The sequence below is a fragment of the Triticum urartu genome, chromosome 7, assembly GCF_003073215.2.
Source record: "Triticum urartu cultivar G1812 chromosome 7, Tu2.1, whole genome shotgun sequence".
Lineage (NCBI taxonomy): Eukaryota > Viridiplantae > Streptophyta > Magnoliopsida > Poales > Poaceae > Triticum > Triticum urartu.
In genome coordinates, this window is record NC_053028.1 from 172,903,571 (window position 1) to 172,975,659 (window position 72,089).

At 45.1% G+C, this 72,089-nt stretch overlaps 3 protein-coding genes and 1 long non-coding RNA gene across 7 annotated transcripts; 2 read left to right on the forward strand and 2 right to left on the reverse strand.

Moving 5' to 3' along the window:
- Nucleotides 1-5,863: 5,863 nt before the first annotated feature.
- LOC125521562 (DNA topoisomerase 1-like) lies at nt 5,864-24,487 on the reverse strand. The gene is made up of 21 exons (XM_048686627.1): nt 24,181-24,487; nt 22,579-23,627; nt 21,122-21,776; nt 20,930-21,016; nt 19,676-19,722; nt 19,005-19,114; nt 17,841-17,941; nt 16,551-16,643; nt 14,752-14,835; nt 14,586-14,669; nt 14,381-14,449; nt 13,748-13,807; nt 13,173-13,244; nt 11,429-11,536; nt 8,348-8,424; nt 8,055-8,138; nt 7,348-7,459; nt 7,180-7,269; nt 7,042-7,107; nt 6,874-6,969; nt 5,864-6,678 (listed from the first exon to the last, which is right to left on the reverse strand). The coding sequence occupies exons 1-21, from the start codon at nt 24,271-24,273 to the stop codon at nt 6,553-6,555; spliced, it is 3,363 nt and encodes a 1,120-aa protein (XP_048542584.1). The 5' UTR covers nt 24,274-24,487; the 3' UTR covers nt 5,864-6,552.
- Nucleotides 24,488-26,771: 2,284 nt separating this feature from the next.
- LOC125524689 (BTB/POZ and MATH domain-containing protein 2-like) lies at nt 26,772-28,117 on the forward strand. Its single transcript, XM_048689726.1, has one exon. It carries the CDS (start codon nt 26,890-26,892, stop codon nt 27,967-27,969), a length of 1,080 nt encoding a protein of 359 aa, XP_048545683.1. The 5' UTR covers nt 26,772-26,889; the 3' UTR covers nt 27,970-28,117.
- Nucleotides 28,118-32,893: 4,776 nt separating this feature from the next.
- On the forward strand, nt 32,894-35,434 carry LOC125524397. Of its 4 annotated transcripts, none has more exons than XR_007290729.1 (4): nt 32,894-33,245; nt 33,338-33,576; nt 34,148-35,065; nt 35,176-35,434. It is a non-coding gene; the product is annotated as an uncharacterized LOC125524397 (long non-coding RNA). The 4 variants fall into 4 exon arrangements; XR_007290732.1 differs by having other exon boundaries at nt 32,918-33,245; nt 34,148-34,310; nt 34,817-35,434; XR_007290731.1 differs by having other exon boundaries at nt 32,919-33,245; nt 34,148-34,310; nt 34,456-35,434.
- Nucleotides 35,435-39,477: 4,043 nt separating this feature from the next.
- LOC125523739 (flavonol 3-O-glucosyltransferase UGT89B1-like) lies at nt 39,478-41,383 on the reverse strand. The gene has a single exon (XM_048688804.1). The coding sequence runs from the start codon at nt 41,207-41,209 to the stop codon at nt 39,764-39,766; it is 1,446 nt and encodes a 481-aa protein (XP_048544761.1). The 5' UTR covers nt 41,210-41,383; the 3' UTR covers nt 39,478-39,763.
- Nucleotides 41,384-72,089: the final 30,706 nt, after the last annotated feature.

A 72,089-nucleotide genomic window follows, 5' to 3' on the forward strand; every position in this document is an offset into this window, starting at 1 on the left:
TTCCACCAAGGAGGAGTCCAAGTGGTGGAAGGCACCCCGAGGTGCCTTGGGGGGGAGGGAAACCCTCCCCTGGCCGCCGCACCTAGGAGATCAGATCTCCTAGGCTGCGCACCACCCCCCCTTGGCCCTCCTATATAGTGGGGGAGAGGAGGGATTTCAGACCACAGCCCCTGGCGCCTCCCTCTCTCCCCGTTACGTCTCTCTCGCGTAGTATAGGCGAAGCCCTGCTACTGTGACGCCCTGCATCCACCACCACGCCGTCGTGCTGCTGGATCTTCATCAACCTCTCCTTTCCCCTTGCTGGATCAATAAGGAGGAGACGTCTCCCGTCCCGTACGTGTGTTGAACGCGGAGGTGTCGTCCGTTCGACGCTTGGTCATCGGTGATTTGGATCACGTCGTGTTCGACTACATCATCACCGTTCTTTGAACGCTTCCGCACGTGATCTACAAAGGTATGTAGATGCATCTGATGACTCGTTGCTAGATGAACTCCTAGATGGATCTTGGTGAAACGAGTAGGAAAATTTTTGTTTTCTACAACGTTCCCCAACAAAACTGCCACACACCTCCTCGCTTCACTTTAATTACATACATGCACGCATTAGCATGATTTTTTCTCCTTCCACGGCATTCTTCCTTCCAATTATATGCATGCATTAGAGGACAAAAAATATAATGTCATCCTAGCTTCTCTTTATTTCAAAAATTCAAAAAAAATTATAGCTCATAAATTTTCTTCACATAAAAGATTCATCACGACGAGATCTTTGAAACTAGATTCCATGTTCGTATGTTTTGATGACTTTTTTTCGAATCAAAAGTTACCACGCCTATGCTACATAAGTTACCACGCCTATTGTATGCAAGTTATCGTGTTATTTTCACATAATTTACCATGGTTATGTTTTTCAATATCTTTTTCTTTCCTTGGTCAAAAGTTACCACAATGTTTGTGCATAAGTTATCGGGTATGCTGTTCGTATATTAATGTGTTATTTTCACATAAGTTATCGAGGTTATGTTTTTCAATAGCTTTTTTGTCTTTGGTAAAAGTTACCAAGGTGTTTGTCTATAAGCTATCGTCTCAAAAGTTCCCACGCATGAATTACATAAGTTACCACATATGTGGAACGTAAAATTATCATGATACTTTAACATAAGTTACAGGGGGTTATGTTTTTGAACAACCACCTTTTTTCTCCTTGATCAAAGTAACCACGGAATTTGCAGGTAAGTTAGCGGGTATGCGTTTTGTATTACCGAGCTATTTTCACATAAATTACCGGGGTATGTTTTTTAACAAATACTTTTTTTCCTTGGTCACATTTACCATGATGTTTGTACATAAGTTATCGGGTATGCGGTTCGTTACTACTGTGTTGTTTTTACATAAGTTATTGTGGGGTATATTTTTCAAAAGCTTTTTCCACTTGATCAAAGTTACCTTGGTGTTTGTATATAAATTATCAAGTATGTTGTTCGTATATTACCATGCTATTTTCACATAAGTTATCAAAAGGGTAAGTTTTTCAATCACTTTTTCCCCATAGTTAAAGTTAGCATGGTGTTTGTATGTAAATTATCGAATATGCAGTTCATATATTACCGTGTTATTTTTGCATAAGTTACTAGAGGTATATTTTTCAACCACGGTTTCCCCTTCTTGATCAAAGTTACCACGGTGTTTGTATGTAAATTATCGGATATGCAATTCATATATTATCGTGCTATTTTCACATAAGTTATCGAGAGGCTAAGTTTTTCAATAACTTTTTTCCTCCTTGATCAAAGTTACCGTGTTTTTTGTGCATAACTTTTCAGGTATGGGGTTGAAATATTACCATGCTATTTACGCTGAATTTATCATGAGCATGTTTTTAAACTTTTTCACCGGTCAAAAGTTACCATGGTGTCTATGTGTAAGTTATCATGTCCGCGGTGCGTATATTAGCATCCTATTTACGCGGAATTTACCATGAGCATGTTTTCAACAACTCCGCCCCTCCCTTCAAAAGTTATCATGGTGTTATCGTAAGTTATCATGCTTGCATTGAGTATATTACCATGCTATTTTGGCAAAACTTACGAGGTATGTTTTCAAACAATTTTTCTCTTGGGTCAAAAAAGTTACCATGATGTTAGGTGGTGTTTTCATCAACTTTTTTCTCTAGGTAAAAGATATTGTGGTGTTTGTACCTAAGTTGTTAGGTTTGCAACCAATACATTACCATTCTGTTTACGTAGAAAATTACCGGGGTGTGTTTTTAACAAAAAAAATTCTCCGGTCAAAGTTTATCATGGTGTTTGCACGTAAGTTACCAACACCGCGGTGTGTATATTACCAGAACTTTTACACAAAAATTACAAGAGTATGTTTCACCAACTCTTTTCATTATGTCAAAAAATTACCATTGTGTTTGTATGTGAGTTATCAGATCTGCAGAGCTTAACTTTCCATGTTATGGACACAGAAGTTACCGGGGTAAAATTCAACAACTTTTTTCCTAGTCAAAGTTACCATGGTGTACATGTGTGCTCATATGTTATCGGGTCTGCGGTGCATAAATTAACATGTTATTTACACAACGGTTACCAGTGGAATGTTTCAACAATTTATTCAACGGGTCAAAGTTACCATCATCAGCTAAAACAATGTTTACACATACGTATTTCGTTTTCTGTAATGCCATTGCTCTATTATGTTTTTTTCCGAAAAGGGGGGCAAGCCCCGGCATTGCTCTATTATGTACCAGCCGCCTTAACAATACTACATTTTTCTTTTATATCATATGTTCATAAGAATTATATGATTCTCATAAGAATATCTTGCTCATAAGGATATCATAAAAACTATCTGATTTTCCATAAGACCAACATAAGTTATATTATGCATATACCTTAAACAATAAATTTTGGAGATGCCATTTTCTAGCCAAGAGATAGGTTAGAACTGAAATATTTCTTTCCTTGCAGATAACAAAGGAAGAAAATATTGATGTAGTTGACTAAACAATGAAAGGTTTTCATTTCCGAGAAAGATAAAACTAGGGGAATTGTGTTGCACTAACTGAAGGACTTAATTTTGAACTCTTTGATGTTGCGTAGACTAAGTGCTTCAGGCACTCTTTTGCTTGATAATCATCCAGTTTCATCTGGTCTTGTTGTCAATCAACATCACGTATGCTTCCAAAAATGCATGTAAAGCCGCCTGAAAGTTTCATAGCATTACTCTAAGAGGAATAGTTTCTGAAGACTTTGCCAATGACCAACAGAGTAGTAGTAGTAGTAGACGAACTTACCAACTATTTAGCTCTGCCCTTCGTATCAAAGGATATTTCTAGCACATGTTTGGCAATATTTGGTCGATTAGAGAACAACAACCGTGCTCCTTGAGTTGCTATTTCATTAAGTGAGCAAGATAAACAAAGGGTATGCCAGATAGTGAAATGAAGTATTATGGTTAATGAGACCACTCCCGAAAGATGAATGTTTTAGTACAACAGAAAATTATTAGAAAGTCATAGAAACGTAACTTACTTGTACCAATTAGACTTAGGGTCTCCAATGCACTCTCAATTTCATCAGTATTTTGACTTTCCTCCATCCTCAATATTTTGTCTATGGCCAGGAGCAGGTTCGTAACACCTAACATGGAGAAACCTTGATTAACATATCAATCTCATAACACCTAATAAATGGCGATGATGATAAGGCCTTGTTGATTGGCACACAGCAACCGTACCATACTTCCATGCCTAGATGATAATGAGCCAATGTCATCATCAGAACAGTTGGTTTGATAAAACAGAATATAGCATGGTTCATGACTAGATTAGCAACAAAGAACAGCTCTAGCCTATTGCCAAGTGTAAGTATTACATCACCAGTAGCGAACTCCAAATCAGTTATGCACTTATGCATGCTAGATGGTATCCAAATGCTAAAAGGAATATGGCAGCAGTGCAGAGCACTAACTTTGGCACTAATATGGCAATAGTATGTCGGAGATGGTTAGGCAACGCTGCGAATCCATGGAGAAAGGGGTGATGTGCAGGTGCTTGGCCAGCCGTATGCCGCGGCGATGAAGTTGCATGTCGGGGGCGTGACCGGCGGCGGTGTACACTGCGGCCGTTGATGGTGGGGAGTTGCACGGCCGGAGAGTTGCCTCAGGTTGTGGCGCCAACACGTCGATGGACGGAGCCGCCGACGTGGAGTTGAGAGGCACGGCGAGATGGGATACCGGGGTAGCCATTGCCGAGGATGATAAGGACGAGGAGGCTTGACGGTGAAGTCCCAAGGGCACCACAGACTGGATCCCGACGCCCCACAGGCTGGGGGTGGAGCTCACCCTCAGGTCTCACCTGGATCCGGTGAGGGCGTGATCTTGGGGACGGGATGAGGGGAAAGGAAGGCGAGGGAGGCGGGTGGGTCGTCTGCAGAGCAAGGTCGCTCGCAGAGAAAAATTAGAGAAGAGGCGCGATTGGATCGGGATCACGATCGAAGGGTGTTGACGAGATCGTGTGGCAGTTTTACAATCTATCACATGGTTGTCACATACATATTTCGTTTTCTTAATCCTCGCATGCAGCGATTTAATGCACCTTGATATATGAGCTCGTGATGAGGAGCAATAGAAATAAGACTTATAAAACAGAAACATGAAAATTTTAAGATAAGTCTTATAAATTGGAACATAGGTAGTAGCAAATCACTTCTAAGCTTACACCCGACTAATGACCCGTTTGCTCAGGGCCTTTTCTGACATTGGCGTGTTATCAACTGTACCTGATATCAATTGTCAGAGTCTGACTAGGAACCATTTGAACTGTTTGTTTCGACCAATGAAATTGGTTTCTGCATTACTCTAGCTTTCCTCTATTTTCGAAGTGTCGGCCGGTCCGGTCTGGTGCTTCGCCTGCAGTCACGACTAGGACACGAATAAGCCAGTCTTCCAGTGGAAATCAATGACGAATGGCCTAAGTCCACCTAAAACCGCATGCGAAGAATTCGGCTATAGCAGGGCACGGTAGAGCGCGCCGTTTCATCTAGTGTTATAGATGTTTGCAAAGTGTAATGGTCAAATGACATCGAAGGAGCTATGTACAAAGAAAACATAATTACTTAAAATGTATGTGCACTGTTTGAGCAGAATCTGAAACTTTGTTATTTTTTGTATATGTGCAGTTGGGGGTCGATGACGATGGATGCTCTCCCCCTGACCCTATCACAACGTAACTGAGATGACTCCACCACTCGCAGCTCACAGTGACACAGCACCATGCTCACTCAGGTTGTAGTAACATTGCACCTGCTCTAATGCCATTTTGTGAGACTTGAGGATATTGGTGCTAGGATTTGAGAGGAGAGACACGAAGAACATTTGGGAGCATCCCTATGGTATGCCTGCCTCCTCTCTCAGCTTGCATTTTAGTCCCCATAGAACTATATTTCCTCGCACCACACCAACAAGAGGGCAGAAGCAGCGAGCAACATGAACAGGCCAAGCATTGCCTCGTGTACGATGAGCGGCTAGTGTTCCCGTATTCCTCGATGCCTCCCAAACATAAGACATGAAATGTTCTCTACTGCCACACCATGGCTGCTCAACCTCACAAGTCACAACCATGAAAAAGACAATGTACATGAACTTGTAAAGATGATTGATTGGTATTGTATACATGAATATGCACCTCTTCAATGACAAAGTCGAGGTAAGGTTAATTTCTATCGGCGGGTTGAACCACCAGCTCTCTGTCATCTTTACATAAAAGCAGTCTTTAAGCGAATCTGGTCCAATCCAAGTATCCAACAACCATGCAAATGATGCACCAATGTGAAAAAATGGCGTAGTGATTTACCAATTGGCATCAAATGCGGCGATCACTCAATAGTCCTTTCTCCCTTTGCCCAAGAATATCCTAGTACAATGGCAAGTCAGGCAGTATGAACCAACAATCAGTGACCTCTAAACTAAGCCACCAAAACTCTCTTCAAATTTTACATTATTTGCTGCGGCGGAATATATTTGCAAACAAACAAAAGGGTGGCCACTTGAATCGACCACAGGTTTTTATGGTGACATTAGCAGCTTAAGAATGCTACAAAAAGTGCCACAAAAAAACTATGGGAGTATATAATCTGGTAAGTTGCCCGTCATCTGTGTTTTCTATACAGCTGCTGACGGTGACCCATAAAAGAATGAAGCGCAGAGAGATGTTGCTCATCTGCGTGTATATCTTCTCCCTTTTTTATGAGGGATTATGGAGAAATCCAGCAAGAAATACAACTCAGAAGACATGAGCACTTGCTCGCATGTTTTATATGCTTATTAGTTGACCAGCTGTCCTTTCACGCATGGAGGCCCATCATCATCAAAAAGCATTGCCGGGAATTATCGGCAGCAGCTAGGCACACATAACCACTTCAATAAAATACTGGCTGCTCATTCTTACCACTGAACCACTCTGAATTTTGTGCACGAGCTTGACATTGACCTTTGTTACTCGGAGCCTGTGCAAGTTTCCACATTGCATCTGTGACAGCTGATCACCTAATGCCATTCAATGGGTTCTGCATTTTTGTTAGTTTTTCCCTTTGGTCGACCAAACTTTTTGACATTTTTACCCGTCAGATACTTCAGTGCACGCTCAAGTGTAACCTTCTTTGGGTCGTGAGTCTGCCATCAGTCATTTTCATTGTTAGACTTGCAATGAGAAAGTACAAATTGAGAACTGTATAAATGTAACTGCATATGATTTTTATTATGAAAAATTGTAACCAGTTGACAGCAATGCCACCAACATGGGAATCCTATTTCATATTGTTTCTGGCATAAATGATAAAAACCCTATAATAATACAACAACACATACCTTTGGCACTGGAGCAAGGCTTCTCCTGTGCCGGACGCTAAACCCAGCTTTAGAATGTGTCATAAGTACAGGATGCTCATCATCAGGATGTTTCCCCTGTTAACAACGATATTGTCATGATTCAACTGAGCAACGCGTACAGAATACTAAAATTACAGAAAAGCATACCAGAACTTTTGGATACTGCAATAGCTCAATTGCATCTTCGATGGTGATAGAGTTAATATCTTTGACCTGAAAAGTAGTTCAAAAGATATTTGCAGTAAGTTCATGGAAGGACAATTTTCAAAGTACCGTAATAATTACCTCGGAAATAGGAGCTCTTTTCTGGGACGCTCCTTTCCTATCCTCTCCAACCTGGATGTAGTAACCATAAGGACCTTGTTTTAAGAAGACCTGCAGAACAAGCAAAAATGTTATACACTTGGTTCCCGAGAAATAAATAAAGCCGGATACCATACAGACTGAAAAAACCTTTTCATTTGTATCAGGCTTGACACCAAGTAACCGAGGTTCAAAAGACTTCGGAGTTTCCTCGGAGGTTTCATTTTCGTCATCTTCATCTGATAATGTGCGGGCGATGTACCTATCATAGTTAGTTTAGTCATTAGGCATGTACAATGGTGGCATATGGATACAGATGCCCCATGACAAAAAGTAGCTTGAGGCATCTATATTGATTTTTTCTACCCAACGGAAGCTACTACTAATGGGCCTCATCAAAGAATAGAAAGTAGACTACCACTACACATGCATCCCTACTCTCCACTTCAACTTTTTCAGATTTATGCACCGGACCACACTTTTTCTCCCCAAGCACCCGACTCCTGCCGAGGATCCCGCTACACCATCGGAACCTTCTTTTTCTGATATCCGATCCTACATGGCCTGTGGAGCATCACCCTAGGGCTATGCATTGGCCATGCCCTTATCCTCATAGAAAAGATATGACGAAACTCTATCATCCTCATACAAAACATATGACGAAACTCTATTATCCTCATACCAAAGATATGACGAAACTCTATTATCCTCATACAAAAGATATGACGAAACTCTATTATAATCAAGAAACTGCAGTGGGAATTACAACTTGTAACAAGAGAAAACAAGAATTGCAGCAGGTACTGAACTCCAACTTCAAGGCATTTAATTCATTAGTAGGGATAAAAAGATCATACTTGCATTTCGGATGTCGATCACAGCCTATAAAATAGCCTTCGCCGTACCTACTAACTTTGAATCTCAGGGTTCCTTCAGAACAACTGCAGATATTCAGCAAACATGTTAAGTACTCGTATTAAGGAAGAAACATGGTTAATACATTGCGTAATAGGGTAACATCCTATTTCCCGTGCCAAATGAACCTGTACGAATTGTGCAAACATTTATGTTTGGGAAATGGCCAGCATTAAAATTTTAACTTCCTAAACAGTATAAAATACATTCAAGGTATGATGATGGTATGCATTACCTAGGGCAAATCCTACTATCGGTGTCAAGGTCAGGAAAGAGGATAGGAAGGAATTTCTCTTCAAGCATTCTCTCTACCTGCAACGAGGTCGGTAATTCAAATCCAGATTCAAATTTCAATACTTATAAGTAACTGTAAGATAATATATTATTTGCTAAACACTGGCAATGACCTCTATCAAAAGGATTAGACATGCTAAAATGGGTAGGATGATGTCAGGTGGGATTCAGCAACCTACTGGGGGTTCAGCGATCCCAGCTAGGACCAGTATGCCATTTACCTGGGGTGGTCAGTGAGCTGACTACATCTTACTTTGTACATCTATAAGCCTGTTACCATAATATTATAACGAGCACTGGAAAAATGGCAATTACATAACAGCAACAACAACAACAACAACAACAACAAAGCCTTTAGTCCCAAACAAGTTGGGGTAGGCTAGAGGTGAAACCCATAAGATCTCGCAACCAACTCATGGCTCTGGCACATGGATAGCAAGCTTCCACGCACCCCTGTCCATAGCTAGCTCTTTGGTGATACTCCAATCCTTCAGGTCTCTCTTAACGGACTCCTCCCATGTCAAATTCGGTCTACCCCGCCCTCTCTTGACATTCTCCGCACGCTTTAGCCGTCCACTATGCACCGGAGCTTCTAGAGGCCTGCGCTGAATATGCCCAAACCATCTCAGACGATGTTGGACAAGCTTCTCTTCAATTGGTGCTACCCCAACTCTATCTCGTATATCATCATTCCGGACTCGATCCTTCCTCGTGTAGCCACACATCCATCTCAACATACGCATCTCCGCCACACCTAACTGTTGAACATGTCGCCTTTTAGTCGGCCAACACTCAGCGCCATACAACATTGCGGGTCGAACCGCCGTCCTGTAGAACTTGCCTTTTAAGCTTTTGTTGCACTCTCTTGTCACAAAGAATGCCAGAAGCTTGGCGCCACTTCATCCATCCGGCTTTGATTCGATGGTTCACATCTTCATCAATACCCCCATCCTCCTGCAGCATTGACCCCAAATACCGAAAGGTGTCCTTCTGAGGTACCACCTGGCCATCAAGGCTAACCTCCTCCTCACACCTAGTAGTACTGAAACCGCACATCATGTACTCGGTTTTAGTTCTACTAAGCCTAAACCCTTTCGATTCCAAGGTTTGTCTCCATAACTCTTAACTTCCTATTTACCCCCTTCCGACTATCGTCAACTAGCACCACATCATCCGCAAAGAGCATACACCATGGGATATCTCCTTGTATATCCCTTGTGACCTCATCTATCATCAATGCAAAAAGATAAGGGCTCAAAGCTGACCCCTGATGCAGTCCTATCTTAATCGGGAAGTCATCAGTGTCGACATCACTTGTTCGAACACTTGTCACAACATTATCGTACATGTCCATGATGAGGGTAATGTACTTTGCTGGGACTTTGTGTTTCTCCAAGGCCCACCACATGACATTCCGCGGTATCTTATCATAGGCCTTCTCCAAGTCAATGAACACCATATGCAAGTCCTTCTTTTGCTCCCTATATCTCTCCATAAGTTGTCGTACCAAGAAAATGGCTTCCATGGTCGACCTCCCAGGCATGAAACCAAACTGATTTTTGGTCACGCTTGTCATTCTTCTTAAGCGGTGTTCAATGACTCTCTCCCATAGCTTCATTGTATGCCTCATCAGCTTAATTCCACGGTAATTAGTACAACTCTGAACATCCCCCTTGTTCTTGAAGATTGGTACTAATATACTCCGTCTCCATTCTTCTGGCATCTTGTTTGCCCGAAAAATGAGGTTGAAAAGCTTGGTTAGCCATACTATCGCTATGTCCCCGAGACCTTTCCACACCTCAATGGGGATACAATCAGGGCCCATCGCCTTGCCTCCTTTCATCCTTTTTAAAGCCTCCTTGACCTCGGACTCCTGGATTCGCCGCACAAAACGCATGCTGGTCTCATCAAAGGAGTCGTCCAGTTCAATGGTAGAACTCTCATTCTCCCCATTGAACAGCTTGTCGAAGTACTCCCGCCATCTATGCTTAATCTCCTCGTCCTTCACCAAGAGTTGGCCTGCTCCGTCCTTGATGAATTTGACTTGGCCAATATCCCTCGTCTTCCTCTCTCGGATCTTGGCTATCTTATAGATGTCCCTTTCACCTTCCTTCGGCAATTACATAAATACAAATGAAATTTTGTTTGGACAAGAATACTCTGACTGTGATTTACTTGGGTGATAGAAACGAAAGTGCTGTTCTGATCCCGAGCATCGTTTTTTTTTTTGCCACGTTTTCCACAAATGTCATCTAGTGATGAAACTTTGTAAGCAATCAAAACATTTGTCAATGTTTGGTACAAAAAAAATCTTTTTTTTTATTTTACAGCTCGGGATTAGAACAGCCACGTCCATGATAGAAAGCATTTCATCCGGTAATGAAAACTATCCATCCGAAACAAGATGCACCCATAGGCATAGAGAATGATCTTGGCCCAAAACTTATCATTTATACCACCTCCTTTCCGGTTTATAGGGCTCAATTCAAAAATCTCACCAACCAAGGTAGATGGTGAGTGGTGAAACAATTTTTGTAGTTTGCAAAACCACTCAATTAATGCGCTTGTTTTCTTCAAAAAATTGTGTTTACCAATGCATTAATTGCAATGCATGCATGCATAAAGTACATGCATTGGTCAATTTTCTCTTAATACTTGCATGCAATGATTTATTGCACCTTGAAATCTGAACATGTGATGGGGAACAACCAAATTGAGACTTATAAAATGGGAAAACTAAAAATTTGAGATAAGCCCTATAAACCAGAAAGGAGGGAGTATATCCCTGGAAGAAACGCAAAATTTGCTACATTCAGGAAATGTAACGAGAGGAGAGAGTACCAGCACTTCAATTTAAGAAATGGGTCTGAAACACAGATTTCAGTTGCTATGTCAAACAAAAGCTGGTTTGGCTACGAGATAGAAAAACATCGAGCAATAGCACCATGCAAGTAGTTATGATAGGTGAAAAAACTTCTGGTGCTTGGGTACAGATTTTCCCAGAAACCACAAATAAAATTACCTTTCTAACATCCCATTGACTAGCATCTGCGCAGTATTTGCTGAATCGTTCCCAGTAATCTGTCAGGAGGCCCTTCCATTCAGTTGACCCAGCAGAGACATTGTCTAGCTGTTAATGTGCAGAAAAAGAAAAAGTAATAGGATTATTACAACAACTGAATTCCCATATGCTTAGTTACTTACTGTTAACAACAGAAAGAAAAAACTTCATATTCCCACATCTCCTATTCAGCAAAAATCATCCACGTACTCATCTTTAAGGAAAAGGGCAATCCAGTTAAGAATCATAGCCTTAAGGTAGAATTCCATCTTGACTCTGTACCCTCGGTTCCATTATGAATTTATGATTATAATCCTCTTTAAGGAAAAAGGCTATCCGGTTAGGCTCCATTTGGGAAACCATAAAACTTGCAAACCTGTAAATCACATGCCCCAGTATTTTACTGAACACCAACAAAAACTAGTGTATACATTTGTATTCCTTTGCCCTTGTAAATGTTGTTTTGATACAAGGTATTTAGTTCGCTTGTAAATGGGAATCCCGAGTTAAACACGGAACTAAGTGAGCTCAGACATGAATACAGCAACAGGGAGACAAATAGAAGTTTCAGTATTCAACAAACAATAGGTGTGTGCTCTGAACACACCAAAATTCAACCTAAACAACTCTGAATGTACACACGTACAAGAACTTTAGTATCTGCATCCAAGAATATTCAAGACACAGAGCAACAAATTTGGCAACCTAAAATCCTAGTATCAAAAGCGATCAAGATACTCGACTGAGTAGCACATGTGACAATTATAACACCCTGCAGATCTTACTGGGGGAGGTCAAGCATTGAGGAGCTGGGGAGGGAGTTGTCCGTGAGAGGCGTGGATAGAGAAAACATGGTCAGATCAAGCAACGTAGAGAAGGCTCTGTGCTGTCAGTGAAGGAGACTCGGACGGCGACAGTGGAAGGGTGGAGGAGCAGCTCAGTGCCGCCAGTGAGGGTGGGGAGAGGGGTGGCGCTCGAGCATTGAGGAGAGTACGTGGCCATCAACAGCCGAAGAAACAACGAAAGAGGGGAGCTTGTGGCGGACGGCGTCTACCTCAATACCTCATCGCCTGTGGTGATCAGCAGCTGCATCTCACTCTGCCCCCCATATTTGTCATATTTATATCCAGACGTACCTCTACCTACCAAATTATTACTTTCCTGATGTCTACGGACCAGGGCTCGACTAAAACAGGGGATCCAAACAAATTTTGAAAGGCCCGAGCTAATTTATCACAGGCCTGTAATTTAAGCATTTATTAGGATCAAAATTGGGCTTCCAGACGGGGCTTTATAAATCATAGCCCTAGGGTAGAATTCCATCATGACTCTGTAGCCTTGCCATAACAAGTTTTCTTATAATGGATTCAGAATCACAATTCCAAAATTATTCTGCAGCCATATTGCTGGCTGAACCTGAGGCAACAGCAGACCAAAACCACTCAATTTTGCATATTTTGAACCAGTTACACGTTTCTAAATAATATTGTTGGTAGTATTATTTAAAGCAACAAAAGAACTATGAGCATGGTGTAACCTTTCTTTAAAAGTATGTGGATCTCACTTTCTACTGAAATCAACCTGCAGATTTCCTAGAATTTCATATTTGCCTAAACCGCTAGATAAGCTGGTTTCTGAAACCATGGTAAAGAACAAGCACATACAAAACGTGCAGATAAGCTATAGGTTGAAAAGTGTTTAGTACCTCCGTCTCCATGTTAGCAGTAAAGCTGTAATCGGCAATCTCAGAGAAAAGATGTGAAAGAAATGCTGAGACCTGGAAAACATATGGTTGAGCATATTTAAAATTAAAAGACACAAGAAAGCTGAAATATCAGACACAAGAAAACTGAAATAGTGCAACCTCAGCTAGGTGAACTGAAAGAATAACCTAAAACACAGTCTAAAACAATATGCAACAAAATTAAACAGCAGAAAAATGAAATAACAGGTGAAGTGTACTTGAGCATTTGCAGAACCATGAAATGTATAACGTTGTAAATGGTTTGCAGAGCAATATGTGTAGGTTTTAGTGAGTTAATCCATCTTTGTCATCTTAGAGACACAAGAAAGAGTAATAAAGATACAATGACAAGATGAGTAGAAGACGCGTTGGTAAAATGCATACAAATGCACTGGAAGTGGAGATAATATGATACAAAAACAATGCACTTAACTGTCAGACATTATATCTATGCAAATCAACATAATGGTTTCAGATGGCAATCAGAACAGGATCTTTGTAGAAGGATGAAGATGGCATCAGGAACAAGAACATACCATTCGACCACGAAACTCAGGGTGCAGAACTCGACTTTTTATTGTTACGTATTTCCGGTCCTGGATGGCACAAGTATGGCAAAAACTCTTATCCATTCGCACAAGTAGTTGATAATGATAATGAATTAAGAAAGTACCGCCGATTGTAATGAATGAAACTACAAATTGGCATATGGTGAATCCATAGGCCTTCGCAACTGCTGGTCTTGGCCATGTGTTATTGTTATCAAAACATGATACTTGTATATCTAGCCTGGATAAAACTGAAAACTAATCATTTGTGCATACTGGTAACCGCCGAGGGGACCTGTTAGTCTGTGCCAGAACTCAAAAGAGTAGGCCAGTTCTAGAAAATCGAACCCATGTTGCAGACCACTAAAAAAGTCACTTTCGCAGCAACCTAAAAGTCAACTGTGACATGCATTGCTAAGTTATCGCATGGCATGTGTGAGTTTTATGGCATGAGGATATATGCAGCAGTTGAGGGGCAACTACATGAGCCAACTAACCCAAACATGTCATTCAGAGCCTTGACTCGGAAATCATCAGATATACTAGAAAGAGCTAAACAGACATTGAAGAAAGGGAATGGGATGTATTTTGGGCATAACAATAAGTAGCACGTTGCGCTACCTGCAACACCCTCATTATAGAGGCGTACGTAGACGGCCTTCCAATTCCAAGTTCCTCCATCTTTTTAATCTGGAGATTACAAGGCACGCGGTGAAAATCTTAGGTTACAGAACAAACCAATACTAAGGAAACCTTCTTATTTCAGGCAAGTACAATTATAAGAGGAACAACACGTGAAAAATCCAAACCGTAGGTTATTACTGACCAATGCACCCTCAGAATAACGGGATGGAGGTTTAGTAAAGTGCTGCCCAAGATTCACGTTAACGGGAGACGCCAAATCTTTCATCTGAGAAAAAGGATATATGCTATGACTTAGTTCAATGATGGCCAGCAATATGTGGTCAAATGTGTAATCAGTAGCTGCTAACCTTTAATTTGGACAAGGCCTCAAAATTATCCTGATGTGCAGCTTCTCCTTCAGGGCTTTCACTGGACCCACTTGCTTCAATGTCCTATAAGCAACACATTCTCATTAATGGGTTCACTAAGCTCATAAAACTGAACACCGGGCACACGGACATTTTATAAAACACAACCTTTAAGGAACACATTCACATTCCCATTCTATCCATGCAAAAGCTTAACCATCAACTCCTTAAAGGAAAACTAGATGCTGATAAATTGGCAGAAATTCACGCATTTAAGCAAAAGTAGGAAATAAGACATCCTGTGGAGAAAAATAGATAAAACTCTGCGGGGGATTACATGATTACGGAAACGGCACAACACAAAACACTATAAAGAAAATTCAAATAAGCTATTCGGTAGATTTACTGGTGAAAAACAGGGCATATTTTATTCACATACATAATATAAGAATAGGAATGCAAAAAAGATCAAAAATTGCATCAGTGGAAGATAAACATTCAAGCAAGTTCAGTAAAAAATCAATAACAGACTAGCAAGTTAATGATCATACTTAGCAATGTACAGTAGTTGTGTGTATACTTCACAGATTCACACCATAAATGAGTCAAAACTTCCCCACAAAAAATGTGTCAGGACATGTTAAATTTGTAGATGATGCCAAACTAACCAGGAAGAACCTGCTGAAAATGGTCGGTTTTCATAACAGGCCAAAGGCCATTTTTTCAAAAACAAGACAGTTGGGAGCTGAGACCATTAAGCACACCCTCCTGATATGCATCTTATGAAGAATATGTGTATTAGTATTATCATTGTTGCATACAATGATCCTTAGGTTTTACAAAAAAATAAAATGGTCCGTTAACGCCAGCGAAAATTTCCCAGAAAACCGGAAACATCCAACTGGGAGATTTATAGCCAGTCTCTGGAAATCAAACCCTGATGCCACATAAGAGTTTATAGAAAAGGAGGAACATAGGTACTATAATTCATGTACTCCACAAGTATTGCCAAAAGTAAGATTTCTATGAATGGGAAACATACAGAGGAAAAATCAGAAAGAACTATGGGATGGACTAGTCATATATCAATTTTTATTTTGGCCCCTGTATCCTAAATTATATCCACATCTAACTGAGAATACATTTGTCATCTATGTTTATATCCAAAAGAATAAAGCAGTGGATCGGAAAGATTGTATTTGAGCCATCACCCCTAATGCACACATAAATATATATGCGGTGTTATGAAGTAGGGTTTGTCGAGGAAAGAGAGGGACACTCGTCGTATTTGGGACAAGGCTAAAGGTAGAAACTCCCTAATTCTTGCTTAATTCAACTCAATGGATTGCCTCCTGTTTCGAACAGGGTGGGAGGCCCTGACAACTCCAAGTAACAGAGAGAAAGGAATCTGTTCATATCTTAAACAATTCGCTCAAGGCCTATGAAATTAACTGAAAGGAACTTAATCACGGCTACATCTAGCAGCAGGCGCTGAGCACGTCCTTTGATGTTGGTGTGGACCAGCTCACGTCGTAACACATACAAACCAAATTAAGGTTACGGAGATGATAAAGACCAACCCAATTATGCAATCATCCTCATCCCTTGAAACATGAAATGTTGTCGTGAGTGAGATGAATACAGCATATTTTCTACTGAATCTACTCATAGGCTGGCCAAAGTAGCATAAAGGAAAGTGGAGAAGGCTACATTAGAAGACAATCAACATATTTTCTTACCTGGGCAAACATAAGTAACGGAAGATCAAGAAGCCTAGATGGATTAAAATTATAACTTACCTCATAGATGGCTTGGTACCCCTTGAAGTCAAGCCTTGATGCAGATGAATGAAAAATCATGTCGCCTTCAGGATTACTAATGTCAACTTGAATCTACAATGTAATTATTAACGCGCACACAGAATAAGAAACTAAGCATGGAAATAATGAAAATCTAAAACAAAAATGTAAGAATTTAGCATGTCTTTAAGTTGCATATCAAAGAAAATGGATGTCATTTTCATTAACTGACACAGCATCAAAATGTATATATTTAGCACAACAATCAGAAATCTGTTTGAAGAGCCACAATAAATTGGATGAAATCCCCCCCCCCCCTAAGTTATAACAAATTTTAATAGGTAGATGCCTCATCATGATGTTCTTGTACTCAAATACTCAATCATATCATATACAACTAATCTCAAAAGATGACCACACATTTATTCTTGCACTTTGCATAGATTCCTTTAGAATGCAGACATCCCTTTTTAAAGCACTGGGCCGGACTTGCCCCTGACTCTCAAAAGGAGCTGGAGGTTTTGCCTCAACTCATTCCTCACTGTTTCACCACACTTGTCCATTTTATTGAGAAATACAAATTCAGAATGTTAAAATAGCTGCATTCTCTCCGGTTTTTACCGTTATTTAAAGAGGGGGGGGGGGGGGGAGGTTCACGGGTAAAGCATTTCACTTCATATGGCCATCGGACAGCTATCTATACTGACTTGGTTCTGTACATAAGATGACTTGGTGAAAGTCGTGAAACAGATGGCTTAGCTGGTAATGAAAAAACAGACTGACACAACAAAGAAATATCGATACATTTAGGCACAATGCTCTGTCATAAACACAGCCGCCTCATTTATCGACGGAAAGGAGCTGAACATAGGTTAGCTTGATTAGACGTCAACTTACAAATCCCTCTTAATTCTATACCTGTCATGATTTCCATAGACGGATGAGAGGAGTTTTCTAAACCTACGGTCAACTGAACCAACGATATAACATAGAAATATGAGCAGCAAGCTACCAATGCACTGCAAACTTGTTGAATTCATATTTCTTTCAAATTGGAAGCATATGTTATTCGTGGTTTTTAATGAGGAAAGAGTAGGGGGCTGATCGCCAAATTATTTGCAATCTCGAATCTCAAAAACATGTGTACAGTGAGATTCTTTGGTCTAGCTGAGCCAAGGTTCAGAAAAACATTACTGGAGACAATATGGCTTTGTAAAAATGCACATAGTGGCCAGTCATCCCAAAGAATGGAGTAATAAACAACAGATAAAAATGAAGACAGTAACCAACCAGCTCAGTCCTTGAAGCTTCCATTTGGCAAGCCATTGTTCTTCTCCATATTAGAGTGTACAGTTTCAAAGAATCCTCATCAAGTATTCCAATCAAAGATGCTGAAAGAGATACCATGATAGTCATAGAACTAAAAATCGAAAACAATAAACCAAAACTATAATGCTCAAATATATATACGCAAGTAAGAACAAGAGATGCTACAGAAGATTTGGCAAAACAAAGAAACATTAGCAACTTTTAATTCTGAAAATGGAAAACGCACGCTTCAGGTACTCTTTCAGCCCTACAGCGCATGCAGACTTCAAGCATAACCATCATTCATTATGAATGGGTCAATTATAAAGCATGTTCACAACAGATGGCAAAACCCTGCTGATTACAAATCAAGAGGTGATATAGAGAAGGTTATGGTAGATGTGGAACAGCGAGTACATGAGAACTTACATGAACTAGTAAACAACACCAAGCATGCCATTCAAACACACAACATATATCACCTCTTGATTCGTAATGAACTACTCCCTTCGTTCCAAAATAAGAACTAAAACGACAACACTTATTTTGGAACGGAGGGAGTAGTAAACAACACCCACCATAGGGAAGAGAGAAGGGTGGGTTGAAGGAGCTAAGGTTTGGGCTGTCGGTGTCATCAATACGGAGTGGAGAGAGGGTGCAAGTGTCTAGCCAGATGGTCCCTAAAATCCTACGATTGTCTTGCCATTGATTGTCTATTTTCGATAGTCTCTTTTGGATGTATTTCTGACCCAACAGCGGCTCTCCGTCACCCAACGCCATTGTACTTCAAGTCCCCTTGTCCCAATTCTCTCCATCGGAACAAATGAGAAATGTAACAGGCAGAGAAAGGACAATAAGTAAAGGAAACACCTTTAGTTGATACTCAATAAAAACTTTAGCAACCAAAGATTGCAATGGGCTTGAACTGTCAAATAGAGTATATATATGAAATCTGCAACTCACGAACCACTAGCGCATACCAAGTATGTTTATCGGAACCACCACCACCACCACCACCACCACCACCACCCCACCCCACCCCACCCCACCCCCCGCAAACCACCAACAAAAAACACACTAAAAATGATTTACGGTAGTGCAGCATCGATAATTAAGTAAACACAGAACTACAGGAGGGTTTATTACATGGCAACCTCCTTATGCTGGTGGGCCTTATGGCTTCATGGGCCTCTTGAGCATTTTTCACCTTATTCAAGTACTTCCTAATATCCTCTGGTGCATACTGCTCTCCATACCTAGAACAAATACTTGTTAGCAAGAATGGAAACCCCAGGTGACATACTGATAAACAGGAAGGTAATATGTTGAACTCCCAAGATACTGATCTCTCAAACTACTGCCTCCGTTCACTATAATAAGATGTTTTAACTTTTTTCTAAATCAGATGTATGTAGACATGTTTTAGTGTGTTTGCTCACTCATTTCAGTTTGTATGTGATCCATATTGAAATATCCAAAACATAGTGAACGGAGGGAATAGCTTCTAAAGAACAAGATTAGACAAGAAAAGAAATAAACTCATAAAAATGATACCAGAAAGCTCTCCAGCCATTCCATCAAATATGCAAAACAGTTGGAAGGTTATAAATATTTAGTAATATAGTATCAAATATTATGTCTCACAATATCAATCCCATATATCCTGACAACAAGAAATGTTGAAATTGGTCACTCAAACACAAATCAGATTATTGGGCACAACGTAATTGATCAACTAAACATGAAACAAGATAGATTAGCAACCCAGAACAAACTTAAGTAAACAAGCTTCACAAAATATTCCAATAGAGTATTACCTTTCTTTCACTAACGAACGAATATCTTCTGCGGCTCCATCAGAAATCTTCAATGGGAAGGACAGAATAAACAAATAAGGTAACAGTTTCGGGCCATTAAAACAAGTACAGCATAACAATCAACTATCATTGATAACTGACAAGAAATTCTCAAATCGAAGGATAGAAAGTAGTATCTTTCATGCACACATCACAACTAAGATTTTGTAGCCAAATCGAGTATTTGAGTTAATAATGTTCATATATAAACCATTATGTGTTTCATGTAATTGAAGTTGGCGTAAAAGTTAACTCACTTGGGCGGGAGTGGATGCACAATCTCACCACCTAAATTCAAATCATCACTGCTTGAAAAACTCATGCATATATTTCTTCATTAAAATGCACATGAGTTCCTCCTACTTGTTCGTTTGTGATATTATTACTACTGTAGCTACCCAGGGTACTAGAAATATACATGAATGGAACTAAATAATGAGAAAAGCAAGTCAAGAAATAATAGAGCAGACAGTTTATTTGGAATAGCAGTAAGGACCTATAGAACTCCATTTTCCTGATCAGATGTTTGAGCTGATAACTAAGTTTTTTCATCTACTAAGCAAAAGCATCCGTATTTTGGCCGTAGCATCAAGCTGGCATTTCTACTTGAAAAACTTATCGGCTTCCTATCCAAGGATGAGTATTGTCACTGTGTCAGCATCAGATTCAAGCAAGAAACAAGATCACCCCACTCTATAATCTCCCTCCTTTATCCAAGTGTCACTCCCCTTAAAGACAGAGCCATGTGGAATCTTTATCTACAGTCACTTGTATATAGAGTGACCAATCTGATGGTTTTTTGTGTGAATGCGCCAATTTTAACCAACAACCACAGATCACAGAAAAGAGACCGAGAGATTGTTTTACCCTACCAACATGATACATTTATAAACAGAAAGACTACTTTGGCAATCAACTTGAGACATTTACAAACATATACTCCCTCCTTCCATCTATATAGGGCCTAATGCGTTTTTTAAGACCGCCTTTGACTATTGACAAGATTAATAGTACATGACATGCACAATGTGAAAATTATACCATTGAAAGCTCCTATCACATACGAATTTAACGGTGTGCTTTGTGTAAGTTGCATGTCATATATTATTGCTCTAATATTTGGTCAAAGTTAGCCTCGAAAAACGCATTAGGCCCTATATAGATGGAAGGAGGGAGTACTACTTTGGCAATCAACTAAAGTAGGATGGTACGTACATGAAACCCATCTGTTCTGAGGTACGTTATTAACCCTGTTGTTTGTTCTGACGAAAGACTGATCCCTTCATAAAGCTTCTGGGCTACCTGCATTCAGACAGTGAACCACATGAGTCAAAAGATCACTACATGTAAATGACAGTATTATAATAGTAAAGCTATGCATCTAAGTTCTTATTAAGTAGAAACAACCTTCATGGTACGCCCTGCACCAAAGTGTAGTTTGTTTGCTGCATCCTGCTGAAGGCTGGATGTTATATATGGCATTGGAGGATTCTTGCAGATTTTGCTTCTCTTAACACCTCTTACTTCGAATTGGCAAGAATAAATCCTCTTTTCTATTGCTCGTGCTTCTTCTTGAGAGCTTATAGAAAGCTGATCCAACTTTTTTGAATTGAGAAGCTTTATCCGGGATGTAAGACATAGGCCTTTTGAAGAATCCGAACACTGGGTTTCGAATTCAGTATCAACAGTCCAATATTCCAGCGGGGTAAACCGTTCTATTTCAGTCTCCCGATCACATACAAGAGCCAAAGCTGCAGATTGGACTCGTCCAGCTGACTGACAACCAGGCAACTTCCTCCATAAAAGTGGTGATATGCCAAACCCAATCAAATAATCAAGGGAACGACGTGCAAGGTAAGCATTAACTAAGTCCATATCAATATATCTTGGAGACATTAAAGCGTTTTTAATAGCATCCTCCGTAATTTCATGGAAGACAACTCTTGCAACAGTAACATGGGAACCCAACACATCCTGCTGCTGTTCAAGCATTTCCTTTATGTGCCAAGCAATTGCTTCACCTTCACGGTCAGGGTCAGAAGCGAGAATCAAATTTTCTGCTCTGGAGATAAGAAATAAGCAATAATAACAGAAGACAATCAGCAACAGCTTCATAAAGCAGGGGAACTCAACATGGAAACTTGCACAAGACAAGTTTAGCAAATTTATGTAATATATACAGTTAGCCCTAGTTTTAAGTAAGAATTAACTCAGACACATGTATGACACTTACTATAAGCTGAAGGCAGATCTAGAGAAAAAAAAGGTTTAACTAATTAGCTTATACTTAGATGTGGCAATGAAGAATATAGGCATAAATACTTGAACACAAAACTATCTGCAGGAACTGTTTAACAGTAAAAAATCTGCATATGAGACGAATCAACCATCACCAACGCCATATTGTTGTTATAGTTTCTATCCATGTGTCTTCGAAAGGCTCAAGTTTAGACAGAGCATAATAAATCTAGGAGATTTAAGACATGATACTGTTTATCACTCTGCACACTTCACGGACAATATAATTTATGCTCAAAGGTGAATGGCTCATGCATCCCAAAAGATATTAGTACTCACAACATTACATTACATCCAAGAAAGGTTATGAACTACATGTTGTAAAACAGAAACCAAGACGACTATCATGTGTTCACTCAGTTAAGCCTTGCAGAAAGTGACAAGGATATGGACATATGGTATTGCATGGAATACAAGTTTTTAGAGACAAACATATGACCCATAGAACGTAGAAGTAATTAATTATGTTAATGTGTCATACTTTCCGAGCAACTAATGCATAGCAAACATATATGTCAAGAACGAAATTTGAACGAAGTTAGCGACAACCAGCCTATAGAACATACCCTTTCAATGCAACTTTAATGCTTTTAAGGTGCGTCCAGGCAGCAGTAGGCACCTCCCATACCATGCTGAAGTCGTCATCAGGGCGGACAGATTTTGACCTTCCAGCTAGATCTCTCACATGACCATAGCTAGGTAATACTTCATACATGTCCCCAAGGTATTTCTGAATAACTTTTGCTTTTGTAGCTGATTCAACAACAACTACTGATTTAGCTACTGGGGGGTAAAGAGGTACAAGTGGCCTCCTCTCGCTACCAGAACTATCAACAGTGGTCTTCATGCAATTCTTGGCTTCAGCGGCTGCAATAGCAGCTGACTCCTTTGCTTTCACAGGTTTCTTCGATCTGGTTACTGTTTTTTTCTCTTTGGAACTACCAACCCCTTTCTTTGGTTTAGATGCGTCAACCTTCTTTTCTTCTTGCATCACACTAGCTTTCTCAGTTGTCTTCGCAGCTGTTTTACTAGTTTTAGCAGAAGTGCTCTTCTTCTTGGTAGAAACTTTCTTTTCTTTCACATCTGCACTAACTTCTTTTTTGCTGCCTCTAGAATTCTTCTTCTTCGCAATGTCCTTTTTAGTATCTGTACCACTCTCGCTGCACTTGCTAGTGGATGTGGAAGCCTCATCAGCGATGGTGCTACACGCAGCTAGTGTGCTTTTACGTCTCTCAGATCTATGGACGTAACTATGGGCAGCACTCCCATCTTCCCTATTTATATTTGGATGGCTAAATGAGCTCTTATTTCTAATGAGAAGCCTTAACTTTTTACCATATGCAGTCGAGAAGAGCCGTGAATTAACACTACTGGTAGCCTTTAAAGCAACTCCACGGATAGCTGCTGTCCTGGAACTTACAGAACTGTGGTACCCCGAGAGCCCAGTAGTCAAAAAGGCACTGCTTCTGAGCTGTAGGGCGAGCTGAGAGCTGTTTCTTAGAGACATTTTCCTCGTTGCACTATTCCGTACTGTGACTCCACACATTTGACAATGACGGAAAGGCGAATAAGGCATGAAGGAGCATGAGTATCTCTGGGAAGTCCCAAAGTGAAGCTGCAAAGGTAACACATACACAATACTTAGAGAGCATGCATAAAAATCCGTGTTTGATCATGCTTATTGGACAGAATCATGCCAAAAAAAACTGTCAAAGAAAAGCATGGTGCAAGGGGAAAAGCATTGTCGTTCTATCAGTGTCATATTAATCTTAGTCGTGTCAACAAAAACGAATGACGCTACAGAAGAAGCAGTGGTCTAACTAGAGCAGTATAAAACTAAAGCATTGTGTGTTTCGATACAGTGATCCAACACAGGGTGTGTAGGTAAAGCATGTCTTTTTCTCGCAACATGAATGCCGGCGTACTAACATGACATTACACGGTCAAATGAACTACGGACAATGAACAACCACCACTGGCATTGTGCCGCTAAGGAGCCAACAATGCAAATTGCTCCAATTATTTACTTTTTCTAGACGAAGGCATGCAGCAAAACTGGTCACACAGGCAAAACGTCGAACACCCATCGCTCACCCGCCAACGCCCCGTCAGACGGAGAAGCGTGCTGGTAGTAACGAGCAGGAGGGGAATGGAAATGAGTTAATTACCATGGCCGGCGCCGGCGGCAGCGGCTTGGTGGCGAGGGTGAGGGCGCGGTGCGCGTAGCCGTGCGGGAGGAGGCGGCGGAGCTGGAGCGCCATTGAGAGGGGCGGGGGCGGCGCTCAGGCGAGGAGGAGCATGGGCGGCTGGCTGGCTGAGGGGGTCTAGCTAGGGTTTTAGGTGGGAGTGGATAGGGGGGTGGGCGGGGGGGAGGCGGCGGCGGCTTCCAGTCCCAATGGCCGCGGAAGCCTCTTCTCTTCAATCAGGAGCGCTTCTCCCTCGGGCCCTCCCACAGCGCGAGCCACGCCACCATTTCTTTCTCTTCGGCTCTGGCGCCTCGTGGCTGTCCCTGGGCCTCTCTTGGTCTTGGGCCCGCGGGCAGCCGCCAGCGGGTTAATGCCTGTGTGTGTGTGTGGTGGTACGGGCGATAGAGAACGTGCGTGCTCCAAGGCCCAATATTTCCGCAGCTTTCGGACGGAGCAAATAGATAACGAACGCTTCTTCGTGAACCTTTGAAGGATTAGCTCATACACATCGTTTATAAAAGAAAACGGGTCTAACGCACTGTTTGAAGATAGACTAGAGAGACCAGAAAAGTTTTTTCATGACCGAGCGTCCCAACGCTAGAGAGACATATGCCGATTAAAAGTAATCAATCAAGTGTTCTTTATTAACGATCTTTCGATTATATACAAAGATGAAGGGGGGGCCTCCTGGATTAGCTTGCCTGGCGGTGTGTATGCGTTATGTGTTGTCTTCATACTAAAAACATCAATGTCCTTTGGAGTTGAGACTACCCTCCATTTGTGTGCTAGATTGGCCACTGGTTTGATCTACGAGAAATATTTTACTATTGTTTTACATGAAACGATTGTGTGATTATTGTATACATTATGTACAATGTAAATCGATGTTCATGAGTCAGGTCTCTTAGACTGATGGGTACATGTACTTCGGTTTATTTGGTTAACCAAATAAACCAAACCGATATATTTTGGCTAATAAGGTTTGGTGGCTAGTTTGTGTGGTTATTTTGGTTGTCTTTCTCCAAAATCAAAATTATTAAAAACCGAATAAACTGAACCGTATAAACCATATTAACCGAACTCCCAGCCCTAATTCTCGGTATATATCTAATACATTTTTCTAATAGTTGTCAAATACAAGATTAATATTTATTGAATACTCCCTCCGTCCACGAATAAGTGTACATCTAGCTTTTGTTTCAAGTCAAAGATTTAAAATTTTGACCAACTTTATAAAAAAGAATAGTAGCATATATGACATCAAATTGATATATTATGAAAGTACATTTCAAAACAAATCTAGCGATACTAATTTAGTGTCATAAATGCTGCTACATTTTCCTATAAAATTGGTCAAAGTTTTAAAACTTTGACTTAGGACAAAACCTAGATGTACATTTATTCATGGACGGAGGGAGTACATGGTCAACATTTTTTCTATAAACATTTAACATTTTTCAAATGCTTGAGTAACATTTTTCAAATAACATATCTACATTTTTAATACATGATCAACATTTATTTAGAATATTCAAAAGTATAAACGAAAGTTAAAAAATGAAAACAAAAAATATGCCAGGAAGAGCTTATAAGTGTATTTCAACAACAACAACAAAGCCTTTAGTATCAACAAGTTGGGGTAGGCTAGAGGTGAAACCCATAAGTTCTCGCGACCACCGATAACAAAGCTTATGAGTGTATTAGTTACAACTAATTTAGCATCTAGATTAAATCAAAATGACAGGAAGGTCTTCGTGCATGTCCTCAATTTTAATTATTTTTGGTCCATCAAGTAGTTGGTGGAATGAATGATGTATGGCAATATAATCATTATTATGCTCTTATAATCTGCTGCGTGCTACTACTTCGGACAAGAAGTGGAAATTCTGCTGTGTGCTACTACTTCGGAGAAGAAGTGGAAATTTTACACAATGCCTGTGTGTTTAACTTATTTTTTTCTTTTAATAAAATAGTACTATATGTTTCCTCTTTAAAGCAGATTAATATGTACTGTTATGTTATGCTTCAAATTCAAGTACATAGAAAAAGGTTAACTTCTGACGAGCGATCGGTACGAGGCACATCGCCGGTAGGCCTGTCACTTGCTGAAATCTTAAAAAAAAACCTATATTTGAAAACTGAGGGAGTAGTTGGCGCGAGCCCATGTGCGAAGGTGAAAACTTTGGCGCGCGTTCTCTTCTGTACGTGTGCCTGAACGAAAGAGGAAAAGAAGAAGAAGAAGAAAAGAACACCCAATCTCATCTTCCCCTTTCAGTGACAAACAACTATTCCCAAATTATGAAGGAACGTGACTCTTCTATTACTCATATACATCGTAGTGGCAATAGTGCTAGTCATTCCATGGCAAACTTTGGTAGGGCTAATGGCCGAACTATGGTTTGGCTAGGGTCCAGCCAGAGGAAGTCCTTAATGTTGCTTTACGAGATTGTACTCCCTAATTTTTGAGTAATAAAGAATTATTTCGCAAAAAAAAAAACCATTCCCAAATCCCTAGCCGCCGTCCAATCGACCAGGTTCCCCGCCTTCTTCCTCCCATGTCGCGACCCGGATAAGAGGAAGGAGGTCACGCGCCCAGCACGCAGATTCAGATTTATTGCCAGTTCGTTTTGATTGTAATCTTGGCGTATCTTAACCAGTTCGGTTGTTCCTCCCGCCTTCACGGCTTCGCCAATGCCCGCCTCTTCTCCGTCTCCCGTGGGCAACGACGACGGGCCGTCGCTGACCGCGTCGGCCATCGTCGCTCCAGCCGTGTCCGGGTCGCACGTCGTCAAGGTAGACGGCTACTCCCGCACCAAGGGGCTTGGCAACGGCAAACGCATCAACTCCGAGACTTTCACCATCGGAGGCCACCGATGGTGTGTGCACTACTACCCTGACGGCGTTGTCTCAGACGACGCCGATTGGATATCCATTTTCCTGTTCTCTGACCGAAGTGATGGTACTGAAGTCAAAGCAGAGTTCAAGATAAGTTTGCTTGACCAAGATAGGCAGCCAGTGCCGCAGTACAGTTTCAGCGCCCTGATACGCACCTTCTCCAGCAAAGAAGCTGCATGGGGCTTCGGTCATTTCATCAAAAGAAAAGACTTGGATGAATCCCCTTACCTCAAGGATGATGTTTTCAGCATCAGGTGCGATGTCACCGTGTTAAAGGAGATCTTCACCGAGCCAATCCTGCCGTCTATGGTGGTGCCGGTGCCACCGTCCGACATGCACCAGCATTTTGGACAGCTGCTCTTGGCCGGCGAGGTGGCCGATGTCACTTTCGAGGTCGGTGCGGAGACATTCGCTGCACACAGGTGCATACTCGCAGCTCGGTCGTCGGTCTTCAAGGCGGAGCTGCTTGGTACCATGAAGGAGAAGACCGCAACTCACATACGTATCGACGATATGGAACCCAAGGTGTTCAAGGCTTTGCTCCACTTCATCTACACCGACTCGCTGCCCGTGATGAACGAGGGCGATGAGGCAGCGTTTGCTCAGCATTTGCTGGTAGCGGCAGACAGGTATGACATGGAAAGGCTGAAGGTGATCTGCGAGGGGAAGCTGTGCGATCACATCTGCAAGAGCACGGCGGCGACAACGCTGGCACTGGCTGAGCAGCATGGTTGTGGTGCTCTGAAGAAGGCGTGCTTCAAGTTCCTGATGTCTCCAGGTAACCTGAAGGCAGTCATGGCGTCTGATGGATACGAGCACCTGAGGAGCAGTTGCCCAGGTGTTATGGACGAACTGGTGGCCATGCTTGCTCCTTGACCTCTTTGAGTTTAAACTCACCAGATCTGGTTATTTATCCTGCTATTTCTATTTTCAGAAGTGATGATATCCCACTACTGTAAAAAAACAAGGGTACTAGCATTGATGCATCTGTTTGAGCTCAGTTGTCATTTCTAGACATCTGAAAACGGTGAAAATCTTCTGTTTAATCTGAAGACATCATTTTCCGAGTTCTGAAAAACTAGGGGGGATTCTAGAAATCCTAAGGAAAAACCTCAATTTTAAGTTAGCAGCTTGTACAATCTATTCTAGTTAGAGTTTTAAATTTACGGTGGTTACAACATGGTGCATGTTGTTTAATTCAAATGTGAAGTCATAGTTCGTAATTGCACTGCTTCAATCAGAATCGTCCAGAGTTCTTTTTTGCAAAAGAATTGTCCGGAGTTGACATGCTTGCTGCTAGAATAAATAGAGGGTAATAAGATTACAGTCAAAAAACTGGTGATGAATCATTACAGTTATCTTCACTCAGCTGATCCATCTGGTCCCAGAACTTTGCATTTGGGAACGTCCAGAAAAATCTTGCTTCGAGAAATAACGTCCAGGAAAGCTTGATGCTCTATCTTTGTCAAACTAAATCTGCAAGATAATGCTTCCTTGTTGGACTGGTGATAGAGGTGTAAGAAGTAAACCTATGCAAAACAATCTTCAGTGGTACTTGGCTTGATGACGCAGGTAGTTTTTCTGTACTGACTGAACTATACTTCGCAGTGTATCAACAAGTAATTCTGTAGAGTTTTAGAATGTTGTGAAGATACATGTAGATTGCTAATGAGGATGTTCATTGCTGTCCAGGTTCCGAATTCCCACCAGCACTGCCGTGAGCCCGCGACACCCACAGACTCCAAAAGCTTTTTATTATACCCTTCAAAAACCCCAACTAAACATCAGGTCATAAATAGCTCCGCCCCTCATGGACTGTGCCGGCTGGTTCATATGTTTCTTTCGAAAAGGAAGATAACATCCCCGACTGGTTCCTATAGGAATATACTGATAGACCTTGCGGATCGAGTCCTGCTCTGCTCCCCTTCGACGACGGTGGCGCTGTTGCCTCCCCTTCGCCGGTGACGCGTTTCCCTTAGCGGAAGCGCGCCGCCGTCGAACGGCGTGGCTGCTGTGCTCTTTGCCCCGGTCGGGGTGGAGTTCTTCTTCTCGAATCCTCGGCATGCCGATGCGATCCGAGATCGAGAGGAACGGCGCGGCCGTGCGGCGGCGCTACTTTTCAGATTTCTTTTTCCTCTTTTCTCTGTTAGGATTAGGGTTCTTGAGAAGGGGGATCTTTCCATCTCTGTTTTTTTTTTGTACCGAAGATCTTATAACCAAACCTGTCTGATACCATTGATAGACCTTGCGGATCGAGTAGGTCAGATAATCGGTGGTCCTACCTTCTGCTTGTGGCTCGAGGAGCCCCCGGAGCCGGCCATGATGACGGTGATGGCAGAGAGTAATGGTGGCGGTGCTTCCCGTCAGCACTGCACTAACCCTAAATCGGTAGGGGACTAGGTGGGATGTACGGTGCTGTGACGAACCTCGTGATGCGAGCCGCTGTCCCCCACCTTTTTATATAGTGCAGGTGACAGGGGCCCGTCACCCATAGTGGGCTGAGCGCCCCCGATTAGGACGCGGATCTAAGGGCCCGTTGGGCCCACACGGTGGAGATCATCCTAACATATACATGTATAACAAGATGGCGACTAGCTAGCTAGATGCAGATCATACTTAAATTAATGCACGGCAACTTCGTCGAGCTACTTAATAAAGTGATCAGCATAAGAAATTCAGCCGGACAGCATACGTTAACATCGCATTACTGCTAACCATGTGCATATATACTGTCCATTGAGAGATTAAGGGGTGAGTTTTGTTCAGATTGACCATTGAGTGAGAGGCTGAGAGCTAGCCAATTGCAGATGGGTCTCTCGACCGCTGTGGATTGGTGGGAGGAGTGGCAGCTGCGAATTCTCGTCATCTGCAGCCAATGTGTTCAATGGCTCCTCTACTTCTCCGCCCGCCGGCGTAAGTCTGCCGTCTCTGCCTCCTTCCGACTTTTGATATGGTTAGCATACATAGGCAGCGACGCGGTGGCGATATATGCTCTCGCCGCCCTGTTCAATCGTCACAGGAAGCCGGAAAGTTCCAGCTTCACACATGGCAAAAGCGTCCTAGAGGTGGTGTGGGCGCCGGTCCTCCTGATGCACCTGGGCGGACAGGACGGCATAACCACCTACAACATGGAAGACAACGAGCTATGGAAGCGGCACGTCCTCACGGCCGTCTCTCAGATCACAGTGTCAATCTACGTGTTCTGTAAATCATGGCAGGGCGGCGACAAGAAGTTGTTGCAGGCAGCTATCATGCTCTTCACCCTCGGGGGCATCAGATGCTTAGAGAAGCCATATGCTCTCAGGAGTGCTAGCATTAATAGCCTAGTCAGCGCTTCTGACACTACGACACAAATGGACCATGAGGAATACAGCACGGTTAAAGAAAGAGGTAAAAGCACCCCAGGTATCCTAACTTGCACAGAATGTGATGTTTTAGTTTTAATTCTAAACTTACAAAGTGCAACTTTATCATACCCCAACTTGCAGTGGATGTGATGATTTAGTCCCCGGCCTATCATAGCTCGACAAGTGGCAGCAAGGTGGTTGGACCGGTCATCGCCCGCACTTTTTGCAAATAACACCTTGCAGTCTTCTCTAATTAACCCGCAGTATGACCTTTTCAGGAGGGAGCATGGAGATGGTAAATACCGAAATGGATGTGTGGAAAATGAGCCCACTCATGCAGACGATCGGTGATAAATACACAAAGTATTGAACAAATCAAAGATTGAACCCGGTCGGATCAAAATGTGTGTTGAGAAATAGAGAAGATGAAGTTAATTACATTCTTGGCAGCTGCGCTGAAAGCCTCCCTGTGGGTGATGTCCGGATTGTTGGCCTTGATACGCTGAATCTCGTCTCTGCATACGTACATTGGAAATCATGCATCATGCATACGAATTTTGCCAGAGAGAAGATTCAAGCTAAAACGGGGAACTAGAATGAACCACTGATCACTCACTTGATGAATCGGCTATATGCCGAGGGAACTCTCTGCCGCTTCTCTGGATCTGCAGAAAATCAAGGCAAGCAGCATGAAATTAAGGACATAAACTTGGCAGCTCCAACACGGATCAAGGAGAAAAATCAGACAAGTACAACCTGTTGGCCGTTTGGTACTCCTACAGTCGTATATATGCGGAACCTACAGAACTGATTATGTTTCTCATTCCTAATGCCCTCTGCATTTATTTAGTTTAGTTCTCCTATGCCTATAGTATCACACACTGTGCATATGTTAACGTTGGAGTTTGGGGAAAAAATTCCTCCACGGACAAAAGGTACTATTGGACCCGGGAGCAAATTATTCAACAGGTCTCTTCCACTCGAAAACTCCATTGACCGTCCAGAAAGAATCCTTAAAAGAGAGACAGAACGCATAAAGAGGGAGCCAACGACCCAAAGAGATGTATACTGCTCGAATTTGGTTAGCAGTACAGCGTGCACTGCTCGTTCAACACGAGCGGTATATGTAATTTGAGTGCAATTTGGGGATATTAATTTTCAGTCAATCAGACAGATTAAGGCTACCCCTTTCATCTGGTTTCGCCGTCCGCATGCATCCTCTTCTTCCGCAAAGCCCATCTCCCGTCTCTTCATCGGGCAGCTTGGCTCGTAGACCAGGCGCTCAGCATCATGCCACAGGTCTCGCCGACGTCTCACCGTTGTGGCGTTGTCCTCTTCCTTGCTAGGCCATATGTGAAGCAATGGCTTACGCTGCTCATGGCGGCCTGGTTCATGGCGGTGGTGGCGAAACCACCGGACACCACTGGCGAACTGTCCGCCATTGACAAGAAGGTTGTACAGAAATACGTAATCCTCGCCGCGGCTCCCAGGCAGCAGGGTGTAGACGACAAAGGCTCACGGTCATGGACAGTTTAGTGTTCACCTTTGTAGAGTTGGCCATATCCAATGCAAATTCATGTTTTAAATTGTATATTGGTTCAAGCTGTTGCCTATTCCAGTGATGGCTCGGTTATTTCCTAGCATCTGAAGAAAGTTTTAACGTCACTCAGTTTCTAAAATGCAATCATACTAGATACAGCCAAGCATGGATAACTGAACTTCCATTCCATAACAAGGCAGCAGACGGTCGAGGCCTGCCGCAAGGTCACGGGTGCGCGAGCCTGAAGGTCTACAAGAGGAGCATGGCGAGAGTTAGATGGACGAAGCGAACTAACGCAGCAACAGCGGCAGCAAGAGCGGCCGAGGGCAGTTGGACGACCGGTTGGGCGTGCAATATCGGGGATGGCGCGTCGGAGTTGAGGTGGAGCTTGGCTGCCTAGGGCGACGGCGGGAGGTGAGATTGCCCTGCAGCAGCGTTTCCTCTCGCAGCAATGACATATACAAACAAATAGTTTGTTAATTAGAGAAGACTCCAGGGTGTTATTTGCAAAAGTGCAGGCGCTGACCGGTCCAACCACCTGGCTGCCACTTGTTGAGCTATGATAGACCGGTGACTAAATCATCACATCCACTCCAAGTTGAGGTATGGTGGAGTTGCATTTTGCAAGTTTAGGACTAAAACATCAGTGCAAGTTAGGGTACCTGGAGTCCTTTTACCTCCTAAAGAAATGGGTATGGGCTCTTCAGGTAGCAGGATCAGGATGCGGTGAAGACCTTGGGTGGAGCATGAAGAGACCGTTTGATGAGAGTGTCCTTCTCGCATATCGCAGCGGACTTGTGCTTCTATAAAATGGGTATCATGCATGAGGCGGACGCGGAGTAATTGCGCTCAAGCTCAAATGAGCTCGTTATCTACGTCGTCAGTTAGCGCTCGTGGATCTGTGCCAGAGTTCTATACGCGCGCAGGCGGTTCGCGAGAAAATCGAGCGCTGTAGCGAAATACGTATGCGGCAGCGCTGGGTGGTGGGCCATTACTGCGGAGCAGGGTTGACGGATCTGAGGATAGTGCGGACGGCCGTCGGTCTCGCGTGGTGAGCCGTGTGGATCAGAACCCGCGTCCCCGTCTGATCCGTGGACCAGGAAATTGGCTTTCCGTGTAGTGATGGCAGCAGAAACGAATTGAGGGCAGGACCGAGATTCTTCTCGGCTACGGCGTGTGTCATTTGGAAGCTGAAGACCCGGGGACGGAGGCAACTGGCGTCGCCGGCGAGCCGCCATGGAGTTTCTGGTGCAACTAATTAGCAGGTGCGTGGATCTTTGCTTTTTCCAGGGATGATGCCTCCATTTTGTAGCCCTCTTGTTAGCTGATCCAGAGATGGATTTGTTGCAAGATTCAGATTTAGTCTGCTTCAGGAGGTAGGGGAGCCGGTTCCTGTGGTTGTCAATGTCTCTGCCATGGCGGATCTGCAAGTGGCATTGCAGGCGGAGCGGGACGCAGCGCAACGGCGGTGGACAGCGGCGAAGCACAAATCTTCTTGGGAAAGGAGGCGGCGGCGAACAGAAGGGAGAGCTCGCCACCAAGGTCGGAGCTGTCGACGGGGAAGATGAATCCCCAAGCACCGGGGTGGAACAAAAGGTTGGTGAAGTAGAAACTTTGCCTTCCATCCGATATTCTGTGACTTAGAAAATGGAAGTAGAAATGACTGAATATATCATGCAGTTAGAGCAAGTGCGGGTTGCTGTCTGCATTAATAAATTTCCTGTTGTATGTGCCTGTGTTTGCACACTGATTTGTTCTATGCATTCACAAAATTCAGGCGCCTGTAGTCTCTGAAAGTACGGATGCAGGCTAATTACTCTCTGTAGTGAAAAGATTTCTGATTTATGTACTGGTGGTTGCAGACTGTTTGCTCCCTGTATTTAGATATTTTTTACTATATGAGAGCCTATGTTTTCAGGCTGGTTGATCTCTGCAGTAAGGAAATTACTAAATTATGTACTGGTGTTTGCAGTATGTTTGGTGTATGCATTTTGAAAATTCATAGATATGTGCCTGTGTTGGTAGGCTGATTGCTCCCTGTGATTAGAAAAAATCATGCTATATTTGCCTTTGTTTTGTATGTTGATGATTGCTTTATAGGTAAGATCGATGAACAAAATCCATCTTCTTACTCTGCATATATATGCATATTTTTTATTTACTAAAGGTGGAGAGGCGTCCCAATGATAGCCACAACAAGTTCAGGAAGAATCTTGGAGCACCTTTTGTCAAGGATTTGAACTTTTCAAGCCATCTCTGCTCTCTTTCGGCTCCGCTTGATGGATGACCAAAAGTAGCTTTATATCCCCATGAAAGTCTCGAATGTTCCAGTAAGTATTGTTCATGTACATTATGAAAATGCTATTCGGTTGAGTCATGTTTTTATTCTGTCAAATGATGATTTTTTTAGTATAGTTGACAGTAAAAAGTTTAAACCCATTAGAGATTATTAAACAAATGTTCATCTGAAAACAGATTGTGAGGGTTTGATTGAGATATGGAAAAGCCACAAGAAGAATCGTGCTTCTGTTCTACCTATTCTCCTTGAAATCCAAGAGCTCAGTGGTTCTTTTTTTATTTTCCAGTTCATCTTTGTAAGGCCTGAGTTAAATTTAGCTGCACATTTAACTGCCAAACATGCTTCTAGCTCCTTGCCGGAGTGTGCGCGGTTCTACTAGGTCCCGGCATCTCTGAACAATTGTATATAGCATGAACTTGCTGTTGTTTGTCAAGTAATATAAGCTATTGCTTCCCCCAAAAAAAACACAGTTGGCTTGCAGGGTAAAGACACCATGCCCGTCGCACATGACTGCCTTTTGTTTCTGAACAATCATAGGTGCAGCACAGCCTTGCAGGACACTGTGCCTGTCACGCGTGACTGCCTAAAAGCCATGAGGGGTTTTGCATAGAACCCTACAGAGAATGTGATTGTACCACAGTAGATAGAAGTTTCGACTCCCTCGAAGAGGCGTACAATTTTTACAACATATATTCATGGGAGAAAGATTTTGGCATAAGGTATTGGAAGAGCAGATTGAGTGTAGAGAGGACATATTGCATGCAGGATATCGTCTGCGGATGCTTGGTGAGTACCATGAAAATGTGTCCCCGTATGGTTTGAAACTTTGTTCAGTTTTATCAATGAACTGTCCTATTCCTAAAATGTAAGCCATCGATTTTATCCGTGTAAATCAGATTCCAGTCAAACATACAGTGAAGAGGTGGACAAAGGAAGCCTACTGCCAGCACACCTGGCCCATTATCATAAGGATCAAATGTATAGGAATCCATTCTCGTATTGACACATCAGAATGTACATGCAGAGGTGCTGAATGTGATTTGGACTGCAGAGAAGGGAAAGTTGTGAGTGCGGATCTGAACTGTTCATTATGTAATTCGAGATACAGTTTTTAGAGTCATAACTGACGATGATCCATTTCACATGTGTTTGTTTTGGTGTTGTATTGATCTGCTGTTGTTGCACCGTTGAGCTCCTATGCATGTACTCTCCAAGGGAATGCTATGTGGTTTGTTTTCATGATCTCTGTGTGTGGGCAATCTGAGAGGTGATGAGGTGCACAGGTCCTTTTGTGGATTACTGAAGATTGTTTGTGCTGCCGCATTTTGGTCTGCTTTTGCGATGTCTGCATGGAAAACAATTGTGAAGTGAAACTGTTTTTCATGCTACAGAACTGGGAGTTACTGAATTTGGATTTGGGTGCAGAGGAATTATTTGTGTACACCGCACTTGACACTTCCAGAGTTTGCCAATGTGTACAGGCAAGAACAGGTGGGAGTAAATGGGCCGATGAAGACGGCGTCCGTTGGTTCAGAACGGTAGGGTAACGGCCTGTATCGTTAAGAAGCGTCCAAGCCGGCAAACGGGTAGCGGAGACGTCACATTAATGCTGGTCGGTAGGTGGGCCACGCCATGCATATATTATTTCGAGAGTGAATTCCGGTTTTTACCCCCTATTTTGACATTTTTGACACTAATTATCCCATTTAGCGAGATTTCATCCATTTTACCCCATTTAACAAAAATGTTGCCATAATTTACCCTGTTTAAATTTTTTTGAGCATTCTGACCGGTCAGTCACAATTGTTAGGTCCAGCTGGCAGATGCCACATTAGTGATTTTTGCTGGCTATTTTTCTCACTTTTGAACCGGGCCACGTAGCTTCTCCCGATCGGCTCGGCCCGATGACGGTCGCTCGCATCACGGCCAACGCACAACGCCCAAGTCGGCCGTGCGCCACGCTCACCTCCAGTGACTTCTCGTTTGCGTTGCTTGCCCCAATCAAACATGCAAACTGATTTCCGTATAAGCATCAAATTCCTCTAGCATGTTTATCATGCCTGCATCATCTGTTAACTCAACCATGGAGTTCCCATTGGCCACCTTCTTATGGTAATAAACGTTGTCCCAAGGGTTGGAACCCAATTCCTTGATCTTATCCTTTATATCTAAATAACTAATGAAACCCCTCTCAATCATCTCTAGCTCTGGATTCTTGTATACACGGACATGTAAAATATGCCTAAGGGCATCTCCAGCCGTTGGCCCCCTAGGAGGGGCAAAAAATCGCCCCCTGGGGGCGCACCGGCAATAAACCGCGCATTGGGGGCGTGATGCCCCCCAGTCGCGGCGCCCACGGTTAGTCAAAAAAGTCAAATACGGCACAAAAACGACTCAAATTTAACGCAAACATCGGCGAGTGCGTTCAAACATAAACATATTTTACAAAAAAGGAAAAAACTACCGCGGGCTACCCCGCCGTCTTCCTCGCCACCCGCCCACGCGGTTCTACATGCCGAGGAGGTTGTAGAACCGCGTGTAGTCACCGCCGTCGTCGTCGTCGTCGTCGTCGCCGCCGCCCCCACCTACGCCTCCGCCGTCCCTGCTGCATCCCTCCCCCGTTTGGCGCGGCGGGTTGGACGGTCCGGGGGCGTCGTCGTCGCTGTCGAGGACCACGACGCCGTGCTCGTCCTCGCGCCCACGCTTGCGGGCGGCGATCTCCTCCAGGGCCCGGCGCTGCCGGACCATCTCGTCGCGGAGGTAGTCGTCCCGCGCCCACCGCAGGGCGTCCTCGTCGTAGAAGCCGCGCCGGGCTATCTCCTCGTACTCCGCGGGGAGGCCGGGCTCCGGCTTGGGCTCGATGAGGACGAAGCGGCCGGTGGGTGGGGAGGCGTTGGCGCCGATGCGGACGCCGGAGCTGCAGGTGCGCGCGCTGACCGGCGTGCCCTGGGGCTCCGGCTTGACGGGGAGGAGGCAGGGCGAGCCGCCAGACAAGGAGGAGGACCCCCCGGTCTCCATGCGCCTCGGGGTCCAGGAGCTTCCCCGGCGGCGTGAGAAGGAAGGGGGGCGGGGTACTCGAGGCGCGGCGTGTTGCCGCCCTCGATGTACTCGAGGACGGCCTCCAACGTGCGCCCGGGCATGCCCCACCACCGACGCCGGCCGACGGCGTTGAGCCTGCCGGAGGGCTCGACGCCGTTGGTGGCCTCGAGCTGCTCGGCATGACGGCGGCGGAAGTAGGGCTCCCAGAGCGGGCTGTCGGGGACGTACCGTGGCCCCTCCCTCGCCGCACGCGGCAGGGACGAGCGGATGCGTGCGATCTCCGCACGCCGCGCCGCGCCGGTGGGTATCGGGGGCACCGGCACGCCGCCGGCGCTGATCCTCCACACCTGGGGTACCCGCATGTCCGGCGGGACCGGGTACTCGGCCTCGAAAAGGAGGCGAGCCTCGCTCTCGTGAAGATGGCGGCGGCCGAATCCGTTCGCCGCCGCGCCGTCGCCTGGGAAGCGCTCGGCCATGGGTGCTGGAGACGGCGAGAGAGAGGAGAAGGAGGAACGACGACGGCGAGAGAGAGGCGAGGGAGGAACGACGACGGCGAGAGAGTACGAGTCGCCGAGTGCTTTGGGACGCGTCTTATATAGGCCGAGGCGCCGCCCGTGCGCGAGCAGCCGTGAGTACGCGTGGCGGGCGAGGGAGGGCGAGGGACGCGCGTCATCCGGTCTTCACTGCGCCGCCCGTGAGGCATCAATGGCGCAGGCTGACCAGTGCAGCAGCTTTGGCATTGATTCGCCGCGGGAAACGAGGCGATGAGGACGACGAAGGGCCGAGAAGAGGGTAGAGTCGCTGACGCGGCGGGCCCGCGGCTGTTTCGCGCCAAAATAGTTCGCCCCGGCGCCCCTGGGTGCCCCCCAGCGCGCCGGGTTCGTCCTGGGTCCGCCGGCGCTGTTTTCGGCCCAAGCCGGCGAAAATCGGGCTCCTGGGGGCGCGACTGGGCCGATTTTTCGGCGCCGGCGCAAAAAAAACGCCTGGGGAGGCCTTCCTGGGGGCGCGGCTGGAGATGCCCTAACACTCCACATCTTGGTTGCCATCCGCTTTGTGCAGGAAGAATATAAATGAATTAGTGGCTGCAATCATAATAAATCATAATCTACTCTAATAAGGTAAATAAACATGTTTCAGCATGCATCATAAGATACAAAGATCCAAAATTCTTTTACAGCTAGCAAGTAGCAACAGATGCACTTATACATGTATTAACACTCTTCCTGTTAACACATTTGCTACCTAGATATTCAGATTTGTAGGTGTATCAGAGTAAGTAAAGTAGTATATTTCAACACATCTAATCCATAGAACCATGCATACTTAAGGCCCTATATGATAAATGAAGAAAAACATACATGATTTTAAATTATATCAGTAAAAAATTCTTCGATAATTTATTTAATGGTAATATGCCATACTGATCAAGTATAGTCGTCCCATCATAATACTTCAAACAGGAAACGAGCTGAGTAGCAAGAAAAATAGTTAGAAAAAAACTGTTGACGTGGCATGCCAGCCAGTCAGAACGCACACAAAAATTAGATTAGGATAAATTGTGGTAACACTTTTGCTAAATGGGGTAAAATGGATGAAATCGGGATAAATGAGGTCATTACTGTCAAAATAGGGGGTAAAAACCAGAATTCACTCTTATTTCAAATACACTGCCGTATATCTGGTGCAATGCGAATCTGAAAGCGCTTGGACGGGAAGGATAACGAGACCATCTCAGCTCGGGCTCATAATAGGACTTCCCGCATGAGGCACCGTTCAATATGATGAAGAGATTTCTAGGAATGCGGAATGCCCTACCTGGTGTACAAAATCAGTGTATCATGCAGGCGCAATGGGATGCAGAGAAATATCCAACTACATGATGTACCTACTGCGTGCAAAGCCAGAGATGTTAATGACCGGCACAAGGCGGAATCTGTTCATAGCCGCTTACAACAAACTCAAGGAAACCCGTGCTGCCCAAAACCACCGCTGGAGCAACGAGTGCGGGGGCGACCCATGGCCATGGGCCTGCGAAGGTTCTTGCACCGCTGCATGAATTCAAAAGAAGAAAATGAGCAACAAATGCTGGAGGAAAAATCATGGCCTGCGAAGGTTCTTGCACCGCTGCATGAATTCAAAAGAAGAAAATGAGCAACAAATGCTGGAGGAAAAATCAGTTGCAGAGAGAACAAGTGAACTTTCTCTACATTTTACAGCGACATTTCAGATATGCTATGTCTAGCTGGTCGGAATGCAAAGAAAAAGTGAACTTTCTCTACATTTTACAGCGACATTGTACAAGTGGTCGAAATGATGTATGGCAACCGAACTTTCTGTACATTTTACAGCGGACACCGGTGATTTCTATGTCGAAATGAAACCGAAATTGTGTCGCCGTCGTAAATTTTGCGCGAACTGCTTCATGGATCCTCTGTAGATCTTCAGTCAGGCTCCGAGCTCACGAAGCTCCCGCGCCAGCTCCTCCACCTCCCGCCACGAGCTGCCGCCTTCGCGCACCGCGGCCGCCGCCTCCTCGGCCAGCTCCTTGGCCCGCGTGGCCACCTCGGTCCACTCCTGCCCCTTCTCCACGACGGTCGACTCGAGCACGCGCACCAGCTCGTCGGCGCACGGCGCCGTGGCGACGCCGCCCCAGCAGAGCGGCACGGCGGCGCGCAGCTCGTCCACGAGAAGCCGCGCGTTCACGAACTGGTCGGACGTCATCGGCCACGCCAGGATGGTCACCCCGGCCGCCGCGGACTCCAGCACCGAGTTCCACCCGCAGTGCGTCACGAACCAGCCCACCGCCCGGTGCCGCAGCGCGGCCACCTGCGGCGCCCACCCGCGGATCACCGTGCCCCTGCCGCCCGCCGCCGCGCGCTCCTCGAACCCGCCCGGGAGCGTCACCGCCGGCCCGACCGCCCACACGAACGCCGCGCCGGTCTTCTCCAGGGCGGTGGCCAGGGCCGCCGCGTGAGCCGGCTGCAGCACCGCCATGCTCCCGAAGCTGATGTACACGACGGACTTGTCCTCGAACTTGTCGAGCCAGGCGCACAGGTCGGCCGCGGCCACCGCCGTCTCGCCGCCGCGGTTGCCCGCAGCGTCGGCCTCCGGCGCCAGCGGACCCACCGCGCGCACGCGCCGGAAGCCCAGGTCGGCGAGAGGCGCCTCCAGGTACCGCCCCTCGAGCCGCCGGAACGTGTTCGACACGAACGCCGAGCAATCCAGGTTCCAGAGGAAGTTCCTCCTGACCCCCTCCGTAACCTCGTCGCCCTCCTTGTACGTTCGGTAGAGCAAGCTGAGCTGCCGCCACGGGTACGCCGGGGCGCCCGGGAGATCCGGGAAGGCGATCGGGCACTCCTCGTCGCTCTCGTTCTCGCGCCTGGGCAGCCGGCGCAGGAGCGAGTGGAGCACGGCGGTGGCGTAAGCAGCAGACGACGAGAACGCGACGCGAGGGAGGCCGAGCTCGGCGGCGAGCGGCTGCGTCCACCCGCAGAAGAAGTCGGAGAGTACGGCGACGACGCGGTCGGGGGTGCCCGAACGGGCGCGCACCCAGGAGCCGAGCGGGGCGCGGAGCCCCGCGAAGGCGACGATGAGCGCGCCGAAGAGCACGGGCGGGCACCCCTTGGCGCTCTCGACGCCGGCGGGGAAGGCCGGGTGGGAGGGGAAGGGGAGGGTGAGCGCGCGGACGGCGCCGCCCGGGTGCGCGGCGAGGAGGGGCGCGAGGAGCGGGGCGGTGCCGGGCGTGGCGACGACGGTGAGGCGGAGCCCGCGGGCGGCGAGGAGGCCGACCAGGTCGAGCAGCGGGATCGTGTGGCCCTGCGCCGGGTACGGGACGACCAGGACGTGGGGCGCCGGAGCGGTGGAGCCATCGGTGGTGGCGCCGGCGGCCATTGCTATGGTGGCAGTGGTGGTAGTGTCGCGGTGAATTGCGACCTGGGGTGGGGTGCGACGTCTGCGGTGTTTGGTCGCACTTCTCCCTCTCTCTCAAAAAAAGTCTAGGTCCAATCTCGGCCGAAATATTGTACTTAATCCTTTTTTGTCACGTTTGATCGAGATATCGTTAGATTCGTTCCTTTTTTTTTTCGGGAAAATTTAATCTAAGGACAAAATCAAATCAGAGAATAAAACTGTCCGTGAAATTATTTCACGCGGCTGACCTTTTTGTGTGATGTCCGACATGAAGTCGCCACACTACACTGTGCAACGCCTCACAGATAGGCGCTACACGCCTGGCCAGCGTCGCACTCGTGTGATCCGAAAATTACTAAGTCAGTGTGCAGTGCCTGAGAGCTAGGCGCCACATTATACAGTGTAGCGCCTAGCTCCTAGGCGTTGCACTAGTGGTTGCTTCATTTTGTAGTGCAACCGCTAGCGCAGCGCCTGAGAGCTAGGCGCCACACTATACAGTGCATCGCCTAGCTCTTAGGCTCTGCACAATGACTTAGCAATTTTTAGGCAGTCTGGGGTGCAACGCTGGCCTGACGTGTAGCGCCTATCTGTGAGGGGTTGCACAGTGTAGTGTGGCGCCTTCGTGTCGGGCGTCACACAAAAAGGTCAGCCGCGTGAAATAGTTTCATGAACAGTTCATTCTGTGATTTGATTTCGTCCACAGGTCAATTTTGTCAAATTTGCCACATGGTTGGCCCCCTCCGGATGGGCTTTTGCTAGTCCTGGTCATGGGAAGCCCGGCCCGGCCTAGCCCGACGCTGCTTCCGGGCCAAGTTCGAGCCTAGATTTTGAGCCTGATGGCCGGGCCGGGCCGGGCCCAGGCCAGTTGTTTTTTCACTTTTCTAATGCCTCTCCTCGACCTCGTATCATCAAACGACATATGACACCGAAGGTGCTGCAGGCGACCTGCTGCAAGGGGTGTCAAAGATGTTGTAGGGGGTTGTTGCATGGCGCTGCCGATGCTGAAAGCGGTGGACACCACCATCTCTCGCTATTGCGTGCTAGCTGTGGGTCGCGACGAGAGGCCGTCGAATGTTGCAAGACAATTGCGTTGTCGAGGTGGTTGCCATGATGATGCTCTGGCGGTGGACGCGGAACGACAAATGTTGTTGCAATGAGGCGACGGCTTCCTGCAAGTGGAGAACGGGAGACCGAAGGCTGTTGCTATGTGATTTTACGAGTGGCGCGATGAGACGACGATGGCCATTGCGAGCCAGACGACGAGTGCAACGAGAAGGGTGCAACTTTCATGTGAGTGTTGCTGCATCGGGGAAGAGATACACGATGGATCGAGGGTGTACACATATCACATCTAACGGTTGGGCCGACTGATTTCCCATTCTCTACAGGCAGTTGGTGTCTAGTGCTGACGTCATTATCTCACGTACCTGGCTTTTGGGCCGTTAAAGCTTCGTATTTAGGACCCGAAGGCCACCTTTAGGCGAGAAGTGCTAAGCCGAGAGAGCTCCTATTCGGCGCTGTCAGTGCCAGTTAGGGTTGCTGGCACTCGCACGCGACACGTAGCGGGTTGGTCCAGCAACGTGCTAAAAAATCAAATGCAAAGAAAAAGAGTTGACAAATTCTATGTGAGGTGGGATCCAAACTCACACATCTATATATTAAGAAAGAATTCCTTATTTAACACTATCTTAAATTTCGTTTCCTTATTTGACACTGATAAACTTTTTCTTCCCTATCTAACAACGAGTTTAAATTTTATGCCTTTTATAACACTTTTGTTCATTTTAAGCCTAAATAGCACTTGAAAAGACCCTTTTGTCCCTCATGTTATGTGTGTGTGCAGGGCAGTAGCGCACATACGCAGCATCAATGTGCGAGCAGTAGCACACACGTAGCAGCACATACACATGTACACGCACACACAGCAGTAGCACACACGCACACAACACACTCACAGGCAGCAACACACACGCAATAGTAGCAGCAGCACGGATGCACACAGTGTTGGCGCTGCCTCTCGCAACACCTCTTCTTCTTCCTCCGTTGCCTCATACAAGTCTCTTTTTTGCTTTCTCTCTCAACACAAAGAACACGTATGACCAGGGAAACACACCCACACACACTAGCACCAAGGAAGAGGAACAATGGCTTTGCCAAGAGGTCAGCTCCTTGGTTCACACGAGAGACGACCGTCACTCTCGCCCACTATGTGTAATATGCAACATATATAGGGTTGGACTCACGTATGCACCAACTATCCGGCACTCTTGCCCACTAACCCATAACCTGGCCTTAGATAAAAAAAACCCATAACCTGGCCACTAGCTAATCCCTGTCTACATGCATGCCCAAGTCTAGAACTTGTGCAACATCCCATAACCTTTTTTCCCCTTATGGCCACACAATCTGGCCTGCATGCAATGTGTACAAACGCGGTCAAGCACTAACAGACTAACTAACTCACCTTATCTCTAGTGCTCAAGTGACATGCAACACACCCATGATCCACACTTGCATTGTATAACATATAACAAGATTAATCCTAATGCGTAGCACATGGGCATGCAACAGCGCGCACACACGCACACATGCAATAGCAAACCCACATGCAGTAGCACACACGCACACCCGCGGCAGTAGCACACATGTACACGCGCGCACACACGCACACAAACATACTACATGAGGGCAAAATGGTCTTTTCAGGTATCATTCAGGCTTAAAATGGACACAAGTGTTATAAAAGGCATAAAATTTAGACTCGCTGTCAAATAGGGAAGAAATTATTTGTCGATGTCAAATAGGGCATAAAATTTAGACACAGTGTTAAATAAGGAATTCTCTCATATATCAATGGGCGTAGCTAGACATTGGCGCAATAACCACTAGACCGAGCTCACTTTGTTGTCTGCTTTGAGGAAGTAGTACTGTTTGGCCCTTTTTTTAGTATCACAATTAATCTCTATTTTTGTAAAAAAAACAGAGTTGGTGATGATGGTGTGCCCGCCGTCCTGCAATATAGATTGTCCGATTTATATCTAACGGATAGGAAGAAAAGTATGATAATTTTTTTAAAAGATACCCACACTCCTCTCCACATTTGCAAATAAGGCACTCCCTCGTTCATCATTTTCTCCCACAAGATAAACTACTCATACAAATGCATCTTGATGTTCCGTGCAACGCATGAACATCTTGCTAGTATATATTATATACCCCAGTATAAATTATTTTTTAAAAAGAAAATGTAAAATATAAAAAGGGTTTTTTTGAAAAAATCCATGAATTTGGGAAAAGTTCAAAAGAATTGAAAAATGTTCATATGAAATAAGAAAGTTTGCGAATTCAGAAAAGTTCATGAATTTTAAAGTATTCATACAAAATTTAAAAAATTCATAAAATTCTGAAAACGTTCATGAAACTTGGGGAAAATTTGCTAGCTAAAAGTTCACACATTTGAAAAACATGTTCAGTATTAAAAATTCACTATTTTGGAAAAAATCATTAATTTGAAAATTATTTCATGAATTTGAAAAAGGTTCACAACTATAAAAAAATTCACGGCTAAAGAAAACACGAATTTGGAAAAAAGTTCATGGAGAATAAATTTCATGTATTAAGATAAAAAAGTTACTTCCTCCGTCTCATAATATTAAAACGTTTTTTACACTACACTAATGTCAAAAACGTTCTTATATTATGGGACGGAAGGAGTAATGAATTTGAGGAAATAAGTTCACAACTGTACAAAAATGTTCAAGAATTTGAAAAAGTTCACATATTTGAGATTTAAAAAGCAAATTTGAGGAAAAAATTCACAAAAAATGGAAAAAGTTTGCGAATTTGCAGAAAAGTTCATGGAAAATGAAAAGGTCCACGGACTTGGAATTTTTTTTTTGAGTTTTGAAAAAGTTCATGAAAAAGGGCAGTCCGGTGCACGTAGCTCTCGCTTGCACGGGTTGATACGTCTCCGTCGTATCTACTTTCCAAACACTTTTGCCCTTATTTTAGACTCTAACTTGCATGATTTGAATGGAACTAACCGGGACTGACGCTGTTTTCAGCAGAATTGCCATGATGTTATTTACGTGCAGAAACAAAAATTCTCGGAATGACCTGAAACTTCATGGAACGTCTTTTTGGAAATAATAAAAAAATCCTTGCAAAAGATGAAGGCCAGGGGGCCCACACCCTAGCCACGAGGGTGGGGGGCGCGCCCCCCTACCTCATGGGCCCCCTGGAGCTCCTCCGACCTCAACTCCAACTCTATATATTTGGTTTAGGAGAGAAAAAAAATCAAGAAGAAGGATTCATCGCGTTTTACGATAAAGAACCGCCGCCAAGCCCTAAAACCTCTCGGGAGGGCTGATCTGGAGTCCGTTCGGGGATCCTGAGAGGGGAATCCGTCGCCATCGTCATCATCAACCTTCCTCCATCACCAATTTCATGATGCTCACCGCCGTGCGTGAGTAATTCCATCGTAGGCTTGCTGGACGGTGATGGGTTGGATGAGATTTATCATATAATCGAGTTAGTTTTGTTAGGGTTTGATCCCTAGTATCCACTATGTTCTGAGATTGATGTTGCTATGACTTTGCTATGCTTAATGCTTGTCACTAGGGCCCGAGTGCCATGATTTCAGATCTGAACCTATTATGTTTTCATCAATATATGAGAGTTCTTGATCCTATCTTGCAAGTCTATAGTCACCTACTATGTGTTATGATCCGGCAACCCCGAAGTGACAATAATCGGAACCACTCCCGGTGATGACCGTAGTTTGAGGAGTTCATGTATTCACTATGTGTTAATGCTTTGGTCCGGTACTCTATTAAAAGGAGGCCTTAATATCCCTTAGTTTCTGCTAGGACCCCGCTGCCACGGGAGGGTAGGACAAAAGATGTCATGCAAGTTCTTTTCCATAAGCACGTATGACTATATTCGGAATACATGCCTACATTACATTGATGAATTGGAGCTAGTTCTGTGTCACCCTAGGTTATGACTGTTACATGATGAACCGCATCCGGCATAATTCTCCACCACTGATCCTGTGACGCCCTCGATTCAATCGTACACTAATCATACACGCAAATGTGTACGACCAAGATCAAGGACTCACGGGAAGATATCACAACACAACTCTAGACAGAAATTAAAATAATACAAGCTTTATATTACAAGCCAGGGGTCTCGAGGGCTCGAATACATAAGCTCGAAAACACAAGAGTCAGCGGAAGCAACAATATCTGAGTATAGACATAAGTTAAACAAGTCTGCCTTAAGAAGGCTAGCACAAAAGCAACAATGATCGAAAAGGCAAGGCCTCCTGCCTGGGAGCCTCCTAACTACTCCTGGTCGTCGGCGGTCTCCACGTAGTAGTAGGCATCGACGGTGGCATCTGGCTCCTGGGCTCCGACATCTGGTTGCATCAACCGGAAAGAAGAAGAAAGGGGGAAAAGGGGTAGCTAAGCAACCGTGAGTACTCACCCAAAGTACTCACAAGCAAGGATCTACACTACATATGCATTGGTATCAATGAAATGGGTTGTATCTGTGGACTGAACTGCAGCATGCCAGAATAGAGGGGAGAGCCTAGTCCTATCGAAGACTAGCATCTTCAGCATCTTCAGCGGTCTTGCAGCATTAGAAGAGTTAAGAGTAGCATAAAGTAAAGTAGTAGTAGTGTTATCAACCTCGGCCAGAGATCCTTTCTCGACTCTCTGCGAGAAAGCATCCCAGAGCCATACTATCCATTCATCATAACCATGTCTCATATCCATTTCTCATCTCAAGTATCTAGTTCTAGTTGTATCGATCGGGATACAACTCCAAGTGTCCGTTACCGTAGGACAGGCTATCGATAGATGTTTTCTTCCCTACAGGGTGCACCAACTTACCCACCACGCTCGATTAACTCCGGCCGGACACACTTTCCTGGGTCATGCCCGGCCTCGGCCAAACAATACGCCGCAACCCGACCTAAGCTTAATAGAGAGGCCAGCACGCCGGACTAAACCTATGCCCCCAGGGGTCATGGGCCATCTCCCCGGGAACTCCTGCATGTTGCGTGGGTGGCCGGTGAGCAGACCTAGCTACCTCCTTCAAAAAGGCAGGTGCTTACGCAGTCCAACCCGGCGCGCGCCTCTCAGTTACTGACGTCTATTAAGCTTCGGCTGATGTATATGACGCAGAACGCCCATACTATGCCCACGTGATGGTTAGTACTATCAGGCCAGAGGCCCCTCGGATCAAATATCCAAATCATAGTGGATTAGGAGCACGCGGTAACGAGCAGAGACTCACGATTGATGTGACCTCATTGCCCCGTCTCGAGTACTTGCGGCAAGGGCTAAGAATGCCCGGTCACGCCTCGTAAGTATCTCACGGGCACCTTCTAGGTCAATCCGACTCCACATCACTTGCTATTAAGCTCGCGCGGGTACCCCTCAGGGCCGACCCGTCTTTAGTAACATGGCTCAGTGCAAAGTCACAGTAACCATAGTAACTGTGTGTCTAACACCAAGGGGAAAACCCAAGGAATCACCCCCGGTGAATTCCACTCGATGTTGTCATCAAGGTAAACGTAAGAGGATCCACCCTCGAGGTTCACACTTGAGGGGTTGCACGACAGAGCCATAATGGAAGTGGTTAAGGAGGAAATCACCCTCGATGATCATGACTGAATAGCTACACTACAGAGATCTCATCAGGAGTGATGTATGAGGTTCACCCTCGGCACTCGATAGTAACTCTGTAGTGTCGTACAACTAGGGGGTGATGTGCGGTGTCGGGGCCTGGACGTCGATCACGTTGATCGAGTCATCAAACATAAAGCGAGGCAACTGGGACAAGGTGGGGTCACTGATGGATCTCTAACCAACCTATACTAAGTAGTTTAGGATAAGCAGGTAAGGTATGAAAGCAGGTAACAACAACAGGCTATGCATCAGAGTAGGATCATACAGAAAGCAGTAGCAGTTCTAATGCAAGCATGAGACGGAAGAAATGGGCGATATCAGAATGCTCAAGGGGGGTTTGCTTGCCTGGAAGCTCTGTTGAAAAGGAGGAAGTGTCGTCGTCGACGTAGTCGATCACAGGGGCATCATCGGTCTCGGGGTCTACCGAAGAGAAGAGGGGGAAGAAACAATGAATATAAAGCAAACAAAGCATCATAAAGCATAACATGACAATAGGCAGAGCTAGGGTTGTCCTAACGTAGTACTACACGTTGCAGACGGAGGGGATAAACATTCGAGGATGAATTCCCGGCGTTAGACGAAATCCCGACAGGTGGAAGAGGGAGAACGGTTCCATGTTCAGCATGATAGGGGCATGTGATTGATGAAAGGACCGCGTATTTGGATTCGTTGTATTTTTCTGAGCAACTTTCATATAGAAAACATTTTCATCCGAGCTACGGATTATTTTCTATGATTTTTCAAAGATTAAAGCATTTCCAGAAATTATTTAAATTGACAGAAAAGAAAATATGATGTCAGCATGACATGTTGATGAAGGAAATATGCCCTAGGGCAATAATAAAGTTATTATTTATTTCCTTATATCATGATAAATGTTTATTATTCATGCTAGAATTGTATTAACCGGAAACATGATACATGTGTGAATACATAGACAAACAGAGTGTCACTAGTATGCCTCTACTCGACTAGCTCATTGATCAAAGATGATTATGTTTCCTATCCATAGACAAAGAGAATGATGTAATTGACTTGACCCATTCCGTTAGCATAGCACTTGATCGTTTAGTTTGTTGCTATTGCTTTCTTCATGACTTATACATGTTCCTATGACTATGAGATTATGCAACTCCCTTTTACCGGAGGAACACTTTGTGTGCTACCAAACATCACAAGGTAACTGGGTGATTATAAAGGTGCTCTACAGGTGTCTCCAAAGGTACTTGTTGGGTTGGCGTATTTCGAGATTAGGATTTGTCACTCTGATTGTCGGAGAGGTATCTCTGGGCCCTCTCGGTAATGCACATCACTCAAGCCTTGCAAGCATTGCAACTAATAAGTTAGTTGCGGGATGATGTATTACGGAACGAGTAAAGAGACTTGCCAGTAACGAGATTGAACTAGGTATTGAGATACCGACGATCGAATCTCGGGCAAGTAACATACCGATGACAAAGGGAACAACGTATGTTGTTATGCGGTCTGACCGATAAAGATCTTCGTAGAATATGTAGGAGCCAATATGAGCATCCAAGTTCCGCTATTGGTTATTGACCGGAGACATGTCTCGGTCATGTCTACATAGTTCTCGAACCCGTAGGGTCCGCACGCTTAAAGTTCGGTGACGATCGTAATTAGGGTTTTTGTGTTTTGATGTACCGAAGGTTGTTCGGAGTCCCGAATGTGATCACGGACATGACGAGGAGTCTCGAAATGGTCGATACATAAATATTGATATATTGGAAGCCTATATTTGGATATCGGAAACGTTCCGGGTGAAATCGGGATTTTACAGGAGTACCGGGGGGTTACGGGAACCCCCCCGGGGGTTATTGGGCCTACATGGGCCATAAGGGAGAAGAGGAGGGCCGGCCAGGGCCGGCCGCGCGCCCCCTCCCCCTAGTCCGAATAGGACAAGGAAGGGGGGCGCCCCCCTTTCCTCTTTCTCCCTTCCTCCTTCCTTTTCCAACAAGGCAAGAGGGGGGAGTCCTACTCCCGGTTGGAGTAGGACTCCTCCAGGCGCACCCCTAGGGCCGGCCGCACCTCCCCCTCTCCCTCCTTTATATACTGAGGCAAGGGGGCACCCCAGGACACACAAGCTGATCCTCGTGATCGTTCCTTAGCCGTGTGCGGTGCCCCCTTCCACCATATTCCACCTCAGTCATATCGTAGCGGTGCTTAGGCGAAGCCCTGCGTCGGTAGAACATCATCACCGTCATCACGCCGTCGTGCTGACGAAACTCTCCCTCAATGTTTTGCTGGATCGGAGCTCGAGGGACGTCACCGAGTTGAACATGTGCAGAACTCGGAGGTGCCGTACGTTCGGTACTTGGATCGGTCGGATCGGGAAGACGTACGACTACTTCCTCTACGTTGTGTCAACGCTTCCGTTGCCGGTCTACGAGGGTACGTAGGCAACACTCTCCCCTCTCGTTGCTATGCATCACCATGACCTTGCGTGTGCGTAGGATTTTTTCTTGAAATTACTACGTTACCCAACAGTGGCATCCGAGCCAAGTTTTATGCGTAGATGTCATATGCACGAGTAGAACACAAGTGAGTTGTGGGCGATACAAGTCATACTGCTTACCAGCATGTCATACTTTGGTTCAGCGGTATTTTTGGATGAAGCGGCCCAGATCGACATTACGCGTACGCTTACGCGAGAGTGGTTCTACCGACGTGCTTTGCACACAGGTGGCTAGCGGGTGTCAGTTTCTCCAACTTTAGTTGAACCGAGTGTGTCTACTCCCGGTCCTTGCGAAGGTTAAAACAACACCAACTTGACAAACTATCGTTGTGGTTTTGATGCGTAGGTAAGAACGGTTCTTGCTCAGCCCGTAGCAGCCACGTAAAACTTGCAACAACAAAGTAGAGGACGTCTAACTTATTTTTGCAGGGATGTTGTGATGTGATATGGTCAAGACGTGATGAGATATAAGTTGTTGTATGAGATGATCATGTTTTTTTGAAGTTATCGACAATAGACAAAAGCCTTATGGTTATCTCTCTATTGCATAAGATGCAAGTGCCAAATAATTGCTTTACTTTATCGCTATGCGATAGCAATAGTTGCAAGAGCAATTGTTGGCGAGACAACCATGTGACGACACATTGATATAGATCAAGATGATGGAGATCATGGTGTCATGCCGGTGACGATGGAGATCATGACGATGCTTTGGAGATGGAGATCAAAGGCACAAGATGATGATGGCCATATCATGTCACATATTATGATTGCATGTGATGTTTATCTTTTATACATCTTATTTTGCTTAGTTCGGCGGTAGCTTTATAAGATAATCTCTCAATAAATTATCAAGGTATAAGTGTTCTCCCTGAGTATGCACCGTTGCAAAAGTTCTTCGTGCTGAGACACCACGTGATGATCAGGTGTGATAGGCTCTACGTTCAAATACAATGGGTGCAAAACAGTTGCACACGCGGAATACTCAGGTTAAACTTGACGAGCCTAGCATATAACAGATATGGCCTCGGAACGCGGAGACCAAAAGGTCGAGCGTGAATCATATAGTAGATATGATCAACATAGTGATGTTCACCATTGAAACTACTCCATCTCACGTGATGATCGGACATGGTTTAGTTGATATGGATCACGTGATCACTTAGAGGATTAGAGGGATGTCTATCTAAGTGGGAGTTCTTAAGTAATATGATTAATTGAACTTAAATTTATCATGAACTTAGTCCTTGTAGTATTAGCATATCTATGTTCTAGATCAATAGCTCGCGTTTAGCTCCCCTGTTTTATTTTTGATATGTTCCTAGAGAAAACTAAGTTGAAAGATGTTAGTAGCAATGATGCAGATTGGATCCATGATCTGAGGTTTATCCTCATTGCTGCACAGAAGAATTATGTCCTTGATGCACCGCTAGGTGACAGACCTATTGCAGGAGTAGATGCAGATGTTATGAATGTTTGGCTATCTCAATATGATGACTACTTGATAGTTTAGTGCACCATGCTTAACGGCTTAGAATCGGGACTTCAATGATGTTTTGAATGTCATGGACCATATGAGATGTTCCAGGAGTTGAAGTTAATATTTCAAGCAAATACCCGATGAGGGAGTCCTGGATTAGGGGGTGTTCGGGTAGCCGGACTATACCTTCAGCCGGACTCCAGGACTATGAAGATACAAGATTGAAGACTTCGTCCCATGTCCGGATGGGACTTTCCTTGGCATGGAAGGCAAGCTTGGCGATGCGGATATTCAAGATCTCCTACCATTGTAACCGACTTTGTGTAACCCTAACCCTCTCCGGTGTCTATATAAACCGGAGGGTTTTAGTCCGTAGGACAACTTCATCATACAACAATCATACCATAGGCTAGCTTTTAGGGTTTAGCCTCCTTGATCTCGTGGTAGATCTACTCTTGTACTACCCATATCATCAATATTAATCAAGCAGGACGTTGGGTTTTACCTCCATCAAGAGGGCCCGAACCTGGGTAAAACATCGTGTTCCTTGCCTCCTGTTACCATCCGGCCTAGACGCATAGTTCGGGACCCCCTACCCGAGGTCCGCCGGTTTTGACACCGACATTGGTGCTTTCATTGAGAGTTCCTCTGTGTCGTCGCTTTTAGGCCAGATGGCTCCTTCGATCATTAACAATGATGCAGTCCAGGGTGAGACTTTTCTCCCCGGACAGATCTTCGTCTTCGGTGGCTTCGCACTGCGGGCCAATTCGCTTGGCCACCTTGAGCAGATCGAAAGCTACGCCCCTGGCCATCAGGTCAGGTTTGGAAGCCTAAACTACACGGCTGACATCCGCGGGGACTTGATCTTCGACGGATTCGAGCCACAGCCAAGCGCGCCGCACTGTCTCGATGGGCATGATATAGCTCTGCCGCCGAGCAGCACTTGGAGGTTGCACACGCATCGGTTCCGACCATTGATTCGGAGCCTACTGCGCCGATCAAGGATCAGCGGTTGGACGTTGCCTCAGGGGCTGCGATCTCAGAGGCGATTAAGACGAACTCCAGCCCCGCACTCCGCATGGCCCGTGACTCCGAGGAGCCGGATTCCTTTCCGAACTCCGAGCCCCCCGCGCCCCTGCCGATCGAATCCGATTGGGCGCCGATAATGGAGTTCACCGCCGCAGACATCTTTCAGCACTCGCCCTTCGGCGATGTCCTGAATGCGCTAAAGTCTCTCTCTTTATCAGGAGAGCCCTGGCCGAACTACGGTCAGCAAGGATGGGATTCGGATGATGAAGAAATTCAAAACCCACCCACCACCCACTTCGTAGCCACTGTCGACGACTTAACCGACATGCTCGACATCGACTCTGAAGACATCGACGGCATGGGCGACGATGCAGGAGACAACCAAGGACCAACGCCTATAGGGCATTGGACAACCACCTCATCTCACGATGTGTACATGGTGGATACCCCTAAAGGAAGCAACAACGAGGAAAACAGGGATGGAAAGAGGGACCGATCTCTCGAAAAACAATCAAAGCGTCGGCGTAAACGCCGACCCAAGCCCCGCCTCGATAAAGACCCAGCCATAGAGCAGGATGAGCCGGTAGACGACGAGCATGCCTTAGAGCAACCGTCCCAACAGGACAACCCGAATAGAGAAACCGAACATCCCTCCCCCGACGAAAATGGCATTCCGGACGACCTTACGCCGGACAAGCCCACGAAGCAGAAGAACCTCCACAAACGGCTCGTTGCAACCGCACACAGCCTGAAAAAGTAGAAGCGGAAGCTAAAAACTGCGGAAGATGCGCTCAGGATTAGATGGAGTAAAGTAATCAATACCGCAGACAAATACGGCGACAGTCGCCGCACTAAAAGCTATCCGAAGAGAAAGCTACTGCCTGAATTCGACGAGGAGGCCTTAGAGCCCTCGCATTCCAAAAGTGAGAAAGCCACACGGTCGGATAGACGACCCCATGGCCAACATAAAGCGGCAAGCAGCGCCGCACTTAAGCCGGCATGCGACCCACTTAAGGATTCGCATCATGGCCCAGCTAGGTCCATTTACGGGCCAAGAAAGCAAGCTCTCGTAAGCAATGCAGTAAAGCCATCATCAGAATCCGGCACACCCAAATACAGGGGTGCCGCACACCCCCTATGTTTCACCGATGAGGTCCTGGATTATGAATTTCCAGCGGGATTCAAACCCGTAAACATAGAGGCATATGATGGAACAACAGACCCTGGAGTCTGGATCGAGGATTATATCCTCCACATACATATGGCTAGAGGAGATGACCTCCACGCCATAAAATACTTACCCCTCAAGCTTAAAGGGCCAGCCCGGCATTGGCTCAAAAGCCTTCCTGAAAACACAATCGGAAGTTGGGAAGAGCTCGAGGACGCTTTCCGAGCAAATTTTCAAGGGACCTATGTCCGCCCTCCGGATGCAGACGATCTTAGTCACATAACTCAACAGCCCGGAGAGTCGGCTCGACAATTCTGGAATAGATTTCTTACTAAAAAGAATCAGATAGTCGACTGTCCGGACACTGAAGCCTTAGCGGCTTTCAGGCATAATGTCCGAGACGAATGGCTTGCCAGACACCTCGGCCAAGAAAAGCCAAGAACAATGGCCGCACTAACAAGCCTCATGACCCGCTTTTGCGCAGGAGAGGACAACTGGTTGGCAAGATGCAGCACCAGTGACCCAAGTACATCTGAAACTAGGGATGGAAACGGAAAACTGCGACGCAATAAGGACCGTCGCCGGACTAAGGAAAAAAGTCCGAAGAGCACGGCAGTCAATGCCGGATTCAAAAGCTCATGACAGAATCAGAAAAGCCGCCCCTCGAAGATAACAGGGACAACCTATCCAACCTAAACAAAATCTTGGATAGGGTATGTCAAATACACAGCACTCCCAGAAAGCCTGCTAACCATACCCATAGAGATTGTTGGGTTTTCAAACAATCCGACAGACTCAACGCCGAACACAAGGGGCTCGACACACCAAGCGAAGACGAGGACGAACCCCAAAAGCAGAGTACCAGGAAACAAAAGAATTTCCCACAAGAAGTAAAAACAGTAAACTTACTCCAGATAACAAAACGCGTGGCGCCCATAAAGGTACGCGCCCCACGGCCTATCCCAAAGGAATCCCGCCACTGGTTGTCAAAACCAATCATCTTCGATCATCTGGATTATTCTAGAAGTGTCAGGAACCTAGGATGGACTGCCCTGGTACTCGATCCAATAATTGGCAGACTCCAGTTTTCAAATGTCCTTATGGACGGTGGCAGCAAACTCAACCTGATATATCAGGACTCAATCCGCCACATGGGGATCGACCCAAAAAGAATTCGCCACAGCAAAACCTCCTTTCAAGGAGTAACACCAGGTTCGGACACCCATTGCATGGGTTTTCTCCGGCTCGAGGTTATTTTCGGCTCTGCCGATAACTTCCATCGCGAAAAGCCGACTTTCCACATCGTCCCATTCTCAAGTCGCTATCAAGCACTACTGGGACGCGAAGCCTTCGCCCGCTTTAACGCAATACCGCATTATGCATCCCTTACGCTTAAGATGCCCGGTCCACGCGGCATCATCTCCTTAAAGGGGAAGCAGTGAGAACACCTCCCCCAAGTGGAGGATTGTGCGGCCGCTTTAACAGCCCCACAATACAATGGCTTCACCAGCCAGAACATCAGAACAGGTCATTAAGACCACGGACACGGATAGACGAGTCCGGCACAAAAGTATCGTTGATAAAGGCTTAGTGGCCATATACCCCTGCACTAGGGGCTTCACACGTATAAAATAAGAGACAATAAAGCTCAATTTTTCATATTTTACTTTACACTTTGTTTATTTCATATAACTTTTGTTCGTCACACCCCCTTTTCAACTTAGTTGCTCTCTTTTTACAGATGAACGTCGTGCTGCGCCCGTCCAGGATACGGCACAACGGAGACACAGGCGCAGACGTGCAGTAGGGACCCGTTCCAAGGATTCTTTTCAGATTAAGACCCTGCGTAAACCTTTTTTACTGTCTCTTGTTGATACACATCCCCTGGTTCTATGACCAAGGAGGAGGCTGGTGTCTTGGCATGTGGCCACGTCAGAATTCTTGCGCGTACCTGGACACTAGGGGCTTATACCTCAGAGCGTTACCTCGCCCGCTCTCATAAAGACCAAGTACCTTAGGGAGTGTTCGGCGTCGCGAATTTGGCCTTATATGCATCAGCTCCGAGTCATGATTTTGGTCAAATGTTGGGTTGCCCGGCTCCTTTGTTCGGCCGCCTTATGTCCCGCTCTATCGGCTAAGGCGGCACCAGGAGAACTACTGCGATTGTGCCCTGGTTCGGCCAGGCGAGCACCTCAGTAGAGAAAGCCAAAAACCGACTGTCATGATATGGTGTGAGACTGGTCAACCACTCGATGACTCTCCGAAATCTGTAGGATTCCTCCGCATTAACGAAGGGCCGTTTCCCGGCCAGGCACATACGCGCCCCGAATTCGGGCGAGCGCAGTCGCCACCAGGGGCTACGTAAATAGTCCCATTGTCAAGCTCCTATGGCTAAGTGAAAGTGTTAAAGCATTATAGTCCGGTTGCCTAGCTCGCTGCGCTATCACCTCCTTTGTAGGACCAAGACGTTGGATTAAGTGTGAAAATGCGCCTTCTGCGAGCACCCCCGCACTATGTTCGTGGGGGCTGAAGCCAACGACTGCAATCTTTCAGATTTTGTACATATATCTTAAAACGGCCGCACAGGAGGTGTTCCAAATACTTGAAGGCACAAGTATAAAAGGCTACTACAATTCATCAAAATATTGATTTATAATTACATATGCTATCAGAACATAGCATCCTTCGAGCACTGCGTCTCTATTACACGAGCGCCTTCAAGGACTTCCTGAAAATAGTGCTCGGAGGGTACTCGGCTTTTGTACGAATCTCGGGATGCAACAACGGTGGTATCCATCTCTGCCCAGTATGTCTTGACACGGGCAAGAGCCATCCATGCGCCCTCTATGCATGCTGACCTCTTCATCGCATTGATACGTGGCACCGCGTCAAGGAATTGCTGCACCAAACTGAAATAACTCTTCGGCTCCGATCTCCCCGGCCACAGATGACCCATGACGTACTTCATGGCGAGTCCGGACAATCTATTCAGTTCGGCCCATTGAGCCAGACGATCGTCCACTGCCAGTGGATGCTCTGGATTCTGGAACTGCAACCAGAAAAGCCTTTCCACTTCGCGATCTTCTTGATCTCGGAAGTATTTGGTCGCATCAGCAGCACTCGCTGCCAAATCTAGATAGGTGTCCTCCGCACTCCACATCCGGTCCAACGGAGCAAACTTCGGATCACAAAACTTCCTCCGCAGCATAAAGGGCTTTCCAGCCGCAATCTGTCCGGCCTGATGCAGCTCCTCCTTCGCAGCTCTCATCGCAGAGCGAGCATCCTTGGCATCAGCAATGGCCTTCTCTAAGTCCGTCTGTCTCGCCCGGTCTTCTTTCTCAAGAAACTTGCAACGGTCAGCGGCACTTTTTAACTTCACGGCCATCACGGCCATCTCCTTCTTGCTTCGGCAGTGAGCAGCCTGTTCGGCTCTCAGCTCTTCAAGGGCCTTCTCGGCAGCCGCATCACTTTTCCTGGCTTGTTCCTTAGCTCGGGCAAGTTCCGCCCGAAGACTCTCCACGGCGGCCGCACCATCTGCGTCAAGCACACACATTGTAAGATACTGGCATAAAGCTCCTCTTACCAGATGCCGCCCGAGGAATTGCATACCTTGAGCCTCATCAAGCCGCTCGTTGACGAGCGCGATGTCGGCATCTGCCACGTCAAGTTGCCGCTTTAGTTCGGCAAAATCATCAGTTCGGCTCGATTCCGGACACTTCGCCACCTGTATACAAAAGTGACATTTTAGACTTGGGATTATGATCCTCTGCGCGCCGTCAATTTTGACAACGCACAGAGTCTCAGGGGCTACTATCTACACAGGGCGCATCTTGTTTATGCGCAACTGACAAAGAAGTACATTATCAAACGTACCTCAAAACCCGTCAGCAAACTTCTGACGGCCTCATGCAATCCGCTTTCCGCGGACAAAATCCTTCCAATCACCGTACCCATCAATGCACGATGATCCTCTGAGATAGAAGCTCGCCCCAGCAGAATCATCAGCTCCTCCGACCGCGCATCGGACGGTGCCGGACTCGTCCTGTGACCTCCATCGAAGGCCGGACGCGGAGAACCTTGGGGGGACATATGGCTACCTTCCACCCCTACCGGATTTGGAGAAACCCTCCGCGACGACACCTCAGGGTCGCCCGCCTCGCCAGGCGGTACGGCAGGGGGAGGCGTTCCACTCTCCATCATCTCCGGAAGAAGATCCCCCGAAGACGAGCTCTGCTGAGAAGGGCTGAGGTCCGAACTACAAAGTAAAATTTCGGTTAATCTTCTCAGATAAAAAGCAAGGATTTCTCTCATCCCTCTAAAGGAAAATCTTTCTCTACTTACGGCTCGCTGGAGGGCTGATCCCTTTGAGGGCGTACTTCAGCTGAGGATCCCCCCGGCGTCGGACCCTCTGATGAGGACTTTTCCCCCCGCTTTGAGGCCATGGTCTCCGGGTCGTCAGAGGCGGCCCTCTTCTTCCCCTTAGGAGTGGAATTGTCGGTTCTTACCTTCGGAGCAGCCTCCTTCGAGGAGGCCATAGTTTCCTTGTCCTCCCCCTCACTTCCCTCCAAAGGCATGATCTTCAACATCCTGACTAGCACGGGATCCGGTCTGGTCTCAGGAAGGGGAGCCGGACACCTGATCATCTTTGCCTTCGCTATCCACTCCTGTTTAAAAGGACAGCTCTTTTAGGGGCGAATTTATGACAATTTTATGGATAGCGAGTCCGGGCACAAGGTTACTTACTTGAGTATCCGGGCGATTGCAGCTTAAACCTGCGTCCTCGGTCAAATCCGGACACATTGCTTGTGATCCGATGAACATTTTATACATCTCCACGGGCGTTGCGCCCATAAAATGCTAGAGAGCTCGTGGTCCCTCCGAATTAAACTCCCACAGATGAAGGGAGCGATGTTTGCCGGGCAGTGTTCGGCGAATCAGCATGACCTGCGTCACCTTGACCAGGTTGAGGTCTCTTTCTAAGAGATCCCTAATGTGGCCCTGCAACAAGGGCACGTCTTTGGATAACCCCCAATCTAATCCTTTGTTGACCCATGACGCTAGCCGTGGTGGGGGACCCGAGCGAAAGGCAGGAGGCGCCACCCACTTTGGCGCTCCTGGGAGCGGTGATATAGAACCACTCTCGTTGCCACAAGCCGAGCTCCTCTTGAAAGGAGCCCTCGGGCCATGGAGCATCAGCATTCTTACTTATGACAGCGCCTCCGCACTCTGCGTGTCGTCCCTCGATCATCTTCGGCTCCACTCCAAAAGTCTTGAGCCATAATCCGAAGTGAGGAGTAACACGGAGGAACGCTTCGCACACAACGATGAATGAGGAAATGTGGAGGATGGACTCCGGAGCTAAGTCATGAAATTCCATCCCATAATAGAACATCAGCCCCCTCACGAAGGGATCCATCGGGAAGCCTAACCCCCAAAGGAAGTGAGACATGAACACTACGCTCTCACCGGGCTGGGGACTAGGAATAGCCTGTCTTTGAGCAGGAAACCTATGCAAAATTTCGGCGGTCAAGAACTTAGCCTCTCTCAACTTTAGCACATCCTCCTCCGGGACGGAGGAGCGCATCCATCGGCCTTGAAGGTCGGAACCGGACATTGTCGAAGTTCCGAAGCGGGAATCTGGAGCCTAGGGTGTTGGAACTCGAGGCGACAGGCGAACTTGTTTTGAGATTGGAGAAAAGGAGTAAGGCCTTGGTCTCTTTATAAGAGGTTGAATACCAGGAGCCCTCCCCGTAACCGTTTGGGACTCGCCTTTAATCGAGAAGACATGCTAACAGGCACGATTGGGTTACCCACGTCCGTATTGATGAGAATCCCGTAAATAAAGGGGACACGATCTCTGCTTTGACAAGACGTGCCAAGGAAACCGCCTCGCAAAACACGCTGAGGTGGAAAAGTGAAAACGATTCGAATAAAGGCTTGGCCGTAGTGTGATGTCACGCTGCGGAATACGTCAGTGGATTAGATTTGTGTTAATATTATTCTCTCTGTGGCAATACGTGGAAACTTATTTTGCAGAGCCGGACACTACTCTTGGTGTTTACAAACTTTTATGAAGAATTTGGAGGAGGAACCCGCCTTGCAATGCCGAAGACAATCTACGCGCCGGACTCGTCGTCATTGAAGCCTGGTTCAGGGGCTACTGAGGGAGTCCTGGATTAGGGGGTGTTCGGGTAGCTAGACTATACCTTCAGCCGGACTCCAGGATTATGAAGATACAAGATTGAAGACTTCGTCCCGTGTCCAGATGGGACTTTCCTTGGCGTGGAAGGCAAGCTTGGCGACGTGGATATTCAAGATCTCCTACCATTGTAACCGACTTTGTGTAACCCTAACCCTCTCCGGTGTCTATATAAACCGGAGGGTTTTAGTCCGTAGGACAACTTCATCACACAACAATCATACCATAGGCTAGCTTTTAGGGTTTAGCCTCCTTGATCTCGTGGTAGATCTACTCTTGTACTACCCATATCATCAATATTAATCAAGCAGGACGTAGGGTTTTACCTCCATCAAGAGGGCCCAAACCTGGGTAAAACATCGTGTTCCTTGCCTCCTGTTACCATCCGGCCTAGACGCACAGTTCGGGACCCCCTACCCGAGATCCGCCGGTTTTGACACCGACACCCGAGTTGAGAGATATGAAGTCTCCAACAAGTTCTATAGCTAAAAAGATGGAGGAGAATAGCTCAAGCAGTGAGCATGTGCTCAGATTGTCTGGGTACTACAATTGCTTGAATCAAGTGGGAGTTAATCTTCCAGATAAGATAGTGATTGACAGAACTCTCTAGTCATCATCACCAAGTTAGTAGAACTTCGTGATGAACTATGATATGCAAGGGATAACGGAAACGATTCCCAAGCTCTTCGTAATGCTGAAATCAACAAAGGTAGAAATCAAGAAAATATCAAGTGTTGATGGTAGACAAGACCACTAGTTTCAAGAAAAGGGCAAAGGGAAGAAGGGGAACTTCAAGAAGAATGACAAGCAAGTTGCTGCTCAAGTGAAGAAGCCCAAGTCTGGTCCTAAGCCCGATACTAAGTGATTCTACTACAAATGGACTGATCACTAGAAGCGGAACTGCCCCAAGTATTTGGCGGATAAGAAGGATGGCAAAGTGAACAAATGTATATTTGATATACAGATTATTGATGTGTATTTTACTAATGTTCGTAGTAACCCCTCGGTATTTGATACTGATTCAGTTGCTAAGAGTAGTAACTCGAAACGGGAGTTGCAGAATGAACAAAGACTAGTTAAGGGTGAAGTGACGATGTGTGTTGGAAGTGGTTCCAAGATTGATATGATCATCATCGCACACTCCCTATACTTTCGGGATTAGTGTTGAACCTAAATAAGTGTTATTTGGTGTTTGCGTTGAGCATGAATATGATTTTATCATGTTTATTGCAATACGGTTATTCATTTAAGTAAGAGAATAAATTGTTGTTCTGTTTACATGAATAAAACCTTATATGGTTACACACCCAATGAAAATGGTTCGTTGGATCTCGATCGTAGTGATACACATATTCATAATATTGAAACCAAAAGATGCAAAGTTAATAATGATAGTGCAACTTATTTGTGGCACTACCGTTTAGGTCATATTGGTGTAAAGCACATGAAGAAACTCCATGCTGATGGACTTTTGGAATCACTTGATGCTTGCGAACCCTGCCTCATGGGCAAGATGACTAAGACTCCGTTCTCCGGAACAATGGAGCGAGCAACTGACTTATTGGAAATAATACATACTGATGTATGCGGTCCGATGAGTGTTAAGGCTCACGGCAAGTATCATTATTTTCTAACCTTCACAGATGATTTGAGCAGATATGGGTATATCTACTTAATGAAACACAAGTCTGAAACATTTGAAAAGTTCAAAGAATTTCAGAGTGAAGTGGAGAATCATCGTAACAAGAAAATAAAAGTTTCTACGATATGATCGCAGAGGTAAAATATTTGAGTTAAGAGTTTGGCCTTCAGTTAAAACAATGTGAAATAGTTTCACTACTCACGCCACCTAGAACACCACAGTGTGATGGTGTGTCCGAACGTCATAACCGTACTTTATTAGATATGGTGCGATCTATGATGTCTCTTACCGATCTACCACTATCGTTTTGGGGTTATGCATTAGAGACAGTTGCATTCACATTAAATAGGGCACCATCTAAATCCGTTGAGACGACACCGTATGAACTATGGTTTGGCAAGAAACCTAAGCTGTCGTTTCTTAAAGTTTGAGGTTGCAATGCTTATGTGAAAAAGTTTCAACCTGATAAGCTCAAACCCAAATCGGAGAAGTGCGTCTTCATAGGATACCCAAAAGAAAATGTTGGGTACACCTTCTATCACAGATCCGAAGGCAAGATATTCGTTGCTGAGAATGGATCCTTTCTAGAGAAGGAGTTTCTCTCGAAAGAAGTGAGTGGGAGGAAAGTAGAACTTGATGAGGTAACTGTACCTGCTCCCTTATTGGAAAGTAGTTCATCATAGAAATCTGTTTCTGTGACTACTACACCAATTAGTGAGGAAGCTAATGATGATGATCATGTAACTTCAGATCAAGTTACTACCGAACCTCGTAGGTAAACTAGAGTGAGATCCGCACCAGAGTGGTACGGTAGTCCTGTTCTGGAGGTCATGTTACTTGGCCATGACGAGCCTACGAACTATGAGGAAGCGATGATGAGCCCAGATTCCATGAAATGGCTTGAGGCCATGAAATCTGAGATGAGATCCATGTATGAGAACAAAGTATGGACTTTGATTGACTTGCCCAAAGATCGGCGAGCCATTGAGATTAAATGGATCTGCAAGAGGAAGACGGACGTTGATAGTAGTGTTACTATCTACAAAGCTAGAATTTTCGCAAAAGGTTTTCGACAAGTTCAAGGTGTTGACTACGATGAGAGTTTCTCACTCGTATCTATGCTTAAGTCTGTCCGAATCATGTTAGCAATTGCCACATTTTATGAAATCTGGCAAATGGATAAACAAAATTGCATTCCTTAATGGATTTATTGAAGAAGAGTTGTATATGATGCAACCAGAAAGTTTTGTCAATCCTAAAGGTGCTAACAAAATATGCAAGCTCCATCGATCCATCTATGGACTGGTGCAAGCATCTCAGAGTTGGAATATATGCTTTGATAAGTTGATCAAAGCATATAGTTTTATACAGACTTGAGGTGAAGCCTGCATTTACAAGAAAGTGAGTGGGAGCACTACATCATTTCTGATAAGTATATGTGAATGACATATTGTTGATCGGAGATAATGTAGAATTATTCTGCAAAGCATAAAGGAGTGTTTGAAAGGAGTTTTTCAAAGAAAGACCTCGGTGAAGCTGCTTACATATTGAGCATCAAGATCTATAGAGATAGATCAAGACGCTTGATAAGTTTTTCAATGAGTACATACCTTGACAAGATTTTGAAGTAGTTCAAAATGGAACAGTCAAAGAAAGAGTTCTTGCCTGTGTTACAAGGTGTGAAACTGAGTAAGACTCAAAGCCAGACCACGGCAGAAGATAGAAAGAGAATGAAACTCATTCCCTATGCCTTGGCCATAGGTTCTATAAAATATGCCATGCTGTGTACCAGATCTATTGTATACCCTACCCTGTTTTTGGCAAGGGAGTACAATAGTGATCTAGGAGTAGATCACTGGACAGCGGTCAAAATTATCCTTAGTGGAATAAGGATATGTTTCTCGATTATGGAGGTGACAAAAAGGTTTGTCGTAAAGGGTTACATCGATGCAAATTTTGACACTGATCCAGATGACTCTAAATCTCAATCTGGATACATATTGAAAGTGGGAGCAATTAGCTAGAGTAGCTCCATGCAGAGCATTGTTGACATAGAAATTTGCAAAATACTTACGGATCTGAATGTGGCAGACCCGTTGACTAAACTTCTCTCACAAGCAAAACATGATCACACCTTAGTACCCTTTGGGTGTTAATCACATAGCGATGTGAACTAGATTATTGACTCTAGTAAACCCTTTGGGTGTTGGTCCCATGACGATGTGAACTATGGGTGTTAATCACATGGTGATGTGAACTATTGGTGTTAAATCACATGGAGATGTGAACTAGATTATTGACTCTAGTGCAAGTGGGAGACTGAAGGAAATATGCCCTAGAGGCAATAATAAAGTTATTATTTATTTCCTTATATCATGATAAATGTTTATTATTCATGCTAGAATTGTATTAACCGGAAACATGATACATGTGTGAATACATAGACAAACAGAGTGTCACTAGTATGCCTCTACTCGACTAGCTCGTTGATCAAAGATGGTTATGTTTCCTAGCCATAGACAAAGAGTTGTCATTTGATTAACGGGATCACATCACTAGGAGAATGATGTGATTGACTTGACCCATTCTGTTAGCATAGCACTTGATCGTTTAGTTTGTTGCTATTGCTTTCTTCATGACTTATACATGTTCCTATGACTATGAGATTATGCAACTCCTGTTTACCGGAGGAACACTTTGTGTGCTACCAAATGTCACAACGTAACTGGGTGATTATAAAGGTGCTCTACAGGTGTCTCCGAAGGTACTTGTTGGGTTGGCATATTTCGAGATTAGGATTTGTCACTCCGATTGTCGAAGAGGTATCTCTGGGCCCTCTCGGTAATGCACATCACTCAAGCCTTGCAAGCATTGAAACTAATAAGTTAGTTGCGGGATGATGTATTACGGAACGAGTAAAGAGACTTGCCGGTAACGAGATTGAACTAGGTATTGAGATACCGACGATCGAATCTCGGGAAAGTAACATACCGATGACAAAGGGAACAACGTATGTTGTTATGCGGTCTGACCGATAAAGATCTTCGTAGAATATGTAGGAGCCAATATGAGCATCCAGGTTCCGCTATTGGTTATTGACCGGAGACATGTCTCGGTCATGTCTACATAGTTCTCGAACCCGTAGGGTCCGCACGCTTAAAGTTCGGTGACGGTCGTAATTAGGGTTTTTGTGTTTTGATGTACCGAAGGTTGTTCAGAGTCCCGGATGTGATCACGGACATGACGAGGAGTCTAGAAATGGTCGAGACATAAAGATTGATATATTGGAAGCCTATATTTGGATATCGGAAATGTTCCGGGTGAAATCGGGATTTTACCGGAGTACGAGGGGGTTACCGAAACCCCCCCCAGGGGTTATTGGGCCTACATGGGCCATAAGGGAGAAGAGGAGGGCCGGCCAGGGCCGGCCGTGCGCCCCCTCCCCCCTAGTCTGAATAGGACAAGGAAGGGGGGGGGCTTTCCTCTTTCTCCCTTCCTCCTTCCTTTTCCAACAAGGCAAGAAGGGGGAGTCCTACTCCCGGTTGGAGTAGGACTCCTCCAGGCGCACCCCTAGGGCCGGCCGCACCTCCCCTCTCCCTCCTTTATATACTGAGGCAAGGGGGCACCCCAGGACACACAAGTTGATCCTCGTGATCGTTCCTTAGCCGTGTGCGGTGCCCCCTTCCACCATATTCCACCTCGGTCATATCGTAGCGGTGCTTAGGCGAAGCCCTGCGTCGGTAGAACATCATCACCGTCATCACGCCGTCGTGCTGACGAAACTCTCCCTCAATGTTTTGCTGGATCGGAGCTCGAGGGACGTCACCGAGTTGAACGTGTGCAGAACTCGAAGGTGCCGTACGTTCGGTACTTGGATCGGTCGGATCGGGAAGACGTACGACTACTTCCTCTATGTTGTGTCAACGCTTCCATTGCCGGTCTACGAGGGTACGTAGACAACACTCTCCCCTCTCGTTGCTATGCATCACCATGATCTTGCGTGTGCGTAGGAATTTTTTTGAAATTACTACGTTACCCAACAGTTGATGATGTCAACAGTCAACAGGACTGCTGACCAGGTCAAACTGACCAGTGGGTCCCACATGTCACACACAGAGGGCTAACAGTGGGTTATTTTAATTAAACAGAGTTAATTAGCAGTAGGGACCCACATGCTAGCGACTGATTAGCTTAACTAATTAGTTTTAATTATAAAAATGTTTTAATTAGTTTAATTACGCGGTGGGGCCCGCGTGTCAGTGACACTGTGTGCCCAGTCACCATAGTTGACCACGGTCAACATGGTCAACTGGGGCCATGGGGCCCACGGGCAGTGACCGAGAGGCGGGCCTAGGTGCGCCACGTCGGCAGCGTTGGGGTTTCGCCGCCGGCGACCAAAACAACGGTGGGGCTCGCCGGACTTCACCGGAATCGCGCCACAGGGCGGTCTTTAGGCGCGGGACTTGGCGCGTTCGAACGAGGAGAGCTCGCCGCGTCACGTGGTGAGGTCGGTTGGGCTTGCGGCTGGCCGAAACTGCGCCGACGACTAGTGGAGGCGCCGACGGGGTTCGGGCACAGATGGGGATTGCGCAACGGGGCTTCGTTCGCTGTGTGTTTGGGGCCGAACAGACGAGCGTGTCGAGGCGCGTCGAGGAGGTAGTGGTGGCTCGCCCGGGGACTCGTCAGAGAGGGGCTGGGACAGCGGTGGCCGCGGTCAGCACGGTGCCGCGGCCATGGGCGCGCACGGGAGGAGGGATCTGGTGAGGGGGGCAAGGCGGAGAGGACCAGGGAGGGGGCGCGAAGGGGAAGTAGCCGATCTAGGGTTGGCAGGGGCGTCGCCGGCGACCTTATCCGCGCGGGACGGCAGCGGATGGCCGGCACGTGGCCATCCCGGCCATGTGCGGCCGCAGGGCATCCATGGCACCCGTGTGAACAGAGGAGGGAGACAGGGGCACCTAGTGGGCTGGGCCGCGCTGGGTCTTAGGCCAGAGGCTAGGTAGGCCTTTTTTATATTTTTATATTCTGCCTTAATTTATTAACACAGAGAGAAAGGGAATTATTTGGTCAACTGATTCACTTAAGAAAAATTTGGGATGTGTCCCATTAAATCCCTGGTGATTATAGACAGTGCCACAAATATTTTGGAGACCAGAAGAATTCATTTGGTATTTTTTCATAAATAGGATAGCATTTAAAAATGCTGAATTGGTGCTGTTATAATTGCTAATGCTCATCTTTGCACAAAAGTGATGTTGTGTTCCTTAACAAATAATTGTTATGGAATTTTTGACAAATGATGAAATTTTTTCCAGAAACTTTTGAGCAACTTGAAACTTCACTTGAATTTGAATTGACTGGAATTTCAAATGGGATATTGATCAAAGGTGATGAAGCACTGTTTGGAAAAATGATTAGTTTAATCACAGAGGGTTACTATAGCATGACACTGGGGGTGTTACAGATCCATTGCCTACGTGCTTTACATATATTGTTCTTTGCTTATTTACTTTTCCGTTACTATTGTTACAATCACTACAAAATACCAAAAACATTACTTTTGCTATCATTACCTTTTCCTACCGTTACCACTACTATCATATTACTTTGCTACTAAATACTTTGCTGCATATATTAAGTTTCTAGGTGTGGTTGAATTAACAATTCGGCTGCTAATAGTTGAGAATATTCTTTGGCTACCCTTGTGTTGAATCAATAAATTTGGGTTGAATACTCTACCATCGAAAACTGTTGCGATCCCCTATACTTGTGGGTTATCAAGACTATTTTCTGGCGCCGTTGTCGGGGAGCATAGCTCTATTCTTTGAGTCACTTGGGATTTATATCTGCTTATCATTATAAAGAACTTGAGAGATCCAAAAACCAAGATTTATCTCTCAACTATGAGGGGAGGTAAGGAACTGCCATCTAGCGCTGCACTTGATTCACCTTCTGTTTTGAGTAAGCTTGCGACACCTAAACCTGCTTCTGCTATTGATTCTGATATGTCGCATGTTATTGATGATGCCACTTCTGCTATGCATGATACTTATGATGAAACTGCTTCTATGTTTGATACTACTGTGTCACTTGGTGAATTTCTTGATGAACAACTTGATAGGGTTAGAGAGAATGAAATTATTGAAACTGATAATATTGATGAAAGTGATGATGAAGACTCTCCCCTTAATAAATATGAATTTCCTGTTGTTCCTGAGGGTTATGTTCTGGATGAAGAATCTGCTAGAGCTATTTTAGCTTGCAATGATAGATATGATCTAAAGAGGTTATTAGCTAAATGGAAGCAGCAATCCCTTAATGCTAGAATGAAACCCGACCCTACTTTTGCTAGTTCACCTATCTGTGTTACTGATAAGGATTATGAATTCTCTGTTGATCCTGATATAATTACTTTGGTTGAATCTGATCCCTTTTATGGCTATGAATCTGAGACTGTTGTGGCACATCTTACTAAATTAAATGATATAGCTACCCTATTCACTAATGATGAGAGAACTCACTACTTTTATATCCTTAAAATATTTCCGTTCTCAATAAAGGGTGATGCTAAGATATGATTTAATTCTCTTGATCCTGGTTGTGTGTGTAGTCCACAGGATATGATTTATTACTTGTTTGCTAAACATTTCCCTGCTCATAAGAAACAAGCTGCCTTAAGGGATATATATAATTTTGTGCAAATTGAAGAAGAGAGTCTCCCACAAGCTTGGGGGAGGCCTCTCCAATTACTTAATGCTTTGCCTGATCATCCTCTTAAGAAAAATGAAATACTTGATATCTTTTATAATGGACTAACCGATGCTTCCAGAGATTACCTGGATAGTTGTGTTGGTTCTGTTTTCAGGGAAAGAACACCGGATGAAGCTGAAATTCTATTGAATAATATGTTGACAAATGAAAATAATTGGACACTTCCTGAGCCTATTCCTAAACCAACTCCGAAGAAGAGAGGTGTTCTATTTCTCAGTCCTGAAGATATGCAAGAGGCAAAGAAATCCATGAAAGAAAAGGGTATTAAAACTGAAGATGTTAAGAATTTACCTCCTATTGAAGAAATACATGGTCTTAATTTACCGCCTGTCGAAGAAATGCATAATTTTAATCCATCTCCTATTGAAGAAATACATGGTCTTGATAACCCGACACAGGTAGTAAAGGTAAATTCTCTCTATAGATATGATAAAGCTGAAATCCCATTTACTAAGTTTGCTAGCCCATGCTTAGATGAGTTTGATAAATTTATGGTTAAGCAAGAAGACTTCAATGCTTATTTTGGTAGAGAATTAAAACGAAGTGTTGGTATGCTTGAACACTTGGGTGACTATATGGCTAATGTCAAAGGTGAACTTAAACTTATTAGTAAACATGCTTCTATGGTTACCACTCAAGTAGAACAAGTACTTAAAGCTCAAAATGATTTTCTCGATGAATTGAATAGTAAGAATAATGATTATGCTGTTAGAGTGGCTAATAGAACTGGTAAGATGACTCAAGAACCTTTGTATCCTGAAGGCCACCCTAAGAGAATTGAGCAAGATTCTCAGAGAAATAATATAGATGCACCTAGTCCTTCTAAAAGGAAGAAAAAGAAAAATGATAGGACTTTGCATGCTTCTAGTGAACCTATTACTGAAACACCTGAGAATCCAAATGATATTTCTATTTCTGATGCTGAAACACAATCTGGTAATGAACCTGAAACTAGTGATAATGTTAATGATAATGTTCATGTTGATGCTCACCTAGCAATGATAATGATACATAAATTGAACCTGTTGTTGATCTCGATAACCCACAATCAAAGAATCAACGTTATGATAAGAAAGACTTTGTTGCTAGGAATCACGGAAAGGAAAGAGAGCCTTGGGTTCAGAAACCCATGCCTTTTCCTCCCAAACCATCCAAGAAAAAGGATGATGACGATTTTGAGTGCTTTGTTGAAATGATTAGACCTATCTTTTTGCGTATGCGATTAACTGATATGCTCAAAATGAATCCTTATGCTAAGTATATGAAAGATATTGTTACTAATAAGAGAAAGATACCGGAAGCTAAAATTTCCACCATGCTTGCTAATTATACTTTTAAGGGTGGAATACCAAAGAAACTTGGAGATCCGGGAGTACCCACTATACCATACTCCATTAAAAGAAACTATGTGAAAACTGCTTTATGTGATCTTGGAGCCGGTGTTAGTGTTATGCCTCTCTCTTTATATCGTAGACTTGATTTGAATAAGTTGACACCTACTGAAATATCTTTGCAAATGGCTGATAAATCAACTGCTATACCAGTCGGTATTTGTGAGGATGTGCCTGTTGTGGTTGCAAAAGTTACTATTTTAACGGACTTTGTTATTCTTGATATTCCCGAGGACGATAGTATATCTATTATTCTTGGAAGACCCTTTTTGAATACTGCAGGGGCTGTTATTGATTGCAACAAAGGCAATGTCACTTTTCATGTTAATGGTAATGAGCATACGGTACACTTTCCGAGGAAACAACCTCAAGTCCAGAGTATCAATTCTATTGGAAAAATTCCATCGATTATTTTTGGAGGTTTTGAATTTCCTCTTCCTACTGTCAAGAAGAGATATGATATTCTTATTGTTGGGGATGTGCATATCCCCGTTGAGGTAACCTAGTGTTATTCGAAAATTCTTTGGTTCCATGTTATTTGGAATGAGTTTGTTAACAAGACTTGATCAACCTTGTTAATAGATTCCTTTTGATGATCATGAGATGGATGAATTTAGAAAACAAAACTCTCTGTACCCTCCTTTTACTTTCTGTTATTTATATTAAATAAAAGAAAAATAGTATTTTCTGTCTGTTATCTGAATTATCCATGCAATATAAAAATACCCCAAAAATAAAAGTTCTTCAAATGCCCTGAAATTTAAATATGATTTTTTCTGAAATATTTGAGAATATTTGGCACTGAGAACACAGCACGGGGGGCATCCACCTGGCCACGAGGGTGGAGGGCGCGCCCAACCCCCCTGGGCGCCCCCTGCCTCTTGGGCCCACGGTGGCCCTCCTCCACTTATTCCTGCACCCACACACTCCTTCTTCCTCCCACAAACATGATTATCCAGCTCAAACCCGAGTCCAAGCTCATTTTGCTGCCATTTTCGATCTCCTTGCTCAAAGCACCTCTCACAAAACTGCTTGGGGGGATTGTTCCTTGGTATGTGACTCCTCCATTGGTCCAATTAGTTTTTGTTCTAGTGCTTTATTCATTGCATATTTTTGCTGCTTAGGTGACCTTGTTATTGAGCTTGCATGTCAAATTTATGTGGTTCCAAGTAGTTTTGATGCATGATATAGGCTCTAGGCACTTGTAGGAGTAGTTGCTATCAATTTTGTTGAGCTTGGCTCACTTTTATTTGAAGTTACTAAAAATTTTAGAATTTTTCAGAAAAGAATGAAGAGATTTTGAGGGGCTCATCGAGCCAAAGCTCGAAGGAAAAGCAAAATGAAAAAGCAGAGAGGCCCAAATATAATCTGCCTTGCACCGCGGAGGTTCGGCTGTGTGAATGACCTTCCAATGATTTCTTGAGAGCAGCCGGGATTTATGATGATTTTTATGAATTGGCTGAGAATGCAGGCCTCGCCGCCTTCCTCCACGACCAACGCGAACAGTATATCTTACTCACCAATATCTTTGTGCAAAACTTTCATTTCCATGCTAGGAGTTCACCACCTACGGTGGAGTTTTCTTTATATGATGAGCATAAGGAGATGTCACTTTATGATTTTTGTCGGGTTTGTTTGATCTCTTTCGAGGGCACAATAGAGGAACCATATCGCGGCGATGTGGATGGGTTTATTGATACCATCACTGTAGGGGAAACGAGGAAGGTTTCGATGCACGAATCACTAGCATACATTTTCCTGTTTTACGCTACTTTGCAATATTTGCTAGTCATTGCTTAATTGGTCGCGGAAACTGTGGAAACCTTAGTGTTCCTAATATTATTATTTTGTTGCACAGTTTATTCTGTGATAACTCTGTTAGTATGGGCGGTATTATTGCTAAACAGTTAAGTCTGAACCGTACAAAGGGCCCCATCTTTGGAGGCATCTATGCTTCACGCCTAGCCGCACATTTTAACATACCTATTTGGCATTATGAGAAGGAAGAAAA

Excerpts from the sequence above, each read along its gene's own strand:
- LOC125523739 (XM_048688804.1), bottom strand. The coding sequence starts at position 41,209 with ATGGCCGCCGGCGCCACCACCGATGGCTCCACCGCTCCGGCGCCCCAC.
- LOC125524689 (XM_048689726.1), top strand. The coding sequence starts at position 26,890 with ATGCCCGCCTCTTCTCCGTCTCCCGTGGGCAACGACGACGGGCCGTCG.
- LOC125521562 (XM_048686627.1), bottom strand. The coding sequence starts at position 24,273 with ATGGCGCTCCAGCTCCGCCGCCTCCTCCCGCACGGCTACGCGCACCGC. Across the intron at positions 21,017-21,121 it reads GTGCAGGGCGTACCATGAAG|GTAGCCCAGAAGCTTTATGA; the intron begins GTTGTTTCTACT and ends GTCTGAATGCAG. Across the intron at positions 17,942-19,004 it reads CAGCATAAGGAGGTTGCCAT|CATCTTTGATTGGAATACTT; the intron begins GTAATAAACCCT and ends TATCTCTTTCAG.